The 71,610-nt window shown below is 47.3% G+C and overlaps 3 protein-coding genes and 1 long non-coding RNA gene across 9 annotated transcripts; 1 reads left to right on the forward strand and 3 right to left on the reverse strand.

Moving 5' to 3' along the window:
- The first annotated feature begins 8,456 nt into the window (after positions 1 to 8,456).
- On the forward strand, positions 8,457 to 9,207 carry LOC120680153 (histone H2B.1-like). The gene has a single exon (XM_039961774.1). The coding sequence runs from the start codon at positions 8,556 to 8,558 to the stop codon at positions 8,955 to 8,957; it is 402 nt and encodes a 133-aa protein (XP_039817708.1). The 5' UTR covers positions 8,457 to 8,555; the 3' UTR covers positions 8,958 to 9,207.
- A 4,194-nt stretch (positions 9,208 to 13,401) lies between these two features.
- LOC120680221 lies at positions 13,402 to 14,927 on the reverse strand. 2 transcript variants are annotated; one of them, XR_005677530.1, is made up of 3 exons: positions 14,307 to 14,927; positions 13,749 to 13,814; positions 13,402 to 13,578 (listed from the first exon to the last, which is right to left on the reverse strand). It is a non-coding gene; the product is annotated as an uncharacterized LOC120680221 (long non-coding RNA). The 2 variants fall into 2 exon arrangements; XR_005677529.1 differs by having other exon boundaries at positions 13,749 to 14,899.
- A 3,994-nt stretch (positions 14,928 to 18,921) lies between these two features.
- LOC120679214 lies at positions 18,922 to 21,883 on the reverse strand. Of its 5 annotated transcripts, XM_039960752.1 has the most exons (7): positions 21,522 to 21,875; positions 21,089 to 21,312; positions 20,978 to 21,041; positions 20,754 to 20,861; positions 19,793 to 20,434; positions 19,543 to 19,698; positions 18,922 to 19,453 (listed from the first exon to the last, which is right to left on the reverse strand). In XM_039960752.1, exons 2-7 carry the CDS (start codon positions 21,115 to 21,117, stop codon positions 19,040 to 19,042), a joined length of 1,413 nt encoding a protein of 470 aa, XP_039816686.1. In that variant the 5' UTR covers positions 21,118 to 21,312; positions 21,522 to 21,875; the 3' UTR covers positions 18,922 to 19,039. The 5 variants fall into 5 exon arrangements, with proteins under 5 accessions (XP_039816686.1, XP_039816685.1, XP_039816684.1 ...); XM_039960751.1 differs by having other exon boundaries at positions 20,978 to 21,312; positions 21,522 to 21,883; XM_039960750.1 differs by having other exon boundaries at positions 18,922 to 19,437; positions 20,978 to 21,312.
- A 44,811-nt stretch (positions 21,884 to 66,694) lies between these two features.
- Positions 66,695 to 67,941, reverse strand: LOC120678944. Its single transcript, XM_039960406.1, has one exon. It carries the CDS (start codon positions 67,855 to 67,857, stop codon positions 67,027 to 67,029), a length of 831 nt encoding a protein of 276 aa, XP_039816340.1. The 5' UTR covers positions 67,858 to 67,941; the 3' UTR covers positions 66,695 to 67,026.
- Positions 67,942 to 71,610: the final 3,669 nt, after the last annotated feature.

Raw genomic sequence — 71,610 nt, forward strand, 5'->3', positions numbered from 1 at the left:
GCAGTAAAAAAACGACCATATATATCCTATCCCTCGTGAGCCATGGCTGGTGCGCTGCTACATAAACCAATTCACCATCCAGAAACGAAACCGTTAGTCCACCGCTTCCCCCTTCAAAATTTCGAATTCTGATCCCCAATCGCTCGGTCACTCTGCGTCCGCAACCCGCCGCACCACCGGATGATCAAGCCCTAACCCAAACCGGCCGGCCAGCCGACCACCACAACCACCGGACACCGGCGCAGCCATGGAGGCGCTGTTCAGGCAGGCCATCGAGCGCCGGGACGCGGCAGAGGCACGGATGCGGCAGCAGGTGGTGTCCTACTCCCACACCGCCGCTCGCGCCCTCATTGCCGCGGGCCACCCGCCCCCGTCGTGGCTCCTCCCGCGCCCCGCCCCATTCGCAGCCCTCGATTGCCGGGGCGCGGGCGCAGTGGAGGCGCAGATGCGGCAGCAGGTGGAGGCCTACTCTCGGTCCCTCGCCCGCACTCTTGTTGGGGCCAGCCACATGCCCCCGCCGTGGCTCCTCCCACCCGACGCCGGCGCTAGGGCCTTGGACCATCGGGACCGGGCGGAGGAGCAGATGGGGAAGCAGATAATGCCCTACTCCCAGTCCCTCGCCGTCGGCCACCGCCCCACGCGGCGTGGCTCCTCCAGGCCCCCGTTGCAGATGTCGCTTGCACCCTCCTCGCCGCCGGCCACCGCCCTCCGGCGTGGCTCCTCCATGCCCCTGTTGTACTCCCTCCGTTCCAAATTATAACTGGTTTGACATTTTTTACTCTAAATTTTACCACTCGTCTTATTAAAAAATTTATACAAAATATTAGTTCTTTTATTGTGGCTTGTTTTATTAATAATATAAGTTTTTGAAGAATAACTCAAATTTGACTGTATTTGCATAAATTTTTTGAATAAGACAAGTGATCAAATTTGAGATAAAAAATCAAACAAATTATAATTTGGAACGGAGAGAGTACTAGATATGAAAATTGTGGATATAGTTTTAAGCGTGTTGGGGGGGGGGCACAAATCGTGGCGTTTGAGTGACGTAGTAGTTCGGTTGTAGTTGATGCGTTGATGTGTATTTTGTACCCAGAGTAGTTTATGTATAGTGTACCAAGCTACAGTTCGTTTTCTGTTTTGTGAAATTTTTGTGATAGAGCATTCGAAGTTGTGCACCTTGAAATGACAATGTGATATCAGTATTTTCCCCCCATTTTTTATATGGAGATGCTGAAGTTTGAATTTTTGCTCCAGTTGTGAGGCTGTGACATATTTAGTGGCTATTGAGATATTTCCAAACTATGACTTCTCATAATAGTAGGCTATCTGTTTCCATAGAGTTAACAAAGACCAAATACTGCAATAAGTTGAGACCAAACCTTCCTATTTAAGTTGATTTTTTTTAGGGAAACACCGGGGGGACGATGAGTCCCCACCTGAATATTATTCCACAGATGACGGGTAAACCGGTGATGGAGGTTTGGCGCAGGGCCATTACAAGTGCAGGTAGAGGCAGTACAGGACTGCAAGGTAGACGATCAAGCACTAGCTAGGGGAGAGAGGTTTACATGAAAAATAGATTTCTCCAGTACTCTACATCTCCACGCTGGGAAGGAGGCAAGCACCAGCGCCAGAGTTCTGCGGCTTCGCTGAATCCAGAGGTTCCAGCAGCAAAGGAGGACCATTGTGGGTAGGGATCTTGTGGGGGCACCGGCTTGGGCCTGAATCTTCCAGAGGTCAGCCGCCGGAGGGATGATGAGTGGCTCCCAGCCAAGATGTCGCCAGAAGCGTTGGGCGAAGGAGCAGCCGGAGATCAGATGAGATGTCGTCTCCGCAGATTGATTGCATAGCTCGCACACGTCTGTGTCCAGGATGTTCTTCTTCTTCAGGTTACTTTTGCACTGAATGTGTTCTTGGAGGAGCAGCCAGGCGAAGAACTTGACTTTGGGGAGAGCATGGTTCTGCCAAATAAAATTGAAGTGCGCACAAGCATCAATTACGGAGGTCACGAGCCTGTAGAGCTTGCTGGTCATCAGGCGGTGGTCACTTGATTCCAATGGGCTACTTCGCTCGTCGATGCCGGGGTTCGGCGTCCAGGCGTTCAGGATGTTCTGGACCGCGATCAGCTCAGAGCGTGCTTGGCTGCTGAGGCGAGGCACAAGGTAGCTGGCCAGCCCATCTCTTGCGACTGCTTGGACAGAAGCTCCATTTTCACGACGTGACTGTAAAGCACAGGGAAGGCTGAGCAAAGTGGGGCACCCCCAATCCAGTTGTCTTCCCAAAGAGCTGTGGAAGCGCCATTGTTGACTGGAACACACGTAATTTGGCGGTAGGCAGGCAGTAGCGAACGGAGGCCATCCCAGTGTGCACCATCCAATTCTCCCTCCAGAGTGTGCACGTCGACATGTTGGCGCACCCAAGGTGCCCAGGAGGAACCCACAGGATGGTGGAGACGGTGAAGGGGTTTGAGCATCAGGCACGCGTTCTGATCTGCTTCACACCTAGGCCGCCTTCTTGTTTGGTGATGCACACTTTATCCCAGGCAACCAAGCACTGCGAGCCATGGACAGAGTCTTGTCCAAACCATAGGAACGCCCTGCGACGTTTATCCAGGGCGTCAATTGCCGGCGGGGAGAAGCAGGGTGGACATTAGGTGCGTAGGCATGCCATTGAGCACAGCATTGATCAGAACCAGGCGCCCAACATGGTTGAGCAGGATGGCCTTCCAACCTGATAGTTGTCTGTCCACCTTGGCGATGAGGGGGCAAAGGTAACAAGGTTGAGCATCACATTGGAAAGAGGGAGGCCCAGGTAAACTTGAGGGAAACTGGCACGCTAACATTCGAGGACCTTGAGCAGGCGGCGGAGCTTTGCTTCAGGGACATGCATAGGAACAATCGTGCTCTTATGGTAGTTGATTTTTAGGCCGGTGGCTGCAGAGAACGAGGCCAGGATGGACTTAAGGCCGATGACATCGTCGGTTGTTGCCTGGAGTAGGATCAGGGTGTCGTCGGCGTATTGCAGGGAGCATCAACTAGCGGGTCACGAACGGACGAGCTGTCCTTGATCAGGCACTGAAGCACGTCAGCCACGAGTATGTTGAGGTAGGGCGACAGGGCATCGCCTTGCCGGAGTCCGCGTCTGCAGGCAATCCAGGGACCAGGGCAACCGTTAACAAGGACGACAGAGTGAGAGGTCGCAAGGATTTGTGTCATACACTTTGCCTGATAGTTGAGTTGTTGTGCACGGGCTCGAGTAATTGGTCTTTGCTGTCAAATAGGCATGGCTGTATCAGTAGAAGAGTCATTGGTCCTTGCTGTGAAATAGGCATGGTTGTATCGATAGAAGGGATGTCCTCATCATCCTCGGTTTGTCCAAATGGTAATCAAGCATCCCTTTTCAAAACACCACCTCCATCTTCTTCATCCTCTAGTCACGGCCTCCCCACCGACCTAACTCCAGAAGGCAGCATGTCCTAAACATTTGACCAACTTTCAAGGCAAGCCCCCAATATATCACTACCCCAAACTGGAATTGACTTGGCGGCCAAATACCGCCAAGGAAAATACCAAAACCGCCAAGGAAATGATCCTTGGCGGCTGGCCGCCAAGCAAAATCCGTCAAGAATAGAGCGCCATGGAAATTCTATTAACTTGGCGGCCAGCCGCCAAGAATCATTTACTTAGCGGTTTGGCCGCCAAGAAAAGTAGAGCACCACTAAAATTGCCAAAGCGCCAAGAAAATGTTCCACCCGCCAAGAATATAACTTTACTTGGCGGTTGATGCCCGCCAAGAAAATGTATTAACTTGGCAACCTTCAACCGCCAAGAAAAGGCATTAACTTGGCAGTTGATGGCCGCCAAGGAAGGGTATTTACTTGGCACAGAAATCATAATTTCCTTGGCTACCAACCGCCAAGGAAACACATACCACCAACAAAAAAAACATAAATTTTGAAACTCTAGCCACAACTAGAATTCATAATAGCTGTCATGGATTTAGAAAGCACAAATTGGCAAGAATACACGCATTTGCCTCAAAATTCACATACTGCCAAGATCATTACATGTCTATTTACCCTACAAGCCTCGATTAAACATCATGCATCATAATACATAGCTCTATCAGTTAACAATATTACCCATAGACTGACCTAACCTCACATCACTACAATCACAACTACCGTCGTCATCACCATCTGAAAATATTGAGGAAATAATTAGTATATCAGCTGACAAAGCATGGCACATTGTAATACAATGTTTTACCAAATGTGTAAAATGGAAAGAAGAAAAACACATATCTCTAGTGAGTGATAAGCATCTGCTGTTCTTGCTAGTTTTCAGAGATTGAAAGATGGAACTTGCTGCTCAATTTATGTATTTATGTACTCATTGTAATACAAGTGGAACTGTGCTAGCTACCATGTATCTGAGTGACCATCCTAGGCACTGAACCACAAACAGAAAGGATCAATAAAGGCTTCAAGTGACAAGGTCAACTCAAATTGGAAAACTCGCAGGGTAGCATGTTCTATCAATCTGCATTGTGAATCATTTTTTTAATTTGGTATAAAAAGATTCAAATCATACCCAATCTTTGCTGAAAGGCTTTCATGTTTGAAATACAAAGGTTGGGATCAGAAATATGTAAACCTAGCTGAATCTAGATAGGAAACATGATTCAGAAAAATTATCTACATAACATTCTAACCTCAAATGCTTCCATAGAAGTATATTTTTCAGGATGGCTCCACAACAGCAGCTCTGTCCACGGCTCCCCCTTCTCCCCATGCACATTCATCCTGAAAAATAAAAGGGCATTCGTTGTAAAATTAATAAGCTTCCAGGCTGGCTGTCTTGTTTCAGAACAATGACATCTTCAAAGAAAGAAAGATCCTAGGCTAATCCATACCTCATCTTAAACTAAGTTGACGTGTAAGCAAACTATTATATTATAGAAGTGAAGTAGAAACCATTATGTGTATAGATAGATGCTATTAACTTGAAGAACCAGCAGTGCCACACAAAAGTATTGGCGACAAGCAATCAGTGCTACTGAATAACCTCACAAACATCCATCAAGAATTGCAATACCAGCCGGCCAATAATATCCAATAAAAAACCTTAAGCATGGAAGGAGAAGGGAAGAGAAGCATACCTAGATTTGGGGCTGCAGCGAGCAGTGGGGCTGAGCCTGAAGCTCCAGCGCCAAAGGAGCTGCCGTGACATGGGACTCTGGCCTGATGCGGAGAGATCGAGCGGATCCAGCACACGGTGAGCTCGAGTTGATCTGCCGAGGTGGGTCTCGAGCAGATCCAGCTAGGTGTGTGATCCAGGGGATGAGGTCGTGGTGGGGTGGTACCTTTCTTCAACGGGATGTAGTGGTGGCAGCATCCTGGTCGGTCAGGAAGTTGGGATGTGGCCAGCGTCTTGGTTGGTGTCGAAGTTGGGGATCTAGCGGCGATCTGGTCGGTGAGGCGGCAGCGGCCTGCTCGGATCGGCGTCGGGGAAGCTGCGCGGTCCGCGTCGGAGTTGCGGCGGCGGCCTGCTCAGATCAACGTCGCGGAAGCCGCGTGGTCCGCATCGGAGTTGCGGCGGCGGCCTGCTCAGATCGGCGTCGCGGAAGCCGCGTGGTCTGCATTGGAGTGGCGGCGGCGCGGTGATTCTGGAGGGGCACCACCGGACGCACGGCGCACGGGCCGCCACACTCTTCTTGGTGTCCTTCTTCTGGTCCACCGTAGCAAAGTCATCCGCGTCGGGCCCGGGCACAACCTGCTGGACGGGGGCGGGATCCTCACGGGGTGCAGGGCGGCGCGAGTGGAGATTGGGATCGATTTGGCTGAAATGGGAGCCGGGGCTAGTGGCAATTTGGGGGAGGCGAGCTAGGCGGGGCTGGCGGTGATGAAAAATTTTGGTGAAGGGAGGAGGGAAAGCTAGGGTTTGGCGCCGCTCAAGCCGGGGAAGGGCACGCGCTCGCACACGCTGCGGCCGTGGGAGAGGGAGCCGGAGCTGAGAGGTAGGGTTTCCGGTCGGCCAGCATTTTTTATATTCATGGATCGGGATGGACGGCCGAGACAAGTCCGGCCCTAGTGGAAAACAACCCTTCATAACTTTCTCAGCCCATTTAACAGTTTTTCTTTTTCTTTTCTATTGTATTGCACCATTGTGAAGTAGTACATTAAATAATTATCTTATATACACTAATATATTTTCTATATGTAATATACCACATATAAGATGACCTGTACAAGTTTCAAAATTTTTGGAATTGATTTGTTTTTTCTATATGTTAAATGAATTTCTAAATAATTATCAAAATTAATTCTAAGTTGAACTTAATGTCCATCTAATAAGATACACAAAAATTTACAAAAATTATATATAGGATAACATGGTCCATTCATGTCTATTTCGTGGAGATACATGAAAAATTCAACTGTTTTATAGGGCCAATTCAAACTTCTTTCTCCAATTTACCACATAATAAATATAATAATATCTAAATTTGATTAGAAAATTCTACAAATTTAAATAACAATATATTTTTGGTTCAAGATTTTGCCATAAAAAAATTAAAAGTTTTAGTTAAGTTAGATCATACATTGTTCTTAAAAATATACATCTCGCACATAGTTTATTATAACTCAAGTGAAACTATGAGATTTGAGTACCTCATAATGTTTCCAAACTCGTATGCACCTCAAATTTGGACACAATATTATTTCCACCATAATATTAAAAAATATGAAGTTACAAGACTAATTGTTATGCAAAAAATATATTTTTATATTCTCTATTTGGATGGAAGAAAACAAGTTATATGTAGAAGATCCGAGAATAGAAATTAACATACAAAAAGGCAGCCTTAAATGAAAGGTAATGATTTTAGAAAACTTTAGGAAAAAGAATAATCAAATTTGGAGATTATATGATAGAGAAATACCAATTATAAATTTAAAATTTGGATTAAAAAGAGAAATATGAAATATACATGTGTTCTTCACCATTTCTTGGCGGCTCAGCACAGGAGCCAAGGAAACACTCAGTTTCTTGGCGGCCAACCAAAACGGCCAAGGAAAAACACTGTTTTCTTGGCGCCTCGGCCAAACAGCCAAGGAAAGGCACCGTTTCCTTGGCTGCTGAGACAAATAGCCAAGAAAACACACATTTTCCTTGGCGCTAACAAAAATAGTCAAGAAAATATATTATTTTGGCTGTTCGTTGTTACCGCCAAGGAAATGTTATATTCCTTGGCGGATTCCTTGGCGGCTGAATTGTGACCGCCAAGAAAAATTGAGGCCGCCAAGGTAAATCCGGATTGGTGTAGTGTATTATGCACGTATCATTATGTTTACTACAACTTTATAGAATGTGCAAAAGTGTAAAGGATTACAATTTATGCCAGGTTTTGTATAGCATTTCACATGGTTAATTAGCTTCGTGTCTTATTTTACTATCAAAACGAGGTGGCTCAATTGTTCCATTTTCTATCTATATCAAATATAGGTGCTAACATCTGCTAAGCATTGATGTCTAAACTAGAATTGGTTTCTAGCACCTCATGGATCCCATGTGAAATATTGTTTCCTTTTGCTAAGCACTAGTAAAGTATGAGTTGGAGATGCCCCGAGAGGAAATCCTGAATCTAACTATGTATCGTCACTGTTTTGCATAAAAGTACGAAAGTACCTAAAGCTATGTACACTCACCAAAAATATACATCATCTATTTGGGTTTGTGAACATTATGGAAACAAGAAAAATCCATCGTGGTCCGCCCCCATTCCTTGTCTATTTGTAATGTATCACTGGTAGGTATGTGAGTCTTAATCATTTTGAGTCACTAATTGATTAAAAAACTTGATAAATTGAACTAGAACAACATTCCATGCAATTACTTTAAAAGGAGATTACATATCACAATAGCTAATTAGTTGGCATAAGAAATCATCGTGGTGTACCCCACATCTATCCTTTATCAGCAATAATTATAAGTTGAAATTAATGTTAATATATACACCGTATCACGATTTCATCGACATCATGTGGCCGGTCTTACCAAATTTAGCATTCGGTTCTCCAACTGAGTGTTGTGTCGCCTAATGGTTCCCACATAGGCACCAAACGAAAAACAGACAAAGTCAAACACCCGTCATGCCAAATCTCCTGGCCCACCAACTGGTCGGGCCGCCTTATAGTGCCACATCACTAATCCGCGACGTCTAAAAAATCCTCCTTCTCCCCTATCTCTCGTGCCACGTTAGCGATCCGCATCGATCTCCATCTTGTTTTTCCTCTAGAACGGTGGAGCGCAACCAAAACCATCTAACCCATCCACGTCACTGATCCGTGGCTCGCATCTCCCACCAATCGCGGCCCACCTCTCAACCTTTATAAAGCCACACCCCCATCCTGCCTTCCTCTTCATCAGGCAGATCCAAATCCCCAAAGCCTCCCCTAATCCCCTTGATCCCAAAGATAGTCGAGAAGCCAACCCACCTGATCCCGAAGGCACCCAAGGCCGATCGAGAAGAAGCTCACTGAGGAGGAGATGGCAACTGAGAAGGCGGAGAAGACCCTGGTGGGGAAGAAGCCTAATGCTGAGAAGAGGCTGCCGGCCGGCAAGTCTGCCAGCAAGAACGACGACAAGATGTGCAAGAAGAAGGTGAACAAGAGTTTGGAGATGTACAAGATATACATCTTTAAGGTGCTCAAGCAGGTCCACCCCAACATGGGAATCTCCTCCAAGGCTATGTCCATCATGAACTCGTTCATCAATGATCTTTTCGAGAAAATAGTGGCGGAGGCGGCCAAGCTTGCACGGTACAACAAGAAATCCACCATCACCTCCCGCGATATCCAGACCTCGGTTTGCCTCATCCTCCCCGGCGAGCTCGCCAAGCACGCTGTCTCCGAGGGCACCAAGGCTGTCACCAAGTTCACCACCTCTTAGGTGATGCGGTTGCATTGTTTTCGTCTCTATCGTGTTTAGCTCTGTACTAGGAGCCTCTCTTGAGGGGTGTCATGCTGGAAGTTTTTTCATTATCTAAAAAATTCTCTGTACTAGGTGCTGCAGTGGCGGAAGTTGCCCTGGTCTCATCAATCTATCTCCAGTAGTTGGTCTACTGAATGATGTAATAAGGCTGTGTGTGTGCTTTTGTGATTCTGGTGTCATGTTCCTGAATAGTATGGTTCATCCTTGCAAGTAATTATTGCAAATTTATGTGAAATTCAACCTTAATTGATGTCTGGATTTCATTCTGATGCTACGATCTACATGTCTCGCTCGAGGTCATAACACTTCACCTCCTGGGGTTATGGTTGTGAAATTGAGGACTAAATTTACGGAACTTGAGAGGGGAATAGCAACATTTCGCGACTTTATAATTTTGAACATTTTGGCAGCGTTATTAAAGTTCATGTCTATCTTTAGCAATGACGTTCATCCTCCTGCCCCACTGATATTAGCAAATTATGTTCTTTGAATAATTTGATTTCGAATTGATGCCCCTAAAAGTTTGGTTGGGAAATTTCCAAAAGATGGTAATTGCTTTCGCGGGGCGCGAATTTGAAAATGCCCTATAAGCCTAATTTGGAAGCAAGGGGGAGCTAAACCCAGGGGGAGCTAATTTGGAACCTCCCATCTATAACTAAATGTCTTATTCAAATGGCATCCTATAGATTGCTCATCTTGGGAAATGTCAGGAAACCTAAGGGGATTTGAGTTTCCAAACTAGGCCGTAAAGATTTTTAAGGCTAGTCTTGATGGGGGGAAAGTTGGAGATTATGGGCGTCAGCCACTCGCTAGATAAGAAAATAGCCCATTTAAAATGTAGATCGCGAAGAGTAGTAGTTGGGACGGTCTGGCCCATTTTAATTCGGATCCAGCACAGCACTCCACTTTCTCCAAAATCATAAAAAATATCTAAAAGAGATGAAAACAAATCATTTCAAATGATATTAAAAAAGAATTTTTCTCCAAAAAATTATTAAAAATGGAAGCCTCCAGGCACGAAAAATGAAACACGAGTCCCACAGCAATACAACTGTACACGTGTTGGTTGTAGATTTAAACTTCAACTTATCTAAATTGAATTGAAGGCACAAATATCACTATCTGTGAAAATTGCTCGACATCCTTTATTCACACATCAAGCGCTCCCATAAAACTGTCCAAACGGCAACAAACAGCTGAATTCACCTTTAGGCCAATCTCAGTTGGAGGGTCATGATAGTGTCATGAACATTAAATTTGCTGATGTGGCATAAGAGAAAGAAGGGGGAGTGTCATGGAATGTGCGAGGAGTGTCATCACCATGACGCTGCTCCGGCTCGGTTACCTAGTTTACAGTTTAGGTAACCGTGCGATGACACTCCCCACTGAGACTGGCCTTATAACAACATAACTGAACTGAATGCATGTCTTGGTTGCCTAAACCTGACAAGATTTTCCTTGTTGTAAAGTTGAGCGAGTAGATCTTGCTCTCTTTTTTTTCCAAATGCCGAAATGTGAGGCGTAAAACAAATCCACATCACAGCAGTCAGCAGGAGAATGTCACCAAACCTATAGCATAAATAACAACCATGAAAACAAATCCACATCACAGCGGAAGGGAGGGCCTGGTTTAGAAACCTAGGCGTACTTATTGACTTGATGGATTTAGGATTACAAGGTGATTACATATATAAAAAGAACAGGGCCAAGAGGTCTGGGGTGTGAACACTCTAAGGGGCCCGAAGGGTTCTAAGATGTGAACACCATAACTCACACTAATGACACAGTAAACTGGGTTAGAGTATGGGGGAGAACCCATTCATACATAGCCGTCACAGTAGCAGTCTAACACGCCCCTGCAGTCGAAACTTATGAACCAACCCCTTGGCTGTTTGTTAGACATTAACATGCTGGATCCAAGTTATGATAGCAAGAAATTGGGAGTTTCCGGCAAATATAATTTTGATTTGAGTAAAGTTCATTTTTGACCATCGAACTATCGACTACGTCCGATTTTGACAATGCAACTCTAAAATCCGACATCAGCACCCAACTCTCAAAATCGCATATTTTCATTGGCTATCAGACGGTTTTGATACGTAGTTTTGCTGGCGTGGACGCCACATGGTGGTGGGCCCACCTATCAACCTTTCTCTCTGCCGCAGGGATGACGGGTCCGAGGAGGGGGTGCCACAGCAGCAGCGGTGGTGTTGCTCGAAGGCGCGGAGGAACTCGATGAGGCTGCGGCGCCATGGTGCGCCCGGGGAGTGGGCGGTGGTTCGGCGACACACATTGACGGTGCTGGAGAGTGAGGAGAGGGAGAGAAGAGAGACGAGAGAGGAGAGAGCGGCGGCCGGTGCAGGGGAAGGGAGAGAGGGAGAGGAGAGAAGAAAGAGAGAGAGGAAGGCTGGCAGGTGGGCCTCACACCACGTGGCGTCCATAGACGCAAAATTACCTACCAAAACCGTCTGATGGTCAAATATGAACGGTTTTGACAATTGGGTGACTATGGATGTCAGGTTTTAGAGTTACAATGCCAAATCCGAACACAGTCAATAGTTCGATGGTAGAAAATAAACTTTACTCTTTGAATTTTGACGGTGCATTTAAGATGTCAGATGACCTTACTTATGGTTCTTATTCAAGCGGATAGTGATATTCCTTTGAGCCTTTCAGTTGAAAAGTATTACCAGGAAAAGCTATCCGGAAGAACTGGATCAAGTTCAAATTATTGGGGGCACTTAACCAAATTGATTTTGCTTACTGACAACTAGATATTAGTTGTCAATGGTTCCTGCCAATTTGCCTTTGATCACTAACACCTAGAGTTTAGGTGTCACGAGTACAAGTCAATTTGATCTTGACATGCTTAGCACACAATTTGCTACATGATTTCACACCTAGCCTATATATGATCAAGATCAATCCAACAGCTTCATCAGCTGACCCTCAAAACCTACCTCGCACGCTGGCATGCATGCATTATTGGGTTTGTTTGCACGAACACGCGAGCCCACGCATTTGGCTCGCCTACATGCAGCCGGCCCCCGGCCCGATCTATGTAGCAGCTACGCCCCCCCCCCCCCCCCCCCCCCCCCCCCTCGTGACCACTCAAATGGAGCCGAATCAAGCGAGCCTCTCCACGGCAATTAATCGACTCCCTGCACAATCGAGCACTTATCCCCGCCGTCATTTCGAGCTTCTCTGCCCCCAAATGCATTCAGTCTGCTGCTTGCTAGCTACTGGGATGATTAATGGCGCGTATGATCATACGCATGCTTCGAGCTAGCCTGTGCCAACCCAAATGGACCTTTCCAGTGCCGGATTCAATGGATGCGTGGAGTCCAAATCGGGAGTTGGTTCGATGACCTCGCCGCCGGCGACAAGCGTCGCGCTCGTGGTGATCTCGCTTCCTCACCACGCCTTTCCTCTTTCGTTGTCGCGTTTCTGAGAATAATCAACTGACCGGGGAAGGGGGGGGGAGAGGGAGGGAGAGATTTTTTTGCCTTGCAAGGTAAAAGTTGATGAGGCTCCAAAAGCGATCGACATCGATCTCTTGCCACCGGGTCGAAAGTTGAGGCTCACCAGTTAATTAATCAATCGCTCAAACAATTACGGTTAACTTGCTTGCTTGCTAGATCGAATTACATGCAGTTATTTTTTTTGAAATAAAAAAAATTAACTGCAGTTAATTTTTGAGAGAAGGATTATATTGCAGGAATAGAATATAATATATAAAATGCTGCGCACACGTACGGTAGTCGTTGTACGGGTGGCACATGAGCGCCCACAGCAATATCATGGCATGCATACTGGAAGCGCTGTGTATTGCATTCCTGTGCACAAAAGGGTAAACTACCGATCGTCTGATCATTAAGGGCGGAGGCAGCTGGATTCTGGGTGTTCCCAGAAATACCCAACTTTGTTTGCAAGAGAATAAATATATACACATCAAGTAATATATATATATATATATATATATATATATATATATATATATATATATGACGTGGCTAACTTACGGCCAGCCGTAAATTAGTCTGCCCTTACAGCCTCTCTATTTTTGGAAAGTGGAACCGTCCACTATTAGCTTCTTGCCTTTTCTGGCAAAATCTGCTATTGGCGTCTTTTTTTGCAAGCACACATCGCTCCATGGTGTGCAGTGGGCCCACACAAGATTCCTACCGAAGAAACAAGTCTCAAGTTGAAAAAATGCGTAGTTTTACAATTGAGCAACCAAATTCAAATCTAATTGTACCATTGCGTTCACCTTGGCAAAAACTTTAAAACAAGATCTCACTTCAATATATTTCGATCTCTTTACAGTGACAAGCATTTTTATTAAAAGTTGAAAGCATATTATAATAACTCATAAGCAATTTACAATAAATGTACAAGCAAATAATGACCATGATTCAAAACAACATTTGTTTCTTCACCAAAACAGGGCATATCGAGATGAAATCCCAACAAAAGTTGCATTTTGCTTCAAGGACAGAACATCTGCGTAAAGTAGTTCTTCTCATCTCCTCATTCTTTAATTGCTCCTCTTATCCACGCACATAGAAGTAGCATTTTACTTCATAGACAAAATCATTTTAGTGAATAAACTAATGAACTACTTAACTGACCAACCAAAGCAAGCAACCAATGATTAAATAATGGAACTAGCAGTAGCATCACTATAGCGTGAAAAATAAAATCCATAAACCTGACATCTGAAACCTTGCTGAGTGCTCATCTGCTTACCTACCCAAGCTGATGATGATAGCCATTGTTGTTGTTGCCACGATAAAACAACTCCTGCCGCTGCTGCTACTCAATCAAACAAGAGGAATTGAGATGTTATTCCTGTCACCCTCGAGCGGAGAGGTGAAACTTCAGTAAATTGTAGATAAAATCCAATCAAAAATGGTTTACTTCAAAACAACATTGTTTCTTCATCAAAATAGGGCAAAATCGAGATGAAATGCCTGCAAAACTAGCATTTTACTTCATAGAAAACATCGACATAAAAAGTAGTCTTCTCATCTCATCATTGTTTAATTTCTCTTGATAAAAGTTTAGCTGCAGTTGCCTTCATCTGCGAATGATGCTAGAAAAACTACTATGCAGGTCAAATGAGATGAACAAAAGCACATGAGCTAAAATTCATTTTAGTAAATAAACTAATGAACTACTCAATTGACCGAACAAAGCAAGCAACCAGTGACTGAATAATGGAACTAGCAGTAGCATCAATATAGCATGAAAAATAAAATCCATAAACCTGACATCTGAAACCTTGCTGAGTGCTAATCTGCTTACCTACCGAAGCTGATGATGATAGCCATTGTTGTTGTTGCCACGACAAAACAACTCCTGCCGCTGCTGCTACTCAATCAAACATAATGCTGTTACAAAGTTGATGAGCTTGAGCTTAGACAAGTTGACACTGTTAACAATTTGAATGAGCAAGAATTCGTAAGTATCTTTCACCAATACCGATTCCTTCTCTACGAGCTCTGACATATCTTGATGTTGCTCTGCAACTTGTTTTAACACCCAATTCCTGCATGTTTTAACACCCAGCTCCTGCAGCAAAAAATAACTTTAAACTCTACATGATTTTATTGTTATTACAAATCAACATGAAAATTTGGTGCGAAGTGAAACCAGCTCCAAATAGATAGGTAGAGGATACAACCCTTTTATCTGAAAGAGTTTCACAGGCACGCTGGTTTAATTCTTTGAAGAAGTACACAAGGTGTATCTATGGCTCCATGTACTTTCATCCTTTGGTGAGTAGGAAAGGATCAGTGCACACAATTGCAGCTCATCCTGGAGATTTCTGAAATCATATTTCTCAGACAGAACTATCTTCCTGCAGGAAAAAAGACTGAATCTCCTGCCAGCAACCATCAAAACCTATGCTAAAAATCAAAAAAGGAACAAAGTGTAAAATTTAAACCTATCCAATATACAACTATATCTATATTATTGCTAGCAATTGTCAGACATATGCTGAAAATAAAAAATGCTATCATAGAATGAATAATTTGCATGTTGTTTTTGCATAACTGGCCTACAAATGATTGATAGCAAAAAGACAAAAATGTGCTAATTAGCTCCTTTTAGAACAAATTATAGTTAGCACACAACTAAATGGATACAAACTGCTCATGCAAGATATGTAAATTGCTTAATAAATAATAAGAAAATGCTAGAGAGCGAAGCTATAGTTGTGGAAGGAATACAACCTACCATTTAACTGTAAACTAAAAAAATTATAGCCAAGAAAATGCTAGAGAAATTGACTTCCCCTTCACCAAACCAAAGCAACCAAAAAATTATTTTCAATTTCTGCATGTATAATAAATAGAATTGGCCTCTCGTGTGACTTTGGCTTTGATAATTCGGTCATCTCAGATATGATAATACTCCTAGAACATGACCAAACCAGATCATTGCACATCCAGGATAAAACCAGGGTAAAATTCAGTGTTCTAGGGGCTGATATGAACGATGATTAAGCATGATACACGACAAACTGAAGTAAGGAGGGAACCGATGAATCATAAACAGAGAGCAATGAATCAAAATGTTTTCCAATTGCAGGGGCAGGTATCTATTCTACATAGAAAGATAAGGTAGACTAATGTCTATTATGTAGTACTGACAGTCAAAGACAAGCAATGCATATTCAATTTCGATACTAGATGAAAGACGCTGCTGCTGGTGCAGTGGCTAAACAACTGCTACCGCTACCGCTGCTATGCCGACCCAATCGAAGAAGAGGTGACGGAGCTCATGTTATCCCTATCTGCATGAAGCAGAGAAGAGAAATTATGGCAAATGCAGACAAAAAGAGCAGACCAATATCAAATGGGGATTGTCTTTCTTCAGAAGTTGGAACTTTGAACAAAAATTAAAAAAAATCAGGAAATGCTTTAGACGAAAAAATGATCCAATAAATTTGCCCAATGAAATATATGAATTTGTCTTATGCTAAAAGTGTTATTGCCTAATTCGGGACCACATACTACAATGATAGTAAAAAAAGGTGTAAGAATATTCAATGAAGTTGCCTAATAAAAATGCATGAATTTGCCTGAACTTAGAAGGTGTTATTGGCTTATTGCTTAATTCAGAACCCACCACATGGAAAATGTATGAACATATAAAAATGTCAGAGTACATTTGTTTTCAGACATATTGCGTTAACTGATGACACGGCATAGATAGCAGAACAATATTATTGTCCAATTCCTACCAATATTATTACCTAGTTCTAAAAATGCTTCTAGTATTTGATGAATTGATGTATTTGCCTACTGGAAAGTACTGAAATGTTTCTCATATTTGATGTATTTGCCTGCTGGAAAGTACTGAAATGCATCTAGTATTTTTTTAGTTAAAATGCTTCTAGTAATTGATATAATTCTCTATAGTAAAGTACTGAAAATGCTTCCTTATTTTGACAAAAATGCCTATTGCAAAGTACTGAAATGCTTATGATGATGTGAAAAAGAATGCATAGATGCATTATATTCTCTACATATAGTTAAATCCAATTACAGAAGAAACGTTAAACAAATTGTGAGGTGAATTTCAGTGCCCAATATCTCCATACAAAATGAAACTATCGAATAAAGTAACGAGGCTAAACAGTGGGTTAATGATGAAATCTATATTGCAAAAGATATTAACAAGTTCCATAAATAATGCAAATATCAGACTCCTACAGTTTGCAATGTACCCATTAAGTCATTACCATGAACAAACCCATTTCCACACAATACCAGAATTAATGTGGATTAACCAATAAATCGAACCAAATTAGTATGATCAGTTATGATTGTATGAACTATTAAGACTATTGGTCGTGTGACAGTGAGTCTGCACTTGTCATGCCTGATCACATGAACACCCTCCATGGCCGCCTCACCTCGTCGCATCCACACCATCCGGATCGTACTCCTTCATCCTTGCGCCCGCCCATCAACAGTTCAATTACATCAACATGTAGCATTTCCCCCAATCGAACGGCTCATGGGAACAGCCAAACCTGTGAAGTTGTTGTAGATGGCGATGGCGCCGGACGAGAACACCGTGCGGCACTGGTCGAACGTGGCGGTGAGAACACAGGGGCATGAGCGTATTGTCCTTGTCAAAGATGACGCCGCGGAAGCAGCGCAGCGGAGCTAGGCCCAGTCGAGCCGCCCCCAGGAAGCGCGCGTGGCCAGGGGTGGGGGTGCGGGCAGGGAAGATGACCACGACTCTTGAGCGCACAGATCCGGGTAGGGGAGGAGTCGTTAGGTGAGCTGACGAAGACCGGAGACCAGCTACCATCCATGGCGGCAGGGAACCTAGGGTTTGCAGGGTACAGTGGGAGGTAGAGAGGGGGGATGGGTTAGAGAGACGGGGGGTGTTGGCAGCCGCCAGCGACCTACTGCGGCGGCGGCCGTAGATGGCCGGGAAAGGAGGGCGCAGGTGGTGGGTAGCACGCCCTGCCCCGCCTCGAGGGGGAGCCGCGTTGGGTGGGAGCTGTTTTTTTTATGGCAAGCAAGGGTAGGAGCTGTTGGTGGGTGGATGATGGGTCGGGGATGGTGCTGATGCCTGACGGCCTGTGGGTGAGTGGGAGCCGCCCTCCTTTATGAACATGTCGTGTGGATGAAAGACAGGCGGCCGTGCAGGTGAACAAATTTACGGCCGGCTACAATGAAGTCTTTACCATATATATATACACATATATATACATATATATATACATATATATACATATATACATATATATATATACATATATATACATATATATACACATATATACATACATATATATATATACGTGCATATATATGTATATATATATGTATATATATATATGTATATGTATGTATATGTATATATATGTATATATGTGTGTATATATGTATATATATGTATATATATATATGTGTGTGTGTGTATATATATATATATATATATATATAGGACCCGTCTATTTAGCACCCCGGGTGTTGAATATTATTCAACACCCCGGCGGAGCGCCGCCTCCCCTCCGGTGAGATGTATTTACGGTGGTTTGTTTAGATGTGAGTAAAATGCAGTATTGAGTACGCATTTAATGTATATTATGGTGGGTCTGTTCAAATTGGTGTGGATTTGGCACGGGACAATGGTATTTACTACAGTTTCATTCTTTTGCATACTTTCTGAGCATTGGTTGACCAATTAATATGGCGCCATTAGTGTTTGATTACCTTTCGAATTTTAAGTAGATGTGAATAGTGAGTAAAAACCGGTTTCTGCAAAAGTAAAAGTCTAGGTTGCACTTAGGTGCGTGTCTTGGCATCCAAAAAAAATGTTGTTCCAAGCGTATATGTCTTGTGGGCTACCTTGCCCGCGTAACCATGTAGTATAATTAGATTGTGTGAAAGTAAAAAGTAGTGTTTTGATATAAACAATTTTATGGGTAAGTAAAAAAGGTACGTCTGAATTATGTAGGTCGTGTGGGTGCATCTGTAGCTAACCTTGCCTGCAATCACGAGCCAGAAAATCGAAAGAAAAGGGGTTCAGGTGGTAGTTGCACTGTTGGAGTGAAATACTACGACGAGCAGCCTTTGAGATGAAATGAACTGAGGAAGTGTGATTATGGGTCACAATCTTGCATGGACGCAAAAATGGAGGGTCTAAAATTATTTTTCCCCCTGTCCTGTGATTTGAGAACCCCTTGAACGACGATGGAAAAATGGCACCATGAGCGGTACAATGCTTTCTGAATAGGATGTAATTGTGCTAATGGAGTATAAACTCAAAGATGTGTAAGTAAAAGGTCTAGGTTACAGGTTCTCTGTTGTTGGCGATATGTGTGTATTATGGGCCGCCTTGCACGTATACCGCTGGAGTATAAATTAGAGCGCGCGGAAGTAAAAAGGAGTGATTCGATGGTCTTGGAGCATTGAAAGGAAGATAAGTCTTGCATCCAGCGATTCCAGTAAGCCGTAAAACACAATCAGACGAGTGTCTTATGCACAGTGTGTTGCAGCTATGAGAACTTATGCTATGGAATCAATAACTCGTAACAAGTAAGATGGGAGGGAGATTGTACTCTCATCCACATTGGCGTTGCGTTGGAGCTCTTCGCCCACGGTGTTGCACTGATTGTGATGCCCTTGTCGTGTTTCATCTAGTGCAGTGGAGCCCGGCACGTCGGAAAGCAGGGATGTAATGTCGTCAGCGAATTTATGCATCCTTTTAGATATAGATTGGTTGAGTTGGCGCATGTCTTTGTCAAATGCAGCTGCAAGGTCGGTGATTCGGGTCTGTGCATTTCCAGATATGACGCCGGTGTGACCCTGCAGTAAATTTCTGAGGACAGGAATGTCAAAACTGGGTAATGCCAATGATGTGCTCGGTCCGGCATGCGTAGTCGGCTGTGTCTCATAAGCTGACCCTGTTTGGTTTTTTTTCTGCAATAAGGGGTTACTGCATGAATTAGGAGTAGACTAACAATGGAATGTGGTGCTGGAAGTAGTGTGTTTGTGTGAAATTTACTTACTGGAAGAGCTCCATAATGGGTGTTTCCCCACTCATCCTTCCAGAGATCTGCGAGCATGAGTGCCCCTACTTTCTCCTTGGTGAATGTAGCTGCCCTCGGGGTGATCATGCGGTTTTCGTTATTTGCCTTGTGTAGAAGGTTGTCGAGATAGTAGATCTGCGGGAGTAAAAAGCAAAAACATATGTGTCAGTGGGGCATACCGAGGGAAAAAAAATGAATTTTGGGACTGGAGTGCAGTGAGGCTACTTACAATCAGGAATGGCGGGCAGGAACTAAAAGAGGGATTATCAGATTTGCGCCCCATCCATTGCTTGGCTGCATCACGGATGTCATTCACCATTATCTGTTGCCAATCAACCTGGTCGAAGGAATCCCAGTCCATTGTATATTTGACCTCTGTGTTGCTTATGTCGAAAGCAGATGTGGAAAATAGCAGTCTGTTGAAGAGTAAAAGAAAGAAACATCTGATCGAAAGGTCATCCACCTTGTGTTCACTCTGTTTTGATTTAAGATGGGCAATTGTGATCGTGTTTCCTTGGCAACCAAGCGCCGTGGCCAGCCGGGCTTTTTCCTCGTTCACTTCTTTGTATGAATGGTCGGGTGGGGGCCTTGTGCCAGTTGGGACGCCGAGGACAATGTGGACTGCATGTTTCGTGATTGGCAGGATAGTGTGCGGGGGGACACGGATCTCCATGCTGAGCACATCAACCTTCGTGAGCAGCCACTTAAAGAGTTCCCTGCTCTTGACAGCATCAATGGTGATATCTAGTATCTTACCCCATCCAAGATCACGTATCTTCTCCTTCTGTGGGCCAGACATCAAATTGATAACATCAATTACATCTTTTGGGTTGCAGCGGCAGCATGTCTTTCCAGGTTTTGGTTCAAGCTCCTGCAGGGTGTCGGAATATATATAATGTTCTCCAAAAAACTGATCTGACATGGAAGAATACTGGACATGGAAAATCGGCAAAGAGAATATATAATTAATTAAGATTGTAGTAGCTACTCCAGCAGCTCCAGCTCCATGCGTCTCTTAATTATCCAGGAACTAACTAACGTACACTGAGATGGAAAATAGATTCGACAAAAAATTAAGAAACCTGCAGGGTGTCGGAATTGTATCAAGATGTGTTTTTTGTTTGGTGCGGAAATAGGATTTCGACTCATGCTTGGACGAGTGGATGGGGGGGTGGGGGGTGTGAACAAACCTCTGACTCCTGAATTGTTGATAACAATTGCCGCTTCAGGGGTGCGCCCGCCGCGTGCTTGTGCGCAGCGATTTTGATCCTGGGGCGTGCCTTAACGGGTTGGAAAACCTGGAAAACAAAGCAGAACAGTTTCTTCATAGTTTGGCGTGTGTAGATAGGGATAATGAATTGAATTAGCATGGAAAAAATTGGGTGGTGGTCGTGATAGGAAAAGTCATGCTCACATCATCATCATCATCTGCTGCTTGCACGGTGGTGAGCCTCGGCGATCGACGGACTGTATTATCTATCCCGTCGGCGTGTTGTGCCTTGCTTCGCTTTGGCGTGACTGTATTGACAGGTGCAAGCGATGGGTGTCTATCATTTCTGCACGGCTTTCTGCTTGCGGTGGGGATGGTGAGCATCCGTTCTGGTTTGCTGCATTCACCTTGCCGTCGTCTCCTACGATGCCTGCCGGCGATGCCGAAATGGTTGGCACCTGGACTTTTTCTCCAGCACATGTAGGGTTCGCCGGCTCGCCGCAGTGGTGCCCAATCCGGTTCCATGAGCACCATTATACCTGATATCGGAGTAACATACTGGTGGTGTTAAAACTAATACATGTGCACCGGTAGTGGAAGATGTATGGAATGTATGGGCAGTAAAAAGTCTACTATGAAACTGTAAACGGCATGTGTAGGATCGTAAATGTGTGAATCTGGGCAGGACGTACAAAGCAATTGGGCTGTATTATTCCAAAAAAACGACGATGTGGACGATTGTACTCACCTGGAACTCGTCTGTAGAGTTGCCTCCAACGATTGCGCCGGTGAAGCCCCGGAGAGGGCGGATGCTGCGCCTGCCGGTTCTGCCATGGCCGCGGATCGAGCGCTGTTTGGTGGGGAATCAAGAGAACCGCATCTAGGAGTGGGTGTGGGGTTGGTCACGCGGGGAACGGGTAGGTGCGCAAGCCCGGCGGATCCTCAATGGCGGCGCTGGCGGCTGGACCTTCTCTTCCACGGGACCGGCGGCGGCGGCGTGGTGGGGAGGTGGGCGTGGCAGAATCCGCCGGTGGGTGGGCGGCGGCGGCGTGGTGGTGGGGGGTTGACGGCAGCGACTTCGTGGAGGGGAGTGTGGGCGTCGGCTGCGATGGCCCAGTGAAGCGTCCCACGAGACTTAAAAAAAGCCATACAATATCAGTCCCAGGAAGCTGATAATACTTTTATTACATCAGATAGTACATCACCGTACAACTCTACGCGGAAGTACGCAGTGAAGTGCCACTATCGCGAGAATAACAACTAATACCCACACAACGATATTAACTACGAAGAGGGGGTCATCAGAGTCTTGCGCCATACGAAACTTTCTGCGAGTGACCCTATCCACAGGCAAGGTTGGGTGCAGGACGTAACCTCTACTCAACGTCTTCAGGAATGAAGTCGGGATCTTCCTCTATAAAAATTAAGAGTGGGGTGAGTACAAACGTACTCAGCAACCACACCCACGGATGGGTATAAACAGAATATAATACACAGGGTAAATCAAGGATAAGGCTAGAGCTTAATTTGCGGAAAGCTAGTTTTTATGCAGGGGTTCATTTGAAAGAAAAGATTTTCAAAGCAAGTTTTCTTGTACCGAGTAACACGTAGTGTTGATCCACACAGGATTCAAGTTTTAAGTTGCTACCGGACTCCTCATCCGCCGTAGCACACGGTACAACTGCCGGACACTTTTCAAAAACAACTCACGCCAACCCGTCCATTCCCAGAAGAAACACTAGTTATGTGACCACACCGTAACTCGTCCAGTACCGTGGGCACGGCTATTCGAATAGATTTTAACTGTGCAGAGGTGTGCAACTTTACCCACAAGCGGGGGGTACCACAACTCGATCACCGTAGTGTCGGTGCAGATCCCAACAAAGCCATTACCCACCTTAGCTAGACCTGACTAGCCACCACGGGATCCACCAAGGGGTCATCGACCTATCTCCGAGGTTTAACCGGAGCCTAAGTCACACAGAGCTTATCCCTTCACCTTGGTCACCCGTTGCTCTCAGCTCTCCTGATGGCTATCAGACTAACTAGTGGGATTTATACTAAGCCGTTGTCCATACAACGGTCGAGTGGTTTGCACGATAGTGGAGTTAGGTGAGATGACACACCAACTCGGTTCTTAATTGTGACAAGATGGATATCTCCCTTCCTTACTCAACCACACAGGCACGAGCACACCATTTGGCAATTCACACAGAAGTGCCATCCATCCTATCTATATTTATCTTTTGAAAAATCCCACATTTTCCCTTCCCACACACACTCACGCATTTTCTTTATAAAACAAGTTGTACCGTGTATAAGATCCTAAGCATTCTAGCAGCGATTAACGTCCAAACAAATCACATTCAAACATTAATCTAGGTGGTCAAGGAATGGTTATAAAAAATTAAGGGGTGGCTATCCAACCATGTTTTCAGCAGGCAAAACATATGCAATTTTATAAAATAGGATAATAGGTTGTGTTTATAAAAACTGGGACAAAACATGCATCAAAGGATGAGATTGAACTTGCCGTCTTCGAAGCCTTCCTGAAACTCCTGCTCGGGATATGGGTCCTTGGGCTCCGGCTCGCGGCACTGCTCTTCTTCGGGCTCTCCTTCAGTTACACCGTGGTCTACGGCACACACAAGCAAGCACGCCATCAAGAAAAGAAACAAACGTTTTACCGCCGAGCTCGAATCGGGAGAATATTAAAACAAGGAGGTAGAAAGAATATTTTCAAGAGATTTTCTAATGGCACGGCCAGAATTAGACTAGAAACGGAGTGGTAAAGTTTGGGGTCGATCGGAAGATTTTTGGCGCATGAAATGACGCGCCCAAAATAGGGTCTAGGAGTTAAGACAAGGTCCGGGGCTTATTTATAATTATTTCTAAAAGGAGAAGGGCTTAGATGTAATTTCCAGAAATTATTTGGTTGTACTGAGAAGGGTAGGGATATATCTATGTATATATTCTCACACATATATATGTATATATAATTGTATATATATACATATGTATGCATAAAGGAGGGTGGGGCTGTTTTGTAAAAGAGAGAGGCGGTTTTCTAAAAAAACAGAAAGGCCAGGGGGTTAAGGGGAAGTTTCCCCCTTTCCTTCTCCTCCATACGCAGGAAGCAGGGGAGGGGCGCGTGGAGGGGCGGCGGCCCGATTCGGGCGCCCTGGGCGATGGCGGCGGCCGGGAGGAGAGGGGAAAGAGAGAGGGGGCCGAGGGGGTTCGACTCCCCCTCTTACCTCGAGCTAGGGTGGAGCAGGGAGGTCGGGCCATGGAGGCGGGCAGTGGCGGGCACTAGCGGCTGTGCCGGCACTAGTCGGTATGCTACGGCTCCGACTTTCTTCAAAACTTGGTATGGTCCAATGTACCGAGGGGCCAATTTTCCTTGTACCTGAAATCTTCGAGTTCCCCGGATAGGTGAAACCTTAAGGTAGACGAACTCTCCCGGGTTGAAGCTTATTTCTCGTCTCTTCTTGTTTGCGTAGCTCTTCTGTCAAGACTGGGCGGCCTTCAGTTTTTCTCTAATCTCGGCCACTCTTTCTTCTGCTTCCTTTATGAGTGCGGGTCCGACTAGGGCATGTTCTCCAACTTCTGACCACATCAGAGGAGTTCTGCATTTTCTTCCATAAAGAGCTTCGAATGGTGACATGCCCAAACTTGCTTGGTAACCGTTGTTGTATGAAAATTCTGCATAGGGCAAACTCTTCTCCCAATCCTTGCCATAGGTAAGGACGCATGCTCTCAACATATTCTCCATAATCTGATTTACTCTTTCTGTTTGGCCATCCGTTTGTGGGTGATAGGCGGAGCTGAAATCCAATTTGGTGCCCATGGCTTTATGCAAACTTTTCCAAAAGCTAGAGGTGAATTGGATTCCTCTATCTGAAACAATTCTGCTAGGCACACCAAACAACTTTACTATGTTTTCCACATAAAGCTTGGCTAGCTTTTCTCCACCGTAATTGGTCCGTACGGGTATGAAATGAGCCGCTTTAGTGAGTTGGTCCACTATTACCCATATGGAGTCATGTCCTATTCTGTGTTCTAGGCAAACCCACTACAAAGTCCATTCCTATCTCATCCCATTTCCAAACCGGGATGGGTAAGGGTTGCAACAATCCTGCTTGCTTTTGATGTTCGGTCTTGATCCTTTGAGTAGTATCACAATGGGCGACAAATCGTGCAATATTCGCCTTCATACCTTTCCACCAATATTTTTGTTTTAAATCCATATACATCTTGGTGGATCCTGGGTGGATGGAGTACATCGAGTTATGGGCTTCATCCATAATTATTTGCCGAAAGTCTCCTTTGTGGGGCACACAAATTCTATTTTTGTACCATAAAGTTCCCTCACTATCCACTCTAAAATCTAGTGCCTTATTTTCGCCAGTCTGCATTCGGATTTCCATTAAGTCCTTGTCCGAACTTTATGCCTTTCTGATTTTATCCTCCAGAGTAGGTTGAATGCTCATCTTGCGAATGGAACCTCGAGGGACAATGTGCACATTCAATCGTGCCAACTCTTCCTGCAGATGGGTATCCTTGGGTCCGTAAGATTTCCGGCTTAAGGCATCGGCTACCACATTAGCTTTGCCAGGGTGGTAATGAATTTTCACATTATAATCCTTAACCAATTTTAACCATCTTCTTTGCCTGAGGTTAAGGTCTGGTTTGGTAAAGATATACTTCAGGCTCTTATGATCCATGTATATCTCACACTTGTTTCCAATCAGGTAGTGTTTCGAAATCTTGAGGGCATGCACTATGGCTGCAGACTCCAAATCGTGTGTTGGGTGATTCTGCTCATGAGGCCTGAGTTGGCGGGAAGCATATGCAACTACTTTCCCATCTTGCATAAGGACACACCCTAAACCTTGTCGGGATGCATCACAATAAATGACAAAATCCCGATGATTGTCTGGTAGGGTGAGTACCGGGACGGTTGTCAATTTTCTCTTTAATTCCTAGAAACTCCTTTCGTAGGATTCTGTCCAAATAAACTTCTTTTCCTTCTTAAGCAGTTCTGTCATGGGTCGGGCTATCTTGGAGAATTCCTCAATGAATCTTCGATAATACCCAGCTAATCCAAGAAAGCTTCTGATTTCACTAACATTGGTCGGTTGCTGCCAGTTGGAAACTGCTTCGACCTTCTCGGGGTCCACTGCTACTCCTTCTACGGTCAGAATATGATCAAGAAAAGCTACTTTCTCCAGCCAAAATTCACACTTGCTGAATTTTGCATAGAGTTTATTTGCTCTCAACTTTTCCAAAACTACCCTCAGATGTTACTCGTGCTCCTGGACACTCTTCGAGTAAATAAGTATGTCATCGATGAAGACTACGACAAACTTATCTAATTCATCCATAAACACCTTGTTCATGAGGTTCATGAAATAAGCAGGTGCATTAGTGAGTCCAAAGGACATCACAGTGAACTCAAACTGCTCGTAACGGGTGACAAAAGCTGTCTTTGGGATGTCGCTTTCTCTAATCTTGAGCTGAAAATATCCTGACCTTAGATCAATCTTGGAGAAGTACTTGGCTCCTTTTAGTGCACGGTAGTCTATACACAACCCCATACTCCCATCAATCCTGGAGAGAGGGTACTTATTCTTGATGGTAACCTCATTCAGTGCACGGTAGTCTATACACAACCCCATACTCCCATCCTTCTTCTTGACAAATAGGACTGGGGCTCCCCACGGCAACGAGCTTGGTCTGATGAAGCCAACTCATTGTAGTTCTTCCAGCTGCTTCTTTAATTCTGCCAACTCAGAGGCTGCCATCCTATAGGGTCTCTTGGCTATATGAGAGGTTCCAAGGACAAGGTCGATGACAAACTCTATATCCCTATCTGGTGGCATTCCAGGAAGTTCTTCAGGGAAAACATATGGGTACTCATTTACTACTGGAACTCCTTCCAAGGACTTGGCTTCCAGGCTAAAAACCATCGGGTCTGATCCACTTCCCCGGGTTTGGCAGGTCACTCGTACTCCTTCGGGGTTCGTTAGGTGTACCACTTTGTTAGTACAACCTATGAGACCATTGTGTCGGCTTAACCAGTCCATTCCAAGGATCACATCTATTCCCTTAGACTTATGTACTACTAGGTCTGCTAGAAATTCTACCCCACTTAAATTGATCCTTACCCGTAGACAACCTAGTTGACACTTGATGTCACATCCAGGCGTCCGGGTCAATAGGGGTGTTTTTAGTAGTACTGTAGGTATATTGTGCTTTTCCACAAAACTCGAGGATATGAACGAGTGTGATGCTCAAGAATCAAATAGTATTGTTGCAAGAGCTGAGCTGACTAGGTACTCACCGAGCACTATGCCCTGAGCTCCTTGAGCCTCCTACGCGTTGATGTGGTTGACGCGGGCCCATCCAAATGACTGTTGGGGCTGCCTCATCTGCTGACTGTTGTTGTTAGTGTTGTTGTTGTTGCGGATGGGCACTTGGTTGGCACCTGATAGAACTGGCCTTGGTCCATTCACCGTGTTGGAGAAGGCTGATGTAGCAGGCTTGTTCTTAGCGTATGGGCAGTTAGCAATGAAATGCCCTGTCTCTCGGTAGTTGAAACAGGCCCTAGCATTACTGTTGTTGGTGGTGACTTGGCTTGCATTACTCTGCGGGGCCTTCATGGTGTTCTGGCTCCTGAACTATGTTAGGGGCCTATGGGCCTGTCACCTGAGACTGAGTCCTATACTGCATTGGGGCCTGAGATCTTGGTGCAGTGTAGCTGAAGCTTCTTGGTTTCTAAAAGCGGTCCTGCAGGCGGGCATTGCTTTCCAGAAATTTGCGCTTGTTATCCTTTCTTTCTTCAGCTTTGGCCCTTTCTGTGAGAATAGCCTTGTTCATCAGAGTATTGAAGTCGAGGTAGATCTGAGGGGTAAGCAAGGTCCGGAGTTCTGGGTTCAATCCCTTTTTGAACATGTCCTGCTTCTTTTCATCATCGTTCACTTCCTCTGGTGCATATCGGGCCAGCTCCATGAACTGGTAGGTGTACTCTTCTACTGACATGCTTCCTTGCTGTAGTGCTCGGAACTCATCCGCCTTGCACTTCATGGTGGCCGAGGGGATACGATAGCGGCGGAATTCCTTTACAAACTCCTTCCAAGTGATAGTGGAGGCGTCTTCGGCAGCGGCACAGTAATTCTCCCACCAGGCTAAGGCAGTCCCGGTGAGTTGGTGGACTGCCAGAAGAACTTTGTCTCGATCCTGGCATTCAAACGGCTCAAGCTTCCTCTGGATCACCCGCAGCCAGTCGTCTGCATCCAAGGGGTTGCTGGATCCGGCAAAGATGGGTGGCTTGGTCCTTAGAAAAGCTGTCAGCTTATCATTCATGGTCTGCTCTCGTGGTCGCTTGTTGACGAGGGCATTGGCCAGTGTTTCCAGTATGAGGGTGTTATCGCCATAAATTAACAGGATTAATTTATGGGCCGAAAGCAAGATGGGCTTAAGGCAGAAGATTGAAGAAGGCTTGTAAATCGGCTCCTGCGTGAGCATTTAGGCCACACGAGCCATGTATCTTTAGATTTAGTTTGAGATTAGAGATAGAGTCCGATCGGGATAAGATTAGTTTAGATTGTTTCCCAAGTCTCTGGAGTATAAATATGTACCCTGTGTTATTCATAAAAAAAGATCATCACGTCTCGCAAACAACAATCTCGGCGCATCGCCACCCCTAATTCTAGTGTTTCATCCAAGTAAGCGCCATGCTGCCCTGATCGCTTCTCGCGATCAGGGCAGCGTTGTTCTTGCTTTTACCTTGGTATTACTCGTACTGAAGCGTTTTTTATGGCGAGTAGTACTAGTTATCTTGATGTTCGTAGAATGGCTTTTAGTAGATCTGTTGTGCTTTGTTGTTTATAATCTATGAATATCATGTTGTCTTTACGCGATCATGTCATCATCTTATACTAGCTCTTGTTGCGTAGAGTTAGCTGCATAAAGGCAACACCCTGCTTCTTTTATGTCTAGTAGATCTAATCTGTTATGGTTTGCTCTTATCTCTGAGGGTTGGTGTAATATCTGTTAGATTAGGCCTTGCAAACGGGTTGGATGATCCGGTGGTGTACTAGATGCTTTTTCTTAGCCTTAATAGGGACTGTTCCGGGAATCGGCTCTTGCTAGTTCTTAGGCCTCCGTTTTGGGTTATGGTTTAGTTATCTGTTGCGTTCATTAGGCCCAATCATGTGCAGGATGTTCCGATCTAACAGTGAAGCCTTTACTGTCGTGGATTAGATTAGTTAGATTTAATTGAAGCAGCTTTACAGTTATTCGCTTTATTTATCAATATCCAGATGTAAACAGATCCAATCTGACACCGGGACTCGATCGGCTCCTTAAAGCCGATGGAAGAGTCGTCCCGGGGAGCCGACCACGGCTCGGACTTACGTTTCCGCGTGTTTGTGTATGCAGGCTAATCGTTGCAAGCACGTTCGCACCTTCCTAATCGGGTATAGGTCAGGTGGCACGCCCTGCGTCTTCACAAGCCGCGGCGTGTGCTGGAATTGCGGGCCGTCGACGAGGGAGCAGTGCCTGCCAGCGCCCCGGCAACCTCCCGGCTCTTCGTGTTGACTGTCGCTGCTCGCCGGTGGGTTTCGACCGACAACATATTCTGGAACGCCCGGTGGGACCTTCATCAACAACAACGTCCACCACAGAGATGACAGGAGCTCAGGACCAAGCATCGGTTCTGCCGGTCACCAAACCTATCACGTATGAAGAACTGACTCTGGAACACAAGCAAAAATATGATGAGGCCAAAGCTCAGTTCGAAGCCGATCTCATCGGCTCTTTTGAGAGGACCCGCAACCATGGCATCAGGTGGAAGGTGTTCTCACCAGAAGGCGCTCTCGACAACGTTGATATATCTGTGCCGTCAAAGGAGCGTACCAGGGCCCTACGCCAGGAGATGAACTACATGGTGGCTCACATGCTCCATCGGCACTCAGAAAGCCTAGTGACATCGCGTTGTCCAGGAGGTAATCAAGAGCCAGTACTCCCCATCGGGACCAACTCTGGGGAGTCACAGTGGGGAAGCTGCATTGCAAACCAAGCCGCCAGTGTCCTACTCGCTCGCGGCAGCAGTACAGCAGAATTCGCCGATCTACGTCGTCCACAAGATCGGCGGTGATCCTGGAGAAGGCCAGTTCCTCACCGAGCCTCCCAAGGAGATCCCGCACGGCTACACGTGCGCCTACATCCCTGACAGCGTCAATCCAACACGCTCGGTGCAGATGGTAAACCCAGGAACTTCTGGAGCAGACGCGGAGAAACAAGCGTGGTTGGCAAAGTACGCTACCGGGCCGAATGCTGAGCCATCGGCCCCAGGAGTTCTTAGTGTGGAGCAGGTCAGTGCAATACTGAGAGACCAGTTCGGTATCCTGCCCAAGAGAAAAGCGATTGGATATTCCAAGCCGTATCCAAATGACTACGACTTGATCCTGTTGCCTCCCAAGTATCAGCTTCCTGAGTTCACCAAGTTCAACGGGTTAGAAGGAGCCAGCTCCATAGAGCATGTGAGCCGATACTTAACGCAGCTTGGGATGATCTCAGTATCGGATCCTCTGAGGGTCCGGTTCTTCGGCCAATCTCTTATAGGCCCAGCTTTTGGATGGTACGCGTCATTGGCTCTAGATTCAATTCGAACTTGGAGGCAGCTGGAAGATCAGTTCCATACCCAGTACCACTCAGAGGCTGCTGAAGCTGGGATTGCCAACCTCGCCCAAGTTAGGCAGAAGCGAGGAGAGACTGTGTCAGAATACATACAGCGCTTCAGTGAAGTCAAGAACCGATGCTACTCATCGCGCATCGCAGAGAAGGAGGCAGTCGATTTGGCTGTTCTGGGACTCGCTAAGCCGATTAAGGATCTGGCTTTTCAATTGGAATTCACCTCTCTGGCACACATGGTGCTAAAGCTTACGCCATATGAGCTTTACCATCCTGAGCTGTACCAGGACAAGTTCAAGCGACATGTAAACATGGCCCAGGCGGATGAATCTGATGACTCTGGCGAGGAGCAAGAAGTGGTCGTGGCAGAGTGGACTTGGGGGGCAAACCCTGTCCCGTGCAAGTGGGTCAAACAGCAGGGGCTTGTGAAGGGCTTCGACTTCGACGTGACCAAAGCAGAGCAGATATTTGATCTTCTCCTCAAAGAAAAACAGCAGAAGCTCCCAGAGAATCACAAGCTGCCAACCGCACAAGAACTGTAGGGAAGGCTGTATTGCAAATGGCACCACTCGTTCACTCATGCCATGAGTGAATGTAAGGAGTTGCGTCGTCAGATCCAATCGGCTATCGAGCAAGGCCGATTAATTCTGGCCCAACACACGATGAAGGTCGACACAAAGTTCTTCCCACAAGCCAACGTGGTAGAGTTGTCAGACTTCACTCCTACGAGCTAGAATTTTTCATTCTAGATCAACATGGAGGGGCACGTACGCCGTCGTGACGAGCAAAGGAGAGATGCCGTTTTTGGCAAACGGCCCCAGGATCAAAATGAGCCAGGGCGACCGCATATTACTGAAGAGCAAGTGCGTTACATCCGCAATCAGCTTACAGCTTCCGATCGGCTTCTGGAAAAATATGAATATCAGCACAAGTTGCGTCGCCGATATCAATCGGAAGAAGAGGAGTACGAGTACCACACAGGGAGGACGCTGGGAAGGCGCCAGGCTGTACGTGACCACTGGCATTGCCCGTTCTTCAGGTACTGCTGGAATTCCGGCATGAGCCGATTGCCCACTATAGATGATTGTCTGGAGTGCAGGCCTCGGACACGCCATTCAGGCGATGCTTCGGTGTTTTGACGCTTGGGGGCCAAAGTGCATCACAATGAACATGTTGAACGGTCGACTAGGGGTGATTCCGAGCCAGAAGAAGAAGACAGGTACCATCGCCCACGGTGATGTCCTGATGGGCTTAATCGCTCGCAGAAGCGCAGAGTGCAGCGCTTGCGCAATCTAGAAGAGGCAGAAGCAAAGTACCTTGACGTGCTGAGGAAGGCGCGTCCGGATCTCGCGGAACAAGTCAAGCACCCGCGAAGGGTGGAAAGGCACCCTCCAAGAAAAGAGTGGCACCCCAAGCAGACAAAAGCCGATGAGAAGCCATCGGCTGATGTGAACATGGTGTTCGTGCTCCCATCAGAGTTCCGGGCACCCCAACCGGAGGATTTGCCTGTTGCACAGTTGGATCTTGGCCCCCAGCCGATCATCTTCGAGAAGCCAAAGGAAAAAAGCTACAAACATTTGAAGGGGCTGTATCTCAAGGGCTTCATCAACGGTACACCCGTTAACAGGATGCTGGTTGACACCGGTGCTGAAGTCAACCTGATGCCATATTCAGTGCTGCGCCGGTTGGGGCGTTCTTCTGCCGACCTAATCAAGACCAATATGATGCTCAATGACTTCAACGGACAACCATCAGAGGCAATGGGGGTTCTTAATGTGGAGTTGACAGTGGGCCGCAAGACGATCCCGACTTCGTTCTTCATCGTCAACAGCAAAAGTACATACACGGTATTGCTCGGGAGGGATTGGATTCACGCCAACTGTTGTATCCCTTCCACAATGCATCAGTATCTCGTCCAATGGGATGGTGATGAAGTGGAGGTGGTCCATGCAGATGACTCCGGCGAGGTCTCGCTCGCAGACATGAATGCCTAGGATGCGGAAGGGCAAGAGCCGATCTCAGGGATCGCCCTGGAAGATTGTCATCGGATCGAAGCGACAAAAAACGGACTGAGGCTGGTCTTATCCACTGGCCTCACAGAGTAGACGCATCCTGGCATGCTATGGGGTGTAATAGAGTTAGAGAGGCCGGTCCCAGCGACCGGCCCCAAAAAATAGAAAAATCCTGTTTGGGGTCAGAATTGTTACATCATGTACATACGATGGCCTGCTCTAGCAGTTGGCCACTCATCGACTATTTGGTTTTGAATGATAATGGGAGTATAGAGACGGCCAGCCCATGCGGTTGGCCAAATAATTTTTCTTGTCATCTCCCTGTGTTTGCCGCTGATCTTGTGGATAATGAAGACTCGCCTGCGTTCGCAGCTAGTTCTTCAGACGACGGCAAGCTGGGATACGGGTTCACGTCGGCTGATGATTTGGAAGAGGTTGACATCGGTCCTGGGATAAGCCACGACCGACATTTATCAGCAAAAAGTTGGATCCGGTCTTGCGTGAGGAGATGATTGCACTGCTAAAAGAGTACCGGGATTGTTTCGCATGGGACTACACTGAGATGACCGGTCTAGACAGAAGCATCGTCGAGCATCGGCTCCCGCTCAAGAAAGGGTTTCGGCCGTTTCAGCAACGGGCACATCAGATGAAGGCCGAAGTCTTAGAAGAAGTCAAGAAAGAAGTGGATAAGATGTTGGATGCTGGGTTCATCAGGCCGTGCCGGTATGCAGAATGGATCTCTAGCGTGGTACCGGTACAAAAGAAGGATGGCCGATGGCGTGTCTGCGTCGATTTTATAGATCTCAACAGAGCGACGCCAAAGGACGAATACCCGATGCCTGTTGCAGAGACATTGATCAACGCAGCTGCCGGCCACAAAATGATGAGTTTTATGGACGGTAATGCCGGCTACAACTAGATCTTCATGGTCCCAGAAGACGTAAACAAGACCGCGTTCAGAGTATCAGGCGCGGTCGGCTTGTTTGAATATTTGGTTATGACCTTTGGACTGAAAAATGCTGGTGCAACGTACCAACGTGCTATGAATTACATTTTTCATGATCTCATCGGCAAACTGGTAGAAATTTATATTCATGATGTCGTGGTCAAATCCAAATCAGTTGGGGGCACCTAGAAGATCTGCGTCAAGTCTTGGAGCGGACTCGAAGGTTTGGGCTCAAAATGAACCCAAAGAAATGTGCCTTTGGAGTATCGACCGGTCAATTTTTGGGATTCCTGGTGCACGAATGGGGAATTGAGATCGGCTTGAAAAGTCTAGAAGCTGTAAAAACGATGAAGCCGCCTAGCACGAAGAAAGAGTTGCAGAAGCTCATCGGTAAAATTAACTTTTTCAGACGATTTATTTCTAATCTGTCTGGGCGCATTGAACCGTTCATTGGTTTAGTGAAGATCAAATCCGTTGATGAGTTTCGCTGGGGGGCAGAACAGCAGCAAGCTTTCGATGAAATCAAAGAATATTTGTCAAAGCCTCCAGTGTTGGTTCCTCCTCAGCAAGATAGGCCGTTCTACGTGTACCTATCCGTGGGTGACACTTCGATTGCTTCGGTGTTAGTCTAGAAGCACGACGGCCAGGAGAGGATGGTTTTCTACCTCAGCAGGCGCATGTTAGACGCCGAGACCAGGTATCCTGAAATTGAGAAGCTTTGCCTTTGCTTATTCTTTACATGTACAAAGCTTCGTCATATTTTGCTCTCGGCGGAAATAATTGTCATATGCAAATCGGATGTCATAAAGCATATGCTGTCGGCTCATGTCCTGAAAGGCCGGCTTGGAAAATGGATGTTTGCATTATCAGAGTTCGATATTTGGTATCAGCCTGCAAAAGCAGTCAAAGGACAGGCACTGGCAGATCTTGTTGCAGATAGGATCAGTACTGATATTGCTGCACTATTTATTCGTGCTTGGGCTATGTTTTTTGACGGATCGGCTTGTGATGATGGGTGCGGTGTGGGAATTCTGTTGGTGTCGCTTTGAGGGACGACTTACTCCTTCTCCATCAGGATGACTGCCCCATGCACCAATAATTTGGTGGAATATGAAGCCGTTCGTAAAGGGATGTAACTGCTTCTCGAAGCTGGTGCAGAAGCGGTGGAAATTTTTGGAGATTCGAAGCTGGTGATTTCTCAGCTCACGGAAGAATATAGATGTGAGAGCGAGGCTCTTTTTTCAATATGGATGCAGTGCCGTGAGTTGATGTCACAATTCAGGTACATCAATTTCCACTGGATACACAGGACTCTGAACAATGAAGCCAATGATTTGGCACAGATGGCTTCTGGGTACAAGGATAGAAACTATCATTGCCAAAACCAGGGGGCATGTGTTATCGCCATAAATTAACAGGATTAATTTATGGGCCGAAAGTAAGATGGGCTTAAGGCAGAAGATTGAAGAAGGCTTGTAAATCGGCTCCTGCGTGAGCATTTGGGCCACATGGGCCATGTATCTTTAGATTTAGTTTGAGATTAGAGATAGAGTCCGATCGGGACAAGATTAGTTTAGATTGTTTCCCAAGTCTCCAGACTATAAATATGTACCATGTGTTATTCATAAAAAAAAGATCATCACGTCTCGCAAACAACAATCTCGGCGCATCGCCACCCCTAATCCTAGGGTTTCATCCAAGTAAGCGCCATGCTGCCCTGATCGCTTCTCGCGATTAGGGCAGTGTTGTTCTTGCTTTTACCTTGGTATTACTCATACTGAAGCGTTTTTTTATGGCGAGTAGTACTAGTTATCTCGATGTTCGTAGCATGGCTTTTAGTAGATGTATTGTGCTTTGTTGTTTATCATCTACGAATATCATGTTGTCTTTACGCGATCATGTCATCATCTTATACTAGCTCTTGTTGCGTAGAGTTAGCTGCGTAAAGGCAACACCCTGCTTTTTTTATGTCTAGTAGACTAATCTGTTATGGTTTGCTCTTATCTCTGAGAGTTGGCGTAATATCTGTTAGATTAGGCCTTGCAAATGGGTTGGATGACCCGGTGGTGTACTAGATGCTTTATCTTAGCCTTAATAGGGACTGTTCCGGGAATCGGCTCTTGCTAGTTCTTAGGCCTCTGTTTCGGGTTATGGTTTAGTTATCTGTTGCGTTCATTAGGCCCAATCACGTGTAGGATGTTCCGATCTAACAGTGAAGCCTTTACTGTCATGGATTAGATTAGTTAGATTTAATTGAAGCAGCTTTACAGTTATTCGCTTTATTTATCAATATCTGGATGTAAATAGATCCAATCTGACACCGGGACTCGATCGGCTCCTTAAAGCCGATGCAAGAGTCGTCCCGGGGAGCCGAACACGGCTCGGACTTACGTTTCCACGTGTTTGTGTATGCAGGCTAATCGTTGCAAGCACGTTCGCACCTTCCTGATCGGGTATAGGTCAGGTGGCATGCCCTGCGTCTTCACAAGCCGTGGCGTGTGCTGGAATTGCGGGCCATCGACGAGGGAGCAGTGCCTGCCAGCGTCCCGGCAACCTCCCGGCTCTTCGTGTTGCCTGTCGCTGCTCGCCGGTGGGTTTCGACCGACAACAGAGGGTCTGGTTGTGTATTATCTGTGCCAGGTCCCCGAGGGGGGGTGGTGGTGGCAGTGGCACTTCTCCTTGATTTTCTCCTCCGTTCTGGCTCACTTCCTGTTCTTCCTGAGGAGGGTTTTGCCCATTAGGCTGTACTCCTGCATCAGCGGCTGCAGGGGTCCACTTGCGGGAGGCCCTCATACCGCTTCGGGAAGCCATCTGTAGATCGAGTATAGTCTTTGTGAGATTGGGATTAAGATTATGTGATGTTTAAGTTGTTTAATTCGTATTTTTGAAAAGGCAGAATCTAACTTCTGCCGGAAAGCACACAACTAACAAACAAACAACAAGCACAAACAACTTTATTACTGCAAGGGAGGGTACAACACGGGGCAAGGCCAAACGCGTACCACACGTTAGGGTCACATTTAAAGGTACAACATTAGGGTGGCGTCGGGCATTCTACTCGCGGGGCGAGCCTTCTTCCGGGGCGGAGTGTGCGAGTAGTCCTTGCTTGCCGTCCTCTAGGTTTCCATTTTCTCGGGGTTGCGCAGTGGCTTCTTCTTCAACGGCGGCAGTAGACCCTTCGGGGTTCTCGGGCTGGGCTTGTGGGGTTCTTCAGAGTGGTCCCCATCATATGACGGGCGCCCCGAGTAGAACATGGTCTTCCCCAATTGCCGGGACTGGCATTCTACTTCTGGTCCATTCTTGCATACGCCGGTCCCGGGCCTGCCTGAGGCTCTCCTGGGCGGCCGCTTCGCTGCTGACCGCGGCTGCGGCTGCGGCTCTTGCCTCGGCTTGGGCTGCCCGGATGTGTTGCAGTCTCACTGCGAGCTCTGCTTGTTCGGCTCGATGGGTCTGCTCCCTCAGGATGCTGGCTTGCTCATCAAAGAGCTGATCCAAGGAGGCTAGGTAGGTGGCCACTTGGTACAGGGGGTCTTCTTCATGGCAGCGCCGTTCCAGGCTTCTCATACGAGCTTCCCAAACTGGGGTTCTGATGGCCGGAGGGAAGAACCTCATTGGTGTGAGGGCGAGGTGTCCATAAAAAATCCGGCACAGATAACGGAGTGCCTTCCTGATGGCCAAGGAATAGGTGTCTTTGTGCCTAAACCCTGTAGCGGTCACACGCTATGGCTGGATGTCGGGGTAGCGGTCACTTCTGGCGATGACCAGGATCACTCTGCAGCGGAGGGTACCATGGTGTTCGTACTCTCTGCTGTAGTACCTTGGGCGTTCCATAATGCCAAGGCTTTCCAGGGCGTTGATCAAGAGGCTGGGGAAGCCAGGTGCAGCTTGGCAAAAGCTCTGGGTCCATCCTTCCTCATCCATCTGAAAACAAAGGTAGAGTGAACAAATTTTGCACAAATGTTTGGGTACAAAAAGGGGTAGATGGTATTTATTATTACATCATGGTGGGATACAGATTTCATGGATACACGATTAATAGGGTAGAGGCTCTAGCCTGGAGTGCTACTCCTATCATGGGGACTCTTCCTCAGTCTGGATAGGACGCTTCTTTGGTGGAAGATATTGTTCCATCACATCATCTTCGGTCTGAGTACCCCTATCCCAATGGGTTTCTTCGGGTTCCTCCTCTATCCACCCACCTATTCCTCTGCGAGCCTCGTATTCTTGCCATTGGGCTTGGAGAGCGGCTAGGGAATACTCGGCGCGTGCGGCTCTTGTCCGTTGTTCCTCCAGTTCTTGGGTTGCCTTTTCTGCCCTGTGGATTTGTTGCTTCAGTTGTGCCGCCTGTTCGCGGTAGAGCTCATCCAGGCCGGTGAGGTAGATGGATAGGTGGGAGACCGTATCTTCTAGGTCTTCTTCTTCCCTTCCAAGTCCTCTCATCCCGGGCAATCCATGAGCGTCCTCTTCCTCCAGTAGGCCGGAAAAATCCCTTAGGAGTTCGCTGAAGGTGATGCTTGTAGACCACATGCAGACGTCGCAGGGCTTTATGGGCGGCCTTTCGGTAGGTGTCAGGGAAGTGAAAGCCAGTGGTGGAGATGAACCAGGGGTCCACATCAGGGTAGCGGGTGCTCTTTCCCACGAAGATCATCAGATCGCATCGAAGAGTGCCTCTGGAGTCGTACTCCTGGTAGACATACTCTGGTGGGTCCACAACTCCGACGCGTTCCAGACTGAGTATCAATAACTTAGGAAGGTCGGGCTCTGTGTGGCAGATTCCGCCACTCCATCCATTGTCAGCCATCTGGAACAGGGCAAGAATTAGTGGTGAGTGCATGAGTGGAAAAAGGATTAAGCAAAGAAAGTCCTAATGTGGAAAGGCCTGAAAAAGGGTCTCGATCCTAAGGTCACGTCCTACGGCCAACCTACGGCTCTGATACAACCTGAAGCGTCCCCTCATAAGAGAAGACTTAAAAGTGATACAATATCAGTCCTAGGAGGCTGATAACACTTTTATTACATCAGATGGTACATCACCGTACAACTCTATGCGGAAGTGGGCAGTGAAGCGCCACTATCGCGAGGATAACAACTAATATCCACACATCGATATTAACTACGAAGAGGGGGTCATCAGAGTCTTGTGCCATACGAAACTTCCTGCAGGTGACCCTATCCACAGGCAAGGTTGGGTGCAGGACGGAACCTCTACTCAACGTCTTCGGGAACGAAGTCGGGATCTTCCTCTGTAAAAATTAAGAGTGGGGTGAGTACAAACGTACTCAGCAAGTCCAACCACATCCACGGAGGGTATAAACAAAATATAATGCACAGGGTAAATCAAGGATAAGGCTAGGGCTTAATTTGCAGAAAGCTAGTTTTTATGCAGGGGATTATTTGTAAGAAAGGATTTTCAAAGCAAGTTTTCTTGTACCGAGTAACACGTAGTGTTGATCCACACAGGATCCAAGTTTTAAGTTGCTACCGGACTTCTCATCCGCCGTAGCACATGGCACAACTGCCGGACACTTTTCCAAAACCACTCACGCCAACCCGTCCATTCCCAGAAGAAACACTAGTTATGTGACCATACTGTAACTCGCCCAGTACCGTGGGCACGGCTATTCGAATAGATTTTAACTCTGCAGAGGTGTGCAACTTTACCCACAAGCGGGGTACCATAGCTCGATCATCGTAGTGTCGGTGCAGATCCCAACAAAGTCATTACCCACCTTAGCTAGACCTGACTAGCCACCACGGGATCCACCAAGGGGTCATCGACCTATCTCCGAGGTTTAACCGGGGCCTAAGTCACACAAAGCTTATCCCTTCACCTTGGTCACCCATTGCTCTCAGCTCTCCTGTCACTAGTAGAAATCTGCTTATCTATGACGATTACCTTGTGACGTTCACATATTTTGTCATGAAACATAGTCTATCAATGACGAAATTTTAGAGTTTGTCATAAATCATTGGTGACGAAGCTCAGGCACTAAAAAATTATGACGAAAGGCAACGCATCGTCACAAAACAACGAATTCATTCGTCATAGATCATACGAGCCATTTAGCTTGTGAACAAAAGCATGAGTACGTGGACCCTAACATCAGAGCAAATGATCTTTTTTTATTGCAGTACAGCACACGTCTCTGATGATGATTTAGAAAACAAAAAAAAGAGAAACATGTCATGTAACACCACTGCTCTACTCAGGATGACATGAATTTCTTATTCTGATCAAATTACATAGTGACAAACACTTAATCTGGTAAACCAATCTAGAAAGACAAAAAAAATACAGAAATGTAAAGAACACAGATATTCATTGTAGAGATCCATGAGGAAGCGGTTCAGTGACCACTACTCCAGGTAGCAGCAAGCGGCTGCTCACTCCTTTAGCCGTCAGGGAGATCAAAAGCAGCTTGCTTCATTTCATTTCCCCCTTCTTCTCTTCTTACATTTGTTCATGTCAATGTGTGTCTGCAAGCTGTAAAAGTTGATTTTGTAATTTATCTTTGTATCCAATCAAAGTCAGAGAAAAGATTACTTTGTCTTTGTTTTGCATCTTAATTTTTTAATATTCTGCCTTCTTGAACATGCTACCTAGAGTAGCCTGAACAAGTAGCTCCTTGCTAGCTAGAAATATTCATAAACAAAATGGTTCTTTTGGCAGGGTAATATTCTTAAACAACCACTGTATTTCAGGATAATCTCTTGCCATTAATTACAGAAACCAAGCTGAACTTATGCTCTGCAATTTAGTTATGTTTCAACTTAAACAAAATCTTACTGCAGCAAGATCTTTCTTAAATGGCAGAAGATAGTAGTACATTTTGAGATCTCTCCTGCAGCGCAGTCATTAACTGAGAAGAAAATGAGGAAACTACGTGTATTGTGCATACAACATGTGGACAATGTGATGGAATTCATCAATATTAATCTAACAGCAAGAATGATTCTAAACAATTTAGAAGCCATTCGCCATTATACCTTAGGGCACCAGTTGCAGAGGTCCTTTTTGTTGTGAATGAGCGATCTGCCATGATCAACTTGACTGTCTCCCAATGAGTTGGACATCCAGCAACCTGCAATCTGACAATAGCCAACAAAGAAAATGATCAACCTGCAATCTTTTTTCTTTCTAATACACGGACTGCAACAAATCAATTTGCAGCATCACACTCCAATCCACGGCAGCATGACCGGAGGGCTGGATGGCTGCGTGTCTGGAGTGCGGAGGCAGCGAACTTAAAGTCGTCCTGGCCCGAGGGAGGTGGCGGCGAGGCACGGCGTGGAAGTGCACTCTGAGATCGCCTCTGCCCAGCCTAGACCGTCACCCATGGACGGGGTGGCCCGTTGAACGGAGGAGGTGGACGACCTGGCCGACACCGGCAACATCGACAGCACCATCTCCCTGGCGTTGAAGGATGGCCGGTGCGGCGTGCGTCATCGTGGGAGGGCCCGGCCAGGCCAGAGCTAGGCGACGGCGGGGGGGGGGGGGGGGGGGCGAGGGTCGGGCCTGGCCGGATCGAGGCAGCGCCAGTGGGGAACACACTGAATCTGGAGAGGCCGAGGTCGGTGCCTGCGGAGGAGTCCCCGGCTGGTGCGTGGCGTCCGTGGAGTTGTGTCCTGAAGCGGCAGAGCGTGGAGGAGGCGGGGGTGGAGCCATCCACGGCGATATCGACAACGAGGGCCACGAGCACAACGCGGGCGGCGAAAAGGAAGACCACGAGGCGCACAGCGGCGGCGGGGACGGGGTGGGTTTGGTCTGGTGTGGCCTAGTGGCGCGGCGGCGGGGGAGGCACGTGTGTGGAGGAGGCAGGGGCCCAGGGGCCATGAGTTAAAATCATGGTTGGAAATAGCCCGCTATAGCTTCGCTATAGCCCGCTAATAGCTTTTTAGGAGATTTACCGCTACGCTATACAACATTTGTCCGCTATATCCGCAAAAGGAGGTTTTATGAGATTTAGCTATGCTAAGTGTCCGCTAAATAGGTTTTTGTGACACTTAGCAGCGCTAAATGTCAATTGGGTATTGTTGGGAAGTTAAGAGATGTGTTAGACTCAAATTTTAGGTGTTAGACCAACTATACTTATAATTTGTATGAGATTATTTATTATTTTATCATTCAGCTAAATGATTTAGTTTTCGCTATAGTCCGCTATAGCTTTTAGAGAAGGTTACCGCTAAACTTTATAGCCCGCTATTTCCAACCTTGGTTAAAATGAGAAAAAAAATTAACAATGGAAGGAATCGAGCCAGTGACCTCACGTGAGGCTACAGCCTGTCTTACCATTAGACCACTCTTTAGTTTGGGTAAGCAGTGATGCGAATAAAATTAATTAACAAACATAAAAGTGAATTAGGTTTACATGATGAACATAGGTATGGTTTATCTTTCTCTTTTTAATCCAAAGTTAAATTTTGTTACGGTAAGCTTATAGACCAAAAATATATTGTCAACTCAATTTTTAGAATTTTCCGACCCCATTTAGATATTATTATATTTATTATGTGGTAATTTAGAGATAGAAGTTTGAATTGAAAACTGCCACCATGCGACCTCCTCATTTGTGTCAAACTTTGTTATTTAATTTTATTATTTTAAATCGGTCGCACCAAACCATGAAAAAATAACGAAAAAATGGGGTTTAAAAGGTGTAACACTATTTTATTTTACTCAACTGCTAATGTAAAAATGGTTTTGCTGAAATATTGTAGACCATGAGAAAATAAGCAAAAAATGGGATTTAAAAGGTGTAACACTATTTTATTGCACTCAACTACTAATGTAAAAATGGTTTTGCTGAAATATTGTAGACCCTGCTCTACTAGCATGAGACTTAGAGTGAACTCATCTACCACCAGGACACCTCCTCATTTGTGTCAAACTTTGTTATTTAATTTTTATTATTTTAAATCAGTCGCACCAGACCATAAGAAAATAAGGAAAAAATGGGTCTTAAAAGGGCACAACAAAGATTCGAACCTGTGACCTCAACTTTAGGGAGCAACACACTACCACAGCAACAACAACTTGTTTGTGATAATTGCTGATTCTTTAGCATCTAGTTAGTTGTAGTGCATGTCCAGCTACTTCTTGCCACGTGACAGCAAGCTAGAGGCTAAGGGACGCGTGCGGCCGGTTAGACCAATCAGGTTATGCCACATGGCAGATCTAAGATGAAGAACACACAAATAGTTCATATTTCTCATTTTAATCCGAAATTAAAATTTCTAACTAGTATTTCTCCCTCATAGTAACTCCAAATTTGATGGTTTTTGTTCCTACTTTCTTCTAAAATTATGATCCTTCATTTAAATCTATTTATTTGTACGTTAATTGCTATTTCATGATTCTTTTGCATATGGCTTGATTTCTTCCTCTAAAGTAGAAATTGAAAACCAACTTTTCTACATCACAACTGGCAAAGTAAAATCACACTTATGATTAGTAAGGTAAAGGTAAGGTTGTGTTCAAATTTCAAGTTCATACGAGTTCAAAAGTATTATGAAGTATTCAAATCTCAAAGTTTGACTTAAGTTATAAGAAACTATGTGAGAGATGTACCCATTTGTGAACAATCTATAATCTTACTTTGTCAAAACCATCTGTTTTTTATAGCAATATTATAGACTTAAAATATGTTTCCATGTCAATTTGTAGAATATTTTGAACAAATTTAGATATTATTACAATTATCCTATGATAATTTGGAGATTGATGATTGAATTACCAATAACAAACAATTGAATTTTTCATCTATCTTTAGAACATGGGCTGCAAAGAAACATATGAGCCTAAATATAATTTTTTTCAAAAATTTGAATCTTATAAGGTATACATTTAGATCATTTTAAACCTAGATTAGCATTAAAAATAATTAATGATTTAGTTTAACTGGTCAAAAAAACATTCCTGGGCCATTTTCTGCTAAGGCCCAACTCATCTTGATCGTCCATCTCCGAACCAACGATTCATATTGATAGTTGGATGTATAAAAGACCTAGCCAGCCAGAAACCCTAGCTCCTTTATCCCATTCATTCCCAGATCAGCCGCCGCCTCCCCTCTTTTCCTGCTCAGATCCAGCACAAGCACCTCCTCTCCACCTTAGATCCATCACCGTCCTCGCCTCACCCCGCTGCGTGCTCGCCCCTCCCAGACTCCCCGTGCGGTGGCGCCTCTGTGCGGCGGCTCCGTGTGGTGGCTCTCAATGCGGCGCATTCCGAGGCGCCCGTGCGAGCCTCCACCGCGGCATAGTCCGCGTGCCGGCCGGCCGCCGTCCTCTCCACCTCGTCCACCTCGTGCCTCCTCCTCGGCCACCGGCCCTTCCTCGGGTCGCACTTTGCCGCCGACCATGTTGCTGTAGCTGGCCCCGCGGCCGGGCTCCGCTCGTGCCTGTGCAAGTCGCGCCGGATTCGGCTCCTCGGGCCCTTCGTCGAGGAGCTCCAGGAGGCGCTCTCCTCCGGGATGGATCGCATTGCATCCCATCTTTCTAGATATCTACATTGTACCATTTGCCTTGACAGCCTGTGCTGTTGCTTGGTTTTAGTACTGCAGTATAGTTTTTGAAATTCTACATCAATGGAGTATTGGTGGGTTTTCTGAATTTGTTAGTTACTGTTTGTTTGAACATGATTGGGCCTAATGTGATTGAAAATTTGGACGTACATCTCCACGAGCTTCTCCTAGGTTACTTCCTCTCTCTAATCCCCTTCTCTCCCTCTCGGCTTTCTATTGTAATTTGTGCTCAACTGCTGTTGCTAGGTCAATGCCATGCTTGCTGTTGCTGAGCTGACCATTGTGTTGCTGCAGAGACAACACGAGCCATGGCAGAATCTCCAATCAGGTAAGCTCACTAATTAACTCATCAACCGCCCCCCCTGATGCATGATACTAATTTTGGTATGTATGCGCATAAGAATGTGACAGAGCATTAGGTTGCAGAACATTTGCAGAAATAGCTCGTGTGCAAAGTTGTTTTTATTGCAAGTCTGAAAGAATTCAGTTAGGAGCTGTGGTTTTGTTGTGATTGCAGGCTAAGCTAAAGTGCTATGGTTTCATGGCAGAGCATTAGGTATGTGCTATCTTTGTGGAGGGTGGCATTCAGGATGCATGTAACATTCGCCTTCAAGCTTTCTGTGAGAGTGACCCTTCTATTTTGTGGATATTCTTCTTAACCATTTTGTTGTTCTTTTTCTATCTAGTTGATTGTATGCAAACATGAGTTCCACCTTCAATGCACTCTGGAATGGAATGGTATGACCATTTTTTTATTTATTTCTGCTGTGCACATGAACCATGTTTTATCTATAGTTCATCTGTGCTCATGGGTTAGTAGTTATGACCACAAGTCAACATTTTAATCATTGAAATTTTTGGTGTTAAGAAGTTACCTTCCACAACTTATATTGGGATTAGTTGGCCATATCTATTGCCTTTGTTTGGACCCTAACAACTGGTTCCAACAAGTAACATAGGACAATTTGTATGTTATGTTGTGTGCACATGAAAGTTTTGTTCCTTAAATCTAGTGTTCCCTGTCTTTCCTGTAGGCACTTTCCTAGGCTTGGGAAAACTTTTCTAGTATTAACTGTACTATCTTGCAACACTTTATACTGGACTTGTGGATAGTCGTAATCAAAATGCCTGAAATTGTAAATGTGAGTTGGGGTTGTGCCTTACTTTTCTGTCTAGCTGTGTCAACGCCACCAGTTATTTGGTACTGGTATAAATTAGATCTTGCTCTAATCGATCTTGTAAAAAAATTTATCTATGCAATGGGCTCTGTAATTTAACTGCATGAGCATTGCTTAGCAAATCTGTACTGTTTTTCTATTAGTTTCCTCTTCATATATCTAATCAAACTAATAGTTGTACTCGAGTGTTGTATTGATAATCAGATGTGGTCATCAGAAATGTATGCATTATATTATTGTTGCATATCTCACAGCCTGTATAGCACATCCACTTGCTGCTCTATATCACACCTAATATTCCTTGTATTTTTTCAGTCTAATATGGAGACTTTGAAAGCTGCAACTGTAGATGATGGTGAGGCACCAAGATCTAGTGCACAAGCTGTTTCTAGTGAACTTGATTTATGATGAGTCAATTATGTATGATGATCATAGTTATGTGAAGTTGTACTTTTGTAGTTCATTGTGATGTACTGGAGGTGTTGAAATCTGAGATCTATGCCAAATAAGTGATTTGACAAAATTTGTGATGAATTGGTTGTGGCTTCTGTGACGAATTTGCATTGCCTTCGGTGACATTTTTGCAATGCCCTCTGTGATGAAGAAAAAGTGACACGTGGTATAATAATGAAAAGCAATACATTTCCCAATATAATAAAAAAAAAGACACGTGGCCCAATAAAAATGTGACATGTGGCTGAACAGTGTGGTGCCACGTCAGCATCCATGGTGGTGCCATGTCAGCATCCATGGTGGCGCCACATCACCTGCCAGCGTGTCACCACATGCCATGTCAGCCGCAGGCGTGGCCATGCCACGTGGCATAGCCTTTAATGACAGATCTGGTCGTCAACTATGACATAAATATTTTGTCACTGAAGATCGTCTGTTCGATGACAAAGGCCATTTCGTCATTAAAAAGTTCACTTCTATGACGAATTTGTTGATTTCTTCACGGTGGGATAAATGTGACGGCATATGCATGACGAATGAGTTTTTGTCACTAATTCGTCACAAAACATCGTCAGTGACGTTTCGATGGCCTACTGTGCAAAAATGAATTGTCATATTTGTGAGATTCCCTACTAGTGTGATGGCTATCAGACTAACTAGTGGGGTTTATGCTAAGCCGTTGCCCATACAATGGTCGAGTGGTTTGCACGATAGTGGAGTTAGGTGAGATGACACACCAACTCGGTCCTTAATTGTGACAAGATGGATATCTCTCTTTCTTGCTCAACCACACAGGCACGAACACACCATTTGGCAATTCACACAGAAGTGCCATCCATCCTGTCTATACTTATCTTTCAAAAAATCCCACGTTTTCCCTTCCCACACACACTCACGCATTTTCTTTATAAAACAAGTTGTACCGTGTATAAGATCCTAAGCGTTCTAGCAGCAATTAACGTCCAAACAAATCACATCCAGACATTAATCTAGATGGTCAAGGAATGGTTATAACAAATTAAGGGGTGGCTATCCAACCATGTTTTCAGCAGGCAAAACATATGCAATTTTATAAAATAGGCTAATAGGTTGTGTTTATAAAAACTAGGACAAAACATGCATCAAAGGATGAGATTGAACTTGCCGTCTTCGAAGCCTCCCTAAAACTCCTGCTCGGGATATGGGTCCTCGGGCTCCGGATCGTGGCACTGCTCTTCTTTGGGCTCTCCTTCAGTCACACCGTGGTCTACGGCACACACAAGCAAGCACACAATCAAGAAAAGAAACAAATGTTTTACCGCCGAGCTCAAATCGGGAGAATATTAAAACAAGGAGGTAGAAAGAATATTTTCGAGAGATTTTCTAATGGCACGGCTGGAATTAGACTAGAAACGGAGTGGTAAAGTTTGGGGTCGATCGGAAAATTTTTGGCGCATGAAATGACGCGCCCAAAATAGGGTCTAGGAGTTAAGACAAGGTCCGGGGCTTATTTATAATTATTTCTAAAAGGAGAAGGGCTTAGATGTAATTTCTAGAAATTATTTGGTTGTACTGAGACGGGTAGGGATATATCTATGTATATATTCTCACACACATATATATATGTATATATAATTGTATATATATACATATGTATGCATAAAGGAGGGTGGGGCTGTTTTGTAAAAGAGAGAGGGGGTTTTCTAAAAAAACAAAAAGGCCAGGGGGTTAAGGGGAAGTTTCCCCCTTTCCTCCTCCTCCATACACAGGAAGCAGGGGAGGGGCGCGTGGAGGGGCGGCGGTCTGATTCGGGCGCCCTGGGCGATGGCGGCGGCCAGGAGGAGAGGGGAAAGAGAGAGGGGGTTCGACTCCCCCTCTTACCTCGGGCTGGGGTGGAGCAGGGAGGTCGGGCCGTGGAGGCGGGCGGTGGCCGGCACTAGCGGCTGTGGCAGCAGCGCTGCGGGGGTGGAGAAGGGGTGGTGGACGGCGGGCAAGGTCATGGAGGCAGCGGGGGTGCTCCTCGGCCCCTTTTTATAGGCAGCCGAGGCGGTGGAGGTGGGGCGCGGCGGCACGAGCTGCGAGGCTCGTCGGCAGGCGGCGCGGCGAGGGGCTGGTGGCGGGGCCGGGCTGCTTGACGCGATGCGGGCATCGCGGGGCAGAACGCGGGCGCGTGCGCGTGGCGCAGCAGTGCAGTGTTGCTTGTGCGCGGGCAGCAGCGGGGCTGGCGGCACGTGTGGGTGGCGCGGCGCGGTGCGCGTGCGAGCGGCACGGCGAGGCAGGCAGCGTGCGGTGCGGCGAGGCGGGGCAGCACCGCGTGCGTGCGCAGCGACGGTCAACGCCGGTCAGGCGTGCTCGGCCAGGAGTGGGAGCGGCCGGGGTGAGGGCGGTGGCCGGCGAGCGGCGCACGGCGCGGCGCGCGTGTGAGAGCGCAGCAGAGGAGAGGAAGGAGAGAGAGGGAGGGAAGAGAAAGGAAAAAGGAAAAACAAAAAGAAAAGGGGAGGGAAAAAAGAAAGAGAGAGAGAGCACACCGGCGGGATTTGTGGTCGGTGGTCGTGCTTGGACGACAGGCAGCCGAGCGGCGTGGGATGGGACGGCGGCGAGGAAAAGAGAGAGCGAGGTACGTTCGGCGGAAAAAAATGGAACGACGAATGAAATCGGGTGTTGGGACGGCGATAGTTTCTGGGAAGGTATTAGGGTTTAGGGTTAATTGAGTTCAACGATGAAAAAGGATTTTGAAAATTATTTTTAGCGTGTGATTTTTTTGGTAAATTTTTCGGGATGTCACAACCGGTAGGGGCCGGAGTAAAGAGGCGAGACGAGGTGAGGGGAGCGGATTGATGACGTGATTTGGGGGATTAAACGGCCTCAATCAAAGGCGCGATTCTCTAGATTTGAACGGTGTTATGGCACCATAAAAAGTTGCTTCCCAGAATGTGAAATTTAGTCCGGATTATTACGGGGTGTAACTTTTCAATGGCATTGATTAATATGGAATCGGTTGGTGGTGGCAGTGATTAGCGCAATGGGATTTCACTCGCCGGAGTGCGTCCGGCACCGCCGAAGTGTTGAATATATATATATATATATATATATATATATATATATATATATATATATATACTCTAGTTACTATGCACCCTTGAGAGGGAGGCTGGAGAGCGACTAAACGCTCCACGGGTGACACATGCACGGGACAGGAAAACCGATGCGGGCCGACGATTTGCAGCTCCCGCCTTCGCTGCGGTGCCACATCACCTTGCCTGCTTGTGGGACCTGCCGAGGGGCGAGGCCGGCGTGGCGCGGAAGGGCACGGCTGCGGGGCGTAGCGGCGAGGAGAAGACGGGCATGCCGGCAGGCGTGCTGAGGTGCGCTGACGCGTGGCCAGGCCCAGAGCCGGGGCTGGGGCTAGGGGTGCCCCGCGCGGCGAGGGCGGGCGAGAAGACGCGTGGCGGCGGAGTGAAGGGCGCCGCGGGGAAGGAAGGAGACGCGTGCGCCGGCTGCGGCTGCGGCCGCTACCCTAGCGGCGTCTCCTCCATGCCGAACGCCGCGGCCGCGCCGCCGGGGATGGGGGGTGGCAGCGCGCGGATGAGGGTGGTGAGGAGGGCGGGCTCGACGGGGAGGATGAAGAGGAAGCCGCGGTTAGCGGTGGCATGGGTCAGGCTCAGCATGCTCCCGCGCGTGGCGAAGCACAGCGGCCGGCGGTGAGAGCGGCCAGGGAAGGCCGGACCAGAGCAGGAAACAGGCGCATGGTGTGTTACGGGATGGGACAAAGCTCACCCAAGGAGCGGGCGGGCGAACGACGCTGCAGGGAGGTGGCGCGGTGAGCAGAGGCGATGGCGGGCGTAGCAGTTCATCAGGAAGCCTGTAGGGTTGGGGGGAAAGAGGGGTAATGACCGGAACGGGTCGAGGGGAGTGTGAGGAAGTTTTGGTTGCGGGGAATTTGAGAAGGGCTCACCGGAGACGATGAATCGAAGATGGCCGGATTTGGGGAAGAAGGAGGTGGCGGCTGCAATGGGGAAGAACTAGAGAGGGGCTAGGGTTTAGGGGCCGGCTTGGGGGAGTGGGCGGCCTGGCGCAGCGGCCGGGCCGAGGTGCGGCCACGCTGGCCGAACCCGCGGCTGCCGGCGTGGTGCGCCGCCCCAGCTGCACAATGGCGCACGAGGAGGAACAGGGGAGGGGTGCAAGAAGACCCTGACGGGTGGGCCCGGGGTGATGGAGAGACGCGAAAAAATAGTTGTGATTCAAAATTTGAAAACAAGGTCTTCCCGATCTGTAAAAATCTCCAAAATTTAACATAAGGAAGACAAACTGAGGAATAACACAACACGAGAAGAATCACTCAAAAAAATTGTGTAGTTTAGTCTAAAAAAAGAACAAATTGGCTGTTTTTAAACTTTCAAAGAATTTTGCAGCTTGGGTCAAGAGTCATAAAATCCCGCAAAAATATTTTAAATTCGACATTTGAATTATAGTATTGGAATAAAATTTGGAGGCACAGTTGCATACCAAAAAATAAACTTCCTTCACAAGCATTCATTTGCACAAAGCCAAATAAACAACCAACCCATTGCCACACTCTCTTGCATACCTCTCTTCCTGTTATGCATACATCAATCATTTTGCTCCATATTTCTAAGTGTGCGCTGTGATTTTCCTCCACATTTTCAAGTGGGCGCGGCGTAACGCGCGGTTTACCTTTTTTGATGGGAACTTTTGGCTCTATTACTCAGAAAGTGCTGAATCATCAGCGATAATACAGGCAATGAAGTCCGGGATGGGTGCAATAGCATGATCCACATCCGGCTCACACAAACTCCCTAGAATAGCTAATTCATGTGCAACTCTATTACAAGAATGAGGGCGTTGCTGGACACGCCAAGAAATGAAATTCATCTCTAAAAGGCCACGTAACTCCTCCACCAGAAAAGCCACAGGGCTGAGGTAGAAATCCTGTGAGTAGACCGCCTGCACAACTTCGACAGCATCCGTTTCAACTATAACACGACCGACACCCAGATCAGCTGCAGCTTGTGCACCATGGATGGCGCCGATCAGCTCGCCGTGAAGAGCGCTCATCAGATATTTCACTCGTCCACGTCTTGCAGACACGACATCACCATCGTCATCACATACAACACAGCCCCAGCCGCCATTGCCCGTCGAGGCGCCATAGGCAGCATCGCAATTGACCTTCACCCTGCCAGATGCAGGCTTCTCCCATTTGCAGATCGGTCGCCTTGCCGAATGTAAGCTCTGAACATCCTTCTTATTCCACTCCACCCTTATCTGAACGCCATGAACAAGCCAGCAAGAGCGTCTCTCCTTAGCTCTCCTTCACAAACCCTGTTGCGCTCGAACCAACCCAGCCAGAGCACATGACAACACATGGCTCTCTCTTTCTCCTTGAAACTCATCAGTGCTTCTACTACTTCACGTGCATCTCGTTTTGATAACAGGACCTCCCTTTCACGGAGGAGCCCCAACAAACTCCATACTTCTCTCATCATCTTGCACTTGAAAAAAAGATGTGCCCCGTCCTCATCGAATCTATTACACAGCACACAACGGGTATCAATATCCATGCCCCGTCTCCTTAGATTCACCCTGAGATGAAGACTATTATGGCACAATCTCCATAGAAAGTGTTTGATCTTCCCCGCACACTGCATATTCCAAATTTTCCCCCAGACCAACTCGAGTCCCTGATCAGAAGTAGAACTCGAGGCGCCATCTTTCCTACTGTGTGTTATTTGCTCATTGCGAAAGACTTTGTATGCACTCTTCACCGAAAAAACACCCTTCTTGTCAAAGTGCCAAGCCGCCCTATTCTCCATTCCAGAATGTACCGGAGTAGATAAAATAACTCTTGCATCCTCCTCCCAGAAAATATCACGTACCAGTTCAGCATCCCATGCACCAGTGGCAGAGTCAATTAGCTCACTAACATCCCGCAGCAATATAGACCTTCTCGGTGTGATCGCTCTCCTTGGCATATCTCGAGGTAACCAAGGGTCAGACCACATATTTAAATTTGCCCCATCTCCAACTCGCCATATTATACCCTTCTTCAGCAACTCCAAGCCCCGCAGGATACTACGCCATGAGTATGACAGGCTGCTAGAGGGTTTTGCATCCAGAACGGATCGACCATTATAGTACTTTGCTTGCAGCAGTTTTGCACACAAAGAATCCGGGCATTGCAGTAGACGCCACGCTTGCTTACACAGCATGGCCATATTGAAGTCGTGGATATCTCTAAAACCAAGCCCCCCTCCTTCTATGGCATAATCATTGTTTCCCAGCTCAGCCAATGAATTTTGTGCTTGCCTTCCTGTTGGTTCCACCGATATTGACATATCATTTTACTTATTTGATCACACAATGTTTTCATGATATCAAAGCAACCCATGGCATAGGTTGGAATCGCCTGAGCCACTGCCTTAATTAAAACCTCCTTCCCGGCCCATGAAAGAAACTTTTCCTTCCATCCTTGGATACGCTTCCACACTCGATCTTTCATATAGCTGAACACTTGTGTTTTTTATGCTCCCACATGAACCGGAAGCCCCAAATATCTTTCATTCATTGTCTCCTTCTCCACTTCCAAAATACTTTTGACACTCCTCCTATCAGTATCGCCTGTATTTGGACTGAATAGGATGGCTGATTTGGCTTTGTTGATCATCTGACCAGAGCACTGTTCATACAACTCCAAAATATTCCGGAGTTGAGCAGCATCCTCCCCATTCGCCTGAATCAAGATCAAAGAATCATCAGCGAATAATAGGTGAGAGATACTTGGAGCACTCCTACAGATTTTCACACCAGAGAGCAACCCCTCCTCTTCTGACTTTGATAACAAGGCCGAAAAACCCTCAACACATAGAAGAAATAGATAAGGAGACAGCGGATCTCCCTGCCTCAACCCTCTTTCAGGTTCAAAAACATCTGACAGGCTTCCATTGACTTTAATCTGGTAGTTGACAGTGGTCACAAGCTTCATTATTAGTTGAATCCAATTGTCACAGAAGCCCATCTTTTTCATCATCTCAGCTAAGAAATTCCACTCAATGCGGTCGTACGCCTTGCTCATGTCCAATTTAATTGCAGCCCAACCTTTTCTGCCAGTTTTCTTATTTAACATGTAATGTGTCAATTCATATGCAATCAGAATATTATCTCAGATCAAACGCCCCGGAACAAAAGCACTCTGAGTTGGAGTAATAATATCGGGCAGGATTAATTTCAAACGATTTGCCAGCACTTTAGAGATCAACTTGTAGACCACATTACACAGACTTATGGGGCGTAAATCTGTTACCTTCTCTGGCGACTGCACCTTAGGGATGAGAGCAATAACTGTGTCATTCCAAGACACCGGCATCGGAGCGCCATTTAGAACATCCAGAACTTCCTGCGTCACTTGATCACCCACTGTATCCCAGAAGCACTTATAAAAACAATGCCGGCATACCATCAGGTCCCGTGGCCTTCAGATCACCAATAGAATCCAGGGCCGATTTCACTTCTTCAGGAGAGAAGCTTGTAAAAGCTGGTGGATGTCCCCCATCGCCCCTGACCTGAAAAGCTGTACAAAATGATAGATAAACTCCTGCTTCTCTACTTCATCTTTGACCCAACCCCCATCCTCCTTTTTAAGTTTTCCTATTCTATTTCTCCTTCTCCTCTCTGAACACCAACTATGGAAAAACTTTGTATTTTTGTCACCCTTCTCCAACCAGTTCACATGGGCTCGCTGCTTCCAAAACACATCAACCTGCTCCTCTAATTTGTCCAAACGATAACTCAACACCGCCTCCTTTTGGACAGAAGAAACATCTATAGGCAGCCTTCTACACCTCTCCAACTCCTTTTTTACCTTTTTAATTCTCCTCTCTAAGTCACCCAGAACATTGGTATTCCAGGATTGTAGGCTATGGGCAACACTCAGCTTATCAGAAACCCGCCCATCTCCCCAGCATGTTCCCAACTCCCAGGCATCATTCACGACCTCCCCGCACTTGTCCTCCCCCAACCAGCTAGCCTCAAACCTAAAAGGTTGCACCCCTCCACCTTGACGACCAAGAGAAAAATCTCCCTCTAGCGAAACTATCACGGGGCTGTGATCCGAGTGCCATTTCTAACATGGACCAGCGGGAAGAGTTCCCTCCAACCCCCATTCGCAACTGCTCGGTCTAGCCTCTCCCGGATATAATCACTGCCCCTGAACTGTTTATTCCTCCAAGTGAAACAATCCCCCAAGAAGCCAAGGTCATGCAGGTCGCAATCCTCCAAAGCTTCTCTAAACCTGTCGAGACACGCTTGGCTTCGCGGAACGCCCCCCTCTTTCTCATGGTGGAACAGGATTTCATTAAAATCGCCCACACATAACCACGGCAAAGGATTACTTACATGCTCAAAGAACAGTTCACGCATCAGGGCCCAAGTCTCATATTTTAACTTTGCTCGTGGTTCACCATATACTCCTGTAAACCTCCATTTCGGACCAGTACCGTCATCGATCTCCACATCGATGTGGTTTCAAGATGAGCTCCGAAAGACCACATTGATTCCACCCCTCCACAACACAGCAATTCCCCCCCCCCCCCCCCCTTTTCCAACACCATCCACCACCACCATGTCACCCATCTCCAGCTTTTGTTTGAGCACACACATCCTCTCCTTGTCCAGTTTCGTCTCCGTCAAAAAGAGAACATCTACCTTCTCGGACTTCTGAAAATTCAGAAGCCCCCAAACTGCCTGGGGGTTGCCCAACCCCCGGCAGTTCCACGCTGCAAGCTTCATTGGGTCTCGCAGGACTGGTCCGCCGGTCCCACCTCATTAGGTGTAACTGGGTTCGCCTCCACCATCTGCACGTCATCCATTTTTGCCTTCTTCTGGCCATCCCCAACAGCACTCCTATCCTCCTCCCTCCCCCTCTTCTTCTGGCTCGGATCGACAGCAGCACTTGAGCCCAACAAACTCGGTGATTTAGGCCTCTTTTGAACACGAACATTCCTCTTCTTTGTCTCCTTGCCATCGGATCCAGAAAGCTTGGACCCGTCAGTCAGAGCGCCCAGCATAGCACTGTTCACGTGGGATTTCCCTTGGTCCTCGGCAAAAGAAAGTTTCTTCCCAGACGCTTTGTCAGCTATGTCATTAGGTTCTTTGTCCACTATCTTGAGGGGACTAGTAACTTCTTTTTCATCACCAGATTTGGGTGTGCCCTCCTTCTCCCCACCATCATTTGAATCTTTTCTCCACGAGAGGGAATTGCTGCGTCTCTGGTCCGAGGCAGAGCGGCCATGAGAGTCACTCAAACTCCCCCGGCTACCACTTCCCCCCGCCGCGGTACGCCAAGGCAGCATATAGAATGTAACGCGCGGTTTACCTAGTACATACTATATTGAGTCACAATTTCCATTCCTGAGCTCAAACTTGGCCCAAATAAATCATCCAACCCACAAACGAAGTCCTCCTCCCACCAGGCCAGCTTTGGCCCACCAATCACGGCCCACAAATCACCAACAGGCAATGACCCACCGGCCTGCTCGGTTCTCTCGCTCAATTCCTCTCTGTCCCGACTCCCCCGAGTCCCTTTTCCTGCTGTAGTCTCAAAAAAAAGATCCAAAGCACCGAACCGGGAGATGGAAACATAGAGCGGCAGGTGAAAATCTAGAGCGGCAGGTGGGCGAAGGCCGGAACCGGGAGCCGCGTCGGAGCCGCACCCGGCGACCGCAAGCGCCGACAGGGGCCGCGGGCTGCGGCCATGGCTAGGCGGCCTGTGCCCTCCTCCTGCTCGAAAGTTACGGGGAGATGGAAATACCCTACTCCAAAATTATGGCTCGGCCACTGCCGATCAAGGAACATGTATTCGCTCTGTTTGTTTGTCTTATCAGCCAACCAGTCAGCAGTACTGTTCTCTCATATTAAATCAGCACCACCCACCAGCCCCAACCAGTCAGCAGTACTGTTCTCTCATATTAAATCAGCACCACCCACCAGCCAGTCAGCAATATTATTCTCTCATATTAAATCAGCACCAGCCACCAGCTACCAGACAGTCAGCAATATTATTCTCTCATAATAAATCAGCAACGAACACAGTGTTATATTACAGTAGTACGTAGTATATCATCATGAGAGTAGCTTGCGGACACAATCATTTCACCTTTATGTATAACAAGATACTAATATAGACGCGCATCATGTTAGGATTAATTATTATATAATTGCCTAATCTTGTTATTGAAACTATAATTGCCTAATCTTTGAGTTAAGCACTTGTATACTCCCTCCTTCCTCGATTCTAAGGCGCATGAGCGTTTTGCACTTTTTTTCCAATATAAGGCGCGCACCATCGGGACTTCTCAGACTTCAGTAATAATTGTCCTCGGTATGAGCTATGAGCGAATGAGCAAGCCATACAGGTTTTCACAGCAGGAAAATAGGCTAGCTGCATGCGACCATGCATGCTTTCCCTAGAATCAAAGCGACGTTTGCATGCAGCCATGCAAACTTTCACAGCATTAACACAAACATTGGTCTCCGTGATCCTTCTTGGTACGCCTAAGAATCAAGAAAGGAGGGAGTATCTACTAATTGATCACACGCGACATGCGAGTAGCACCAGCACCTCGCTACCTCGTATACTTGTCCCCATCGGCCATCGCTCGCATCCTCACCTCCTAGCGCGAGCAGCGAAGGATGGGAGTTGGTGGCCACCGGCCCATCGGAGCACCGGGCACCTGCTCTAGTAAAGGGCCTTAAAATTTTAACATAGACAATCTAAGTGTTGAATTCTAAAAAATCTGGACTCTAATTTTATATAATTTTATGTTAAAAATATATAATAATCAATTTGGACCGTAAAAATAGCACTAGGGTCCCTACCAGCGGTCAGGCGGCGGCGGCCAAAGCACCAAGCAGTGCACCTTGTGCGACCCTCCTCCAGTGGCCCTCCTCAAACCACTATTTTATAGTATTATTTACATGGATTTGTTATGACCATTAGAACTTACCATCCATTATGTGTATTTGCTTTGAATTTTTTTCCTATACGTGGCATACTCAGACCACTGCCAACAGTACAAGGAGTTTTAACCGTTAGTTACATTACATAGAGTGGTAATTAAAGACAACCGGACGATACAATACAAAATCTATGCCTAGTTGATGATAAAAAAGAAAAAAAGAAATTTATCAACTCCTCTTTCTTTACCAAATACGCCTTCCTTCAGGAGAGACACCCCTCCTTCAGACTTGTTCCGTGAGTTTCAGGCTCAATCTTGTTCACCGGATACTCACTTTGGTGGCGCCCAAGAGAGCAAAAGCATGTTTAAAGGGCCGGGGTCGCCAACCTAGGCTCTTAAGTGTCCAAGTGGAGAACCAGCATTGGAGAGCGTCACCTCTCTAGGGGGCGGATCCAGCCGTGGGTCCAGGGAGGCTCGAGCCCTCCACCCCCCAAAAAAAACAATGGAGCCCCCTTCCATTTTTGAGGAAGAAGATGGGGAGAAAGAAGAAGGGAAGGGAGCAGAAGAAGAAAACCAGCCCTTCCTTAATCCATTCCTAGATCCGCCACTACCTGGGCTCTCTATCATCGCTGGTCTGCATGCTACTCAGGCTCTCTACCATGGCTGGTCCGCGCGCTACTTCGTGGTGTGGTGGCCAGCGACAAGGCTCTTTGGATCGCCATCTTCAGAAACAACCTTTTGTGCGCCCTCAACTGGTCATCCGGCATCAATGTCTTCGGCGATATGACAGACCAGCTAGCTGAGGTGTACAAGTACGCGGTCGACCCTCAGCGTCGCCCTGTCCTCGACAACGACACCACCACACTACTACATACAACTTTTGCAAGGCAGGCATAATTGATTTAACAAGGCGGTCTTGGTAACCGTCTCGGACCAAAAGTCACAGTAAATGAGACCTTTTCTGAGAGGGTTGTATGCCCGCTTCGGTTAATCGAGTAAAAAAAATCAAAACCTGTGGACAAGCCCAGTGAGCCCATGTCACACCCAGTTTGAAAAAGAAACCGGATGTATCTCATATGTGCGCCAGGATCAAGTTTACACATATATGATAGACGTCATAAGTGAATATATCAAAGACGATGTTCAACAATGTAAACAAAAGGGGGTTAAGTACTTTATTACACACTCCGATAGATAGACACGAAGGTCTTTAGATGTTCCACCGATATCCTATATGATATCTTCAACAAAGCTTCATAAACTCTCACAGACAATTGACTGGTGAACACACACCTAGAACACCTTGAAGTTATTGTAGTTCTCCACTTCAATATTCTCTTCTGAGCTGCAATTAGGCAAGGGTGAGTACACTTATGGTTGGTACTTAGCAAGTGGGGGAAGATGCAAGGCTATCAAGGAAAAGCTGAGGTTTATAGCAGTTAGCATTTTAGATGGACAAATTTTATTAGCGAGCACCTATTTTCAGTAGTGGTGTGGTCCATAAACCTCCCCAATGGTCAGCACCTTAGCAAAGGCTGCTACCCCAAGAGGACCGGGCTATAACCCCTAGACCGACCCCCTCCTTGCCCTTTCGGTAAGGCCACCAGTTAACCACATGACTAATTATTCGGCTAAGGTCAGAGCCATGTGATATTGTGGTTGCACTGTTTTCTTGTGTGGTTCTCCATGTTCCAATTAAACAACATGATCTTGTAATTAAAACAAGTATAACAACATAAATAAAGTCATTTTAATATTCCAAAGATTATAACCATAACCATCACAAGATAGAGCATCTAAGCAATTCGACCCAACAAAGTTATAATGGGCGTTCCAAGGCTTGGGTAAAAAGACTAGGTAAATCCTTAGTGGCTATCCAATCAAGTTTATGCAATTCAACAATAAAGTAAAGTGAATTATCATGCTATTATTAGAAAAAACAGAATGCAGGGGGAGAATTCCACTTGCCTTCATTGCCAAACTGTTGATTCTCTTCCTCGTACTGCTGCTCTTGATTTCCCTCGAACAGTATGTTGTCTACACGATCACACAAGCAAACATACACAAAATAAGAAACAACACATAAAACAGTATAAACAGGGAAATATATGGTGATAAAGATGTTGTATGCATTGCAAGGATCGCGTGAGCGCAAGAATCGCTGAAATCAGAGTTAAAACGAAGAAGATATAGCTAAAACAAGGTTATAGGGACTTGTTTGCGAATAAACAGAACTTCCAGTTGCTAGCTCTGAAGAAACCAGGGGCTCGAACATAAACAAATATTAGATTCAAGGGTTAGAATGCAGAACATAGGTGCTGGATGGTGGTTTAATTTTCCAAAAGCCGAGGGGCTAAAGCAGAAAAGAAAGGACCTTTGTGAAATTATTTTTGAACTAGAGATGGAGTGCGAGTTGATTAACAGAAAACCCAGGGGCTCTTTTGCAAAATGGTCATGGTTGATTGGTATGTTGAGGGAATTGACTCAGATTGGATTGAATTAGATCTGCTGGATCTTGATCCAACGGCGGAGATTAGCTAGAGCGGCTCGGGTTTGGCTTGGCCGGCTTGCAGCTGAGCGGACAGCTCGGCTCAGCTCGGCTTAGCGGCGGCTTGGCTCGGCACTGGATGGAGCCGGTAGCGCTGGGGGCTCAGGTGGGCGACAGTTTGGGCGGGTGGCGGCTCAGTTGATGCAATGGGTGGCTCACGGGCATGCGGCTCTAGTGGCTCGGCGCCGGCGGCCGCGAACGCCGGCGGGATCACCAGAGTTCGCTGAAATCGGCGTTCCGGTGTCGATTCGTCATGGTGAAAGACCGAGAGGGAGAGGAGAGTACGGGGAACTCGATGGCAGGGTTGGGACGGCGAGCTAGCACAGCGGAGGAGGCTCACGGCAGTGAGGTGCGGAGAAAGAACTCCAGCGAGGAATTCCGGGCACGGGGAAGCGAAAGAGAGAGAGAGAGAGGGAAAAGAGGCCCGGGGGCATCTCTACCTCGGCGCGAAGGTCCGGTGGGGGCTTGGCATCGAGGAAGAGCGGCGAAGGGGGAGATTGATGGCGGCGGCGGAAACTCCGAGCACGGTGGCGGCAATGTGCGAGCGTGGAGGGAGACGGCAAGGCACAAGAGCGAGGAAAGGAGCGGGGCGGGGCTCGGATGACGCATTTATAGGCCGAGGAAGGGAAATGGAGCGGCCGACAGGAAGGGGAGGAGACGAAGCTCGGCGGTGGCTGGCCATTAATGGCCACGATGCGCGGCCGTTACAGAAGAGGAGAAGGGGATGACGAGACGAGGGGGCTGCGGCGGCTCCACTGAGCCTTGATGGCGGCGCACTGAAGGAGGGGATGGTGGGGAGGCGAGCGGCCGAGCGCGAAGGGAGGTAGACGGGCGGCGCTCGGGCACAGGGGAAAGAGGAGGCGGCTGGAGGTGGGAGACAATCCCGACAAGTGGGCCCCACCTGTCGGTGAGAGGGAGATGAGGGAGGCCAGTTGGGCCGGAGAGAGTTGGGCCGGGGCGCATTTTGGGCTGAACGGGGTAGGAAAAGAAGGGAGAGGGAGAGAGGGAAGGAAAGGGGAAGCTAGGCCGGGCCAAGAGAAAGAGCGAAGGAAAAAATCTTTTCCCTTTTTTACAAACTTCATTTGAATAAATTTTATTTTTTAATTTCAAATAAATTTTAAATTCGGGTGTTACAGTCCATCCATGGGCACGCTGAGCCCATCCACAGGTCGCCGCCGCAACTCGACAGTGACTCGCTGGACTGCCGCATTGGAGGTGTGGAGGATGCCGTCGCGGATCTACCCATCCCCGTAGAGATCCGTCCTCACCTACGCCGAATCTGGAGGTGGTGCTGATGCCGTCCGTGGGGAAGAAGGGGAAGGCCGTCACCTCGACTTCGCTGCCTCCACCGCGCCCGTGAGCAGCCGCCTCAGCCGTGCGCCTCGTCGCCACATCGGCCGAGCCCGCACCCGCGCCGAGGAGAGGAGCCGCCGCCCTCACGGACTTGATCCGTGCTAGGGAAGGGAGCTCGACGCTGCAGGGTATCCGCGCTACCGCCTCGGTCGGGCCTGCACTCTCGCTGAGGAGAGGAGCCGCCGCTAAGCTTCCCCCTCACAGACTGGATCCGCTCTAGGGAAGGGAGCTCGTGGCTGCCCCCGAGAGTCTGCGTTGCTGCCCGGAATCCGCGCCGCTGCGGTGAGCTGACGGGCGCCGCCAGGAATCTGCGCTAGGGAAGGGAAAGGGAGCTCACCGCCGCCACCAAGAACCCTCACGGACGCGAAAGAGGAATTGATAGTATTGGAGGATCTGAAACCCTAACTGGATGGTATAAATACACCAAGCCAAGATGGGTTGAGTTTGTGTTGTATTTTACGAGGCGGGCCTTATAGTGTGCCCGCCTCGGTTAATCGATTAATCAATATTAACCGAGGCGCTTTTTAACAACTGCATCGGATAATCAATGTTAGCTTGGGCGGTTTATTTAACCACCTTGGTTAATAAAAAATAATCACCAATTGAAATTCCTGCCTACCTCGATGATGTATAAAAAAGCTCGCGGTAAATTATTTTTTGTAGTTGTGCAAGAACCACAACTTCTTCACTCCCAAAGCTGTTGTGGCCTGGACTGGACCAACCTCCCATACGACGTCCACTGGACGGAAATGGGCATCGACATCAACCCGCCGGTCGTCAGCAACATCAGGGCATGTACAACAGATAGACAGTAGCTGTCTATATAAGTCGACGTAAGCAAAATCAGTTGATGTAGCCATCACTAAATTAGGCAAGAGTGTGTTGTTGTCTAATATCTCGCCTACTGTTTTGGCTCGTGCTCCCATGCAAAACAACATCAACTAGAATACATATTAAATATCATATAGACCGTTAAAATGACTTGTAGAGGATAAGGTCAGTCTCAGTGCAAGTGTTATAAATATATCATAGGTATTAAATACTGACACATCAACAAAATTACTAATTTAAGAATAAAGTTAAGAGAAGAGAGATGATCTAGATCATCACGATGATCCTCTCATGGGGCGGTTGCCAAACCATGACATGGGGTTGACACTTCCACTGAGGCCGGTCTTCGCCGAGCCATGGCACATTTGATTACACAACCATTACACTATTTAATATTATAAATTATCTATGAAATTGTGTTATAACACTGTGCACTGAGGCCAGTTTCAGTGGGAGTTTCATGAAGAGTTTCATGGCATTAAATATCATCAATTTTACTTACATGGTAAGAAGAGAGAAGAATGAAGTTTCATGAGATGTGAGGAGAGTTTCATCACCATGAAACTCATCTGACACAGTTACCTAATTCCCTATCTAGGTAACTGTACCCATAAAACTCCCACTGAAACTGGCCTGAGAGTGACTATGTCATTCTAGTGTCAAATTGATGTGGCACTCTTGACAACTATACGATAATACTTTCCACTTAGATCGGCCCAACTATGCTTTGGCGAGGTTCGAGGCCGTAGGCTCCCCTCCCCTGCTCCCTCCGCCGGAGGCACGAGTGGCGCGCGGAGGCCATGGGCCCGCGCCATGCATGGCGGATAGCGAAGGAACACTATCACAGCAGATTTGGAGGAACCGCTCCCTTATGCTTTGGTAGCGTGAGCTTTAGAGGACACCAGTGTAGATGATTTTCCTCTATATCCACCTACAAAATGAACCATGTTTTAATTTTTACACATAGTAACATGAAAGCATCAGTATCTGTCTGAATTTAGGAAGGGCTATTCAACAAGTAAAACAGTTAGCAAGATGCACTAATAGTAAACAGAAAATGCCAAGACAAGCATGCGCTCGATATGCTCTCCGGTAGGAGGCCGATCTCCATCTGCTCCGCTCGCGTCGCCCCCCGCGCGCGACCGAGCGGCCTCCAAACCCTAGCCGCCGCCGCCGCCGCCCTCGTCGCCGTTCCCTCCTGCCTCACCGCCGCCCTAGCGGGCCGCCGGTGGCTCGCGGTGAAGGCGGCGGCGGGGATTTTCCCTTCTCCTCCGGGGGTTCGGGGCGGGCGCGGCCGTCCTGGCCCCCCGGAACTCCCTCGTCGCAGGCGGTCCTTCTCGCGGCGGCGGAGGCTGGGGCCACCATATCCAGCGTCGCCCCGGCCGGATCTGTTGGCTGCGCGACTGGGGGTGCGCGAGCATATGTGGGGTGGCGGCGGCTGGCACTGGGATATGGCGGCGGCGGCGGCCGGCCCGGACGGCACTAGCGGCCGGCATTGGTCGGCGGCGGCCGGTGTGTTGGCGCATGGGGCGGCTGGGGCAACTGCAGCCGGGTGCCGCCGGCTCTATGGCTGTCACGGTGGCGGCGGCTGCTGCCGGGCGCCGCCGGCTCCGCCTGTTCTGGGCCATGCGGCTTGGAGAGGGTGGGGCCAAGGGCGTCTCTGCGCTTGGGTGACGGAGGTTGTAGTGAGGTGGCTGATGCTCCCTCTCTCCTCGACGGCGATGCTGGTCTGGTGCCGCCTTGGTGGTGAGGCTGGGGGCTGACTGGTGCTTGCTGGTGGCGTCATGGTGGTGCTTCAGGCTATGCCGGGCTTCTTCCGGTGGAGGCGTTGTGGAGGCGAGAAGGAGCGGGATATTGTCTTGGCCAAGAATGTGCTGTGGGCATGGTGCTGAGTCGGGCGAAAGTCTTCACTGATGCTCTTGTCGATGGCGATGGTGGCGGCACCCTTCTGGCGTCGTTCTCCTTGCTGGGGGCACCACTGCGAGGCACCATGTTCTCTACTGCACGGGCTCTTTAGGGTGAAAACCCTGTCCATCTTTGGACGTGCGACGACGGCGCCATTTGCGTCGTGCCCTCGTTGGAGCCGTCGCATCGGGAGAACCGCCTTGGCTAGGCAGTGGTGGTGGTTGGATGGTGGTGTTGCCCGCGCGCAACGGCTGGTGAGGTGTGCTTGGTCCGTGTTGGCCGGGAGGTGCTGAGGATTCTTGGGTGCTTGAGGTCTTGAGCTGCCGCACATGATGTTGTGGTGACCCCGGTGATGACTGGGCGGATGTGTTGCTTTCAGAGCGGTTTCAGATACCCGAGTCCTTGGCAGAGGAGTGAGGCGGTGGGTGAGGCGAGGCCCCCACGCAGAGTGGCCAGGATCGGTGTTTTTCATCGGCGCCGCGAGGGGGTTTCTGCTGATGCACCATTAGAGCAGGATGATCGACGTTTGTGTGTGTGCGGCTTGAGGGTGATAGTTGCCGCTCAGACTTGCAGCGGGCCGTGGCATTTGGCGCTGCACAACGTTGTTGACGACGGCGCAATTTGTGGTGGCATCCTTTCGGCTCCTCTTCTAGGATGTGGTGGTGTAGCATTTTGTTGTGTGCGTTGCTTCGGCGCGTGATGTACAATTGCTTTCTCCTTAAATGACAGGACAATGCTTCTGCTATCTTTTTTAAAAAAAAGATATGCTCTCCGGTAGGAAGAATCCAGTTATTTCAATTTCAATGAGACGAATTTGCCACATCCAAAATAGATATATAATCAAACTCGCAAACAACTAATAAAAACATACTATTAATAGGTATCCGTGCCCCAAATAAGGTTAGAGGATTCATGACCTAGGAGGGTTCTGAAGACAACATCAAGCACCTAAAAGAAAAGGTACAAACTGACAAGCTTTCCACAGATATAATCAACTAGACTTTTTTTATTTTTCATCGCATATCTCAAAAGCAATTTCTTATAAATTCAGGCAGACAGAAAAAATATGCAGTGGCACTTCAAAATAACTGAACAGAAAACAAGTTGTTCTAACCAAGACTTTCAGACACTGTTGTAGTGGCACAGTTGCAATAGGTTCAGTTCATGAGCTTGAAACTGAATAGCCTCACAAAAATATGTAACAATTATGGCACTTGGGATACAACATAGAAGGGTAAACACTAAACAACTACGCATGCAAGTCTAAGTTGAACCTAAATGCCAAGAATTATCTTGACAATACCTTGATGTAACTGAGGCTCAAGCCAGCAAATAATTGTCTCCATCCCTTTGTTTGTTTAATGACCATAAGACCCTGGAATGTGCCTGTTATTCGGGGGGTACCAAACTGTCCATGTTGTTGCTGACTTTGAACCTAAAAAAAAAGGAAAGCAAATAGAAAACAGTGAAAATGCTAAGAATGACTATCGAGAAAAACTGTATCTTCTTACAATGATAATCATAAGCAGATACTGTCCAAATACGATACCTGCAACTGTCACCTGACAACATCCAATGGATAAGTTACGAATAGCAATTTGTCTATCAACTTAAGAAATACTCACTCCGTACATGAAATTTTTAGTTTCATTATGTCTAACTGTGACCAAGTATATGCTGAGCTCTTTGTTGCACATAACAACAACTTCATGTACGATATTTAAGGCCCTAACACAATCTGGCGATGATTTAATAGGAAATAGGAAGGAGTAAGGTAGTAAGTACCTCATCAGAATCTTCTTTCAAGGCAGCTGCACACTCTTAAGTGAGCGTGAAGGGATGGTCCATCAGGTGTTGGAACTACCCCACCATCAATGTGTTCAATAGTAAGTCCTCTGCACCCAAATGACTTCAAGACATCAATGGATTACACATTAGAAACTCAGAATACTGTGTGCCATAGCGTAGGCAAAACAAGCGGCACATAGATCAATGCGGAAGCAGTTCCTCTGCAGTAACTGTAGAGGGACTTGTCCCGCTGCCGTGTGATTATAAGGATATCCAAAAGCAATGCAAAGCATCATTGCCAATAACATAGAATGATTATGAGGATAATCATTCATGGTGTTGAGGAGTTGAGATTCAATCACCATATTACACCATGACACCTTGACTTGAGATCAATCACCATACTTTACAGTTTACACCATGCAACCTAGCAAATGGTAAGGTCAATTACAGTCAGGTTACACCAACTTAATTATTTCAGATTTTCTTCCTTTACAAATAGGTCCACTATAACGTAGTCAGCATTCAAGAAATTGACTAGGCCAATCCAAACTTCTAAACATCAAACATTTCCAAGACCTCTTAGCAAAATAAGATACTGAAGCTCTTGTCTGAAATATTTCTGCCCGTATGAATCTAGACAAGCTATCAAATTGTCCGCGGATTCTCAAAGAAGTATTAACAATTGTCTACCAGATTCAAAGGAATATGAATCAGCAGCTTAAACTGAGAATCAATGTACAATAAATATGATAACATACGATCTGATGTTGGAAAACTACAGATAATAAGTTAATAACAGCTAGTTGCAACCATAGATCGTAAGCAAAACTTAACCCTGGAATATCCAGAAAGCAAATCATCCCATTGGAAATTTCCATCAATACAATCAAACTTGACAAGGTATGTACCCAATAATACCGTCAAAAAAGTACCTTCACCCGCATCACCTCCTTTCTGATTTTCTTCCATCCATACCAATAAACCGCCACCGTCCATCCCTCTGTGCTGTTTCTTTTCTTCTTTTCCATGAATACTCTCCACCAAACTTCCATCTTGTGACTCTGCTGGATTGGTCAACCTGCAGGCATATCCATCTCATTCTCTGCCCTTCCCTCCAGGATTGACCGATTCAAAACGCAAAAGAGCTCCACATCATCAGAATTGAGCCCTTGCTGCCAGGATCGAGTTCCCCCCGCCCGAATCGATGTCATTCCATTAGCAGACTAGAATACAAACCAAGCTTCTCATTTTTGCCATGGAGTCTGTGAGCACGTAGAATGGACAACGTCTGTAAAGATGAAGCATGATATATGTTCTGATTGTTCAGCAAAGAAATGAAAAGGAACATCGTGCAGAACAAATAAATAACCCAACACATTTGTTTTTGAACAAATTTAAATCTAGTGAATGGAAGGAAAGTCAACCCAACAGATAGTTGTTTCATGGAGCTTCTCGCCGAAGTCCCTAGCACCGGAGAGCACAACATGAGACACCTCACACCCATGGCATCTGACCACACAAACCCTTTATTATGCATTCGTGCAGCGCTGCAACCGTGCTGCAGGTGCAGGAGATAAACGTGGGCGACGATGAAGCAACGACGCTGGGGCAGTACCAATGGCCGCCTCATTCATGCCCTGCCACAGTGCCTGAGGAAGGGGAAGGCTGGAGGGGCATTTTCAGTACCTACTAAATCTAAATGGCCTTAACAGGAAAAGAGCCGGTTGATGGATTAATGAAAGAAAATTGTGCTATGGTATAGATTAAAGGATGAACCTTTTTATGGTATTATTCAGTACCAAGCAAATGAAATTTCCTGATCAAGATATACAGCTACCCTCTCTCAACTTAGAACAAATACAGCAGTAGTAACTAGTATATGTCAACCTCTCTGTCGTTTAGACAACATCAAATCCCTCTCGATGCAAAACCATCTCTGCAGCTACCTATACTTTCTCTTTCATACAACTGAGTAACAACCTTGTAATCGGAGCGGCCGATTCAAAACCAAACCACACAACTCTATAAAACCATACCAGTAGAGCTTTGCCCTAACCGCGCAGTTGATTCAGGCAGCCACGGTCCGCCCGGCTTTCCAGGTCTCGTACTCCGGGTCGTCGGTAGGCAGCTCGAAGCGGCAGAGCGGGCACGAGTTGCGCACCTGGAGCCACGGCACGATGCACTCGTCGTGGTACCGGTGCGAGCACGGCAGCCTCTTCACGCGCTGCCCGGCCGCGACCCCGTCCTTGCAGACCGCGCACTCATCGCCCTCTCCTTCCTCACCGGCCGCGACGACGGCGGAACGTAGCAACTCCACGGCCGATCTGGCCGCCGGCGGCTTGTTTTTCAGGAACAGCCCGTCCCCGCCGGCGACCAGCACCTCTGCCATCCCCCTGTGGGAGGTGTACACGAAACCTTCCTCGGCGTCGGCGTCGGCCGGCGGGGGCACGTCGGCGAGCACCTCCCACTCGGGCTCCGGGGCCTCCCCGGCGGCACCCGAAGGGGACGCGACCTCCTCCCACTCGAACTCCTCGGCGGGGGAGCCCACGACGAGCGGCAGATCCAGCTCATCGGCGTCCTCGATCTCGAGGCAGTCCCAGCAGATCGAGGTGAGATCCCCGTCGTAGTCCGCCTCCACGTCCACCTCAGTGAACCCGAGGTCCTCGCCCCCGGGCGCGAGGATCGCGTCGCGGAAGAGGGCGACGTCCACGGAGCTGAACAGCCTGCGGACGCGGTCGACCGCCGTGGCCGCCGCCGATGCGGAGGGGTCCGGGCGGAAGACGGGGACGAAGGCGTCGTCGGAGCAGTAGGACGCGGAGCGGGAGGAGGAGGAGCCCTCTAGGGTTCGGCGGATCTCGCCGCCGGCAAGCCGTGGGTGGTGGATAGATGAGGAAGCCATGGATGCGAGGCGAGAGAGGGGACGGAAAAAAAAAATCGCGCCCTGGGGAAGGCGTTCCGGGCGCACCGGGGGTTATTGAATTGGTGCCTTGAAATTCTACGGTTCTCGTGGTAGATGGCTAGCGCGTGCTTCACCCATGACATGTGGGTCACGGATTCATGGGACCCGGCTGGTAGTGGGAGGTGGGTCCGCGGATAAGCCGTGGTTGGTAAGGGTGCTGACTCATGACAGCTGGGGCACACGTTACTGGACCCACCTGTCAGTACAGGAGATGGTTACGTGTGCGCAGTGTGCAAGAGGACAGGGACAGATGGCGCTGCCGTGGGAACGGGAAAACGATGGCCATGACCGTACGCTATGAATGCTACTTATGACATGTGGGGTCAGCTTGTTCCGGTCCACGCGTGTCAGTGAGAGGCTGAGGGTTGGGTGCGGTGAGAGTCGGGCCATTGCTGACGCCATTGGGTGACATGTGGGGCCGCAGGGGTGTGTAGTGTGAAAGCCGAGCAAAGGTGCCGGTTGCTTGTGTTGCGGGAACGACAGGCTGGACAACAGCGACGCTGCGATGCCGTTGATCGAAGCAGCGTCACGGCAGATCCGCCGTTGCTATCGGGCTCCGGAGTTGACCATTCGGACATTATTTTTGCATTTTCAAATAGTTTAACCTCCAATAACAAAATATATGAGAATTTCGTCAACGGGTCATGAAATTTAGAGTGTGTTTAGTTTGCGAATTTTTTTGTGTTTGGCTATTGTAGCACTTTCGTTTTTTATTTAGTAATCAGTGTCAGATCACAAACTAATTAGACTAAAAAGATGCATCTCATCATTTACAGCTAAACTATATAATTAGTTATTTTTTAAATTATATTTAATGTTCCATGCATGTGTCCAAAAAATGGATGTGACGGGGAATCTTTAAAATTTTTTGGAACTAAACGTGGCCTTACGCATTTGCTATTCCATACCGATTTCAACGGTGAAAGGCAACAGAGTTAATTGCCCTGTGTTAAGAACTTCAAAATCGCCTAAAAATGTACGAGTCGATGTGGCAGAACACACTAGCACCATCAGCACAGTACAAGTTCTGGTATCTGCCCAGTTATACTTGACCTAAAAAAAATAACAATCTCATGTCGCAACGGGATTGGTAAAGACGTGCTGGTAGTTTGACAGTGCAGCAGCGGTGTACCTGTTCTTGACACGAACATTTCCATGTAATACAAAAACCAAGCTCGTGCGATCTACGAATTCTTTGTGATTGTACTATAGGTCCCAGCGCTGGGCTGGTCACACTCACATCTTCCACGAGGGCGTTAGGACTTAGGAGAAGAATGAATCCACTGTTGACAATTGCAGGCAGGACCCCCTCAAAAAAAAAAAACAATTGCAGGAAGGTGTGTGAAGTTGCCTTGCCACATGCTGTCATGCTCCCTCCGAATGCTGTTGGACTTGAGTTCTCTCATCGTGCTTTTCCACTAATCAAAATTTAGGTTCATTTTTTTTCCAAAGCATTTGTGATTGGCCAAAAAGCAGGTGTTTTTGGTTGATGGGTCTCAGTAGATGAGCTGGTGAGAGAGACACTCCACCAGTCCACACCTATATAAGTGTTCCAAGAATTCAAGAAAGTTTGGCATGCACCTGAAGAGCCGCCGAAGTTTGTGACTCACAAGTCACGACTTAAGTCACAACTCACGGAATTATCACGGATCGCACATGATATTTCTTTTACTACTCCTTATGTCATGTAATGTACTCCCTCTGTCCTCGAATGTATGACATTCTAGATTTCCAGAGATAGATTATGGAGGTAGAGAAAAGACTCATGTAACCCTTATTAGTGCATTGTTCAGTTAATCAATTGCTTAGTTTTCAGTATCCGCATCAAAATCAAGAAGATTAGCATATCATTTTTACTCCCCCGGCCCACCACAATAGTTTCTTTTACAAAACTAGCACCAAAACCAAGGAGATTAGTATGATTTTTTGTCCAAAGTACTCTAGGATTCCTTACATTTCGGTACAAATTTTGAACGCTCAAATGCCTTACATTTCAAGACAAAGGGAGTAGATATTTTAGAATTTTCGGACAGAATAAGGATGGAGAGTAAAAGTCTATATTATCCTTCTTTAATTACCAATACTAATTAAGAGAATAATGGAGATTTTTCTATTTAGGTTGGATGCAGATCTCAATGAGGGGTATTTTAAACCTGGCATACTAAAAATCCACTTAACAATTTAAAATTAGCTATATTATAGAACAAATTTAAATACTAGAAATAGCTACTCCTTGTAACATTCCGAAGAATTTACCAAGATAAATCACGCGCTAAAAATAATTTTCAAAATCTCTTTTCATCGTTGAGCTCAAATCATTCCTAAACCCCTTCCTGTCCGAACTCCAAATTCCCCGTAATCTTTCCCGGCGATCCCGCCGACCCGACACCAAAATCAATCGCCGTCCCTTCTCTTTCTTTTCCTCGTCCCGCGCGTTGCGCTGCGCCCGACCGCCGCGCGTGTTCGACCGTCGCCGCGAATCCCGCCGACCACCGCTTTCTCTCTTTTCCTTCCTCTCTTCTTTTTCTTTTCTTTTCTTCTCCTTTTTCCCTTTTTCCTTTTCTTCTTTTCTTTTCTCCCCCCTTCTCCCTTCTTATCCTTCCTTCTCTCTGCTCCCGTCCACGCGCACGCGCGCCCCTACTCCCGGCCGCCCCCATGCGCTCCACGTGCCGGGATGCCCGCCGCGCCGCTCGCCGCCTGCCCGACCCATCCCATCGCCCTGTGCTCGCCGCGCCTCCCGTCGTCCAGCACATCGCCGCTGCCTCGCCGCTCGAGCCCGCACTGCTCGAGCAGAGCTCGACGCCGAGCTCCACGCCAAGCAGCCGGCCCCTCCACTTGTCCACTTGCGCCAACCACCCCTGCACGCCCCATCTCCATTAAAGCTCCGCCGAGCTCGCCGTCCAGTCGGCCACCACCGTGCCCCCCCCCTTCACCGCCTTACCCCGCCTATAAATAGGCTCCTCGCGCAGCCCATCCCCACCATCACCGCCCTCGCCACCGCGTGCCCCCTCCCCTAGCCCACAGCACCGCCGCCACGCACGCCTCCGCCCGCCACCGTAGGACACCGTCGCGCCGCCCCCTCACTCCATTCCAACCCAAGGTGAGAAGGGCAATAGAATGCCCCCGCTCCCCTCATCGTTTTTCCCTTAGCCCTAGCCGCCGCCGGGCCCTGCAGCGCCGCCGCCACGCACGCCAGCCGCCGGCTGCCGCCCGCCACCGTGGCGCCGCCTCTACAGGCCGCCACCACCCCAAATCGAGGAGGGGAATCGATCCCCCATGTCGCCCTCCCCCTTTCCCCCTCATCTTGGGCGCTACCGTGCCCAGGGCTGCCGGCAGGAGCCGCCGCCGGCGCCCAGGTGCCCCATCCCCTGCTTCACGGGAACGGGAGGAGGAAGATGAAGGGGGCATTTTGCCCAAAACCCCCTCCCCTCTCTCCTTTTCATTTAAGAGCCCTTCCCTTTTATACCCTTTTTCCGAATAAACCCCCCCTTCATCTTTAATTATTCCAAAACAACCCTCCACCATACAAAAATATTTATAGATAGATCCTTGCCATTTTCTAGAGTAACCCTCATAATTCCAGAAATTACAACCAAGTCCTTTCTCTCCCAAGAATAATTACAAAGAGGCCCCTGAACCCCGGTTTAGCCCTAACCACTCCTTTAACCTATCATTTCATGTACCAAACATTCT

This window comes from Panicum virgatum, chromosome 6N, assembly GCF_016808335.1.
Source record: "Panicum virgatum strain AP13 chromosome 6N, P.virgatum_v5, whole genome shotgun sequence".
Classification (NCBI taxonomy): Eukaryota; Viridiplantae; Streptophyta; class Magnoliopsida; order Poales; family Poaceae; genus Panicum; species Panicum virgatum.

What these genes read in the sequence shown, in the direction of transcription:
- LOC120680153 (XM_039961774.1), top strand. Translation starts at nt 8,556, where the DNA reads ATGGCAACTGAGAAGGCGGAGAAGACCCTGGTGGGGAAGAAGCCTAAT.
- LOC120679214 (XM_039960751.1), bottom strand. Translation starts at nt 21,307, where the DNA reads ATGGTGCTCATGGAACCGGATTGGGCACCACTGCGGCGAGCCGGCGAA. An exon ending in CAGCAGATGATGATGATGAT is followed by an intron (nt 20,862 to 20,977) that starts GTGAGCATGACT and finishes TTTGTTTTCCAG; the next exon opens with GTTTTCCAACCCGTTAAGGC. An exon ending in CAACAATTCAGGAGTCAGAG is followed by an intron (nt 20,435 to 20,753) that starts GTTTGTTCACAC and finishes GACACCCTGCAG; the next exon opens with GAGCTTGAACCAAAACCTGG.
- LOC120678944 (XM_039960406.1), bottom strand. Translation starts at nt 67,857, where the DNA reads ATGGCTTCCTCATCTATCCACCACCCACGGCTTGCCGGCGGCGAGATC.